General features: G+C 37.4%; 1 protein-coding gene and 1 pseudogene across 1 annotated transcript; both read right to left on the bottom strand.

Annotated features, from left to right (window-relative positions):
* Positions 1-16,512: 16,512 nt before the first annotated feature.
* Positions 16,513-42,445, bottom strand: LOC149202072 (inorganic pyrophosphatase TTM2 pseudogene; annotated as a pseudogene).
* A 5,026-nt stretch (positions 42,446-47,471) lies between these two features.
* On the bottom strand, positions 47,472-49,574 carry LOC149202071 (uncharacterized). Its single transcript, XM_089401477.1, has 2 exons — positions 48,890-49,574; positions 47,472-48,793 (listed from the first exon to the last, which is right to left on the bottom strand). Exons 1-2 carry the CDS (start codon positions 49,572-49,574, stop codon positions 47,472-47,474), a joined length of 2,007 nt encoding a protein of 668 aa, XP_089257603.1.
* Between the last annotated feature and the right edge of the window lie 22,515 nt (positions 49,575-72,089).

Genomic DNA, 72,089 nt, shown 5'->3' with positions numbered 1-72,089 from the left:
CATCAGATGGATGTGAAGACTATGTTCCTCAATGGGAATATTGAGGAAGAGGTGTACACTGAGTAGCCGGAAGGACTTGAGAGCTCTGATCATGGGTGACATGTGTGCTGACTCAATAGAGCTTTGTATGTGCTAAAGCAAGCACCTTGTGCTTGGTACACCAGGATCAATAGCGAATTCACCGGGTTGGGCTTCAAAAAGGGTGAAGCAGATTCGAACCTTTACCACATCATGGTAGAAGGTAAGCCATTGATCATTGTTCTTTATGTTGATGATTTGATATTGACAGGTGATGATCAGTTGATCAAGTCTTTCAAGGAGGACCTTGAAAGAGAGTTTGAGATGAAAGACATGGGTCTTATGCACTACTTTCTAGGCATGGAAGTGTGGCAGAAGGATGGGGAAGTGTTTGTGTCTCAAGGCAAGTATGCCAATGAGATACTCAGGTTGTTGGGTCCCTATAATACTAGTAATAACCCCATTACTATTGTAGTTATACCCCTTATTAATATTGTTGTGCCCCTATTGCCCCCATATCATTATTACTGTGCCCCATAAAATCCCTCTATTGTTATTTTTGTGGCTTTATATTATTATTGTTAGGTCGGCTGGATTATATTGTGACTCCTTAGACTCCTATATATAGAAAGGAGGTTTTGTCATTTGAATCATCAAAGAATTTTTCATTTATGTAATGTAAAGGAGGTTTCCCCCTCGAAGAGGCTGAATTCTAAGGCGTTGATCTATCTTTTCTATCTTTTCTTGAGCTGGTTTCATAACATTTGGTGTCAGAGCTTTGGATTCTAGGGTTTCGCTGCTCCAAACAGGTCATCGTGGAATTTTTGCTATAACTTTTTTTCTGCAATGTTTCAGAAGTTGCAAAAAAAAACCCATTTGAGAAGAAATCACACTGAACCTCGGGTCTGAATTTCAGAGCTTTTCGCGCTATATTTGCAGAGATATGATATGAGGAAGTTGGTCTTTTTTCAGACTCCTGAATTACATTCCAAACAGGTGACCTGGGGAAAATCGTCATAACCTTCTCTCTGCGGATCAAATTGAAATTTTGTAAGAAGGTAAAGAAAGAGGACAGACTTTAGTTTCTTGTATGCATTTTTCAGATCCAAAGGTCGAAACAGTGATTCGTGGCACGTCGTACAGGTTCGCTCTACTGAACTAGTCTATAATCAAGTCACTGTGGGAGATTTCGCATAACTCTTCATTGGATAATCCAATTTCGGTCAGACTTGTGGCATTGGAAACAGGACACAGAGGACTACTGCAGGTCACAAATTCAGAACTATATGATCGAAAAGTACAGAGATACATCAAAGGCAATATCGAGCTCCTACAAAGTGAAAAAAGGTGTGTAGATTTTCTTAAATTTTTGCTTAAGCTTGGTTTGAAAATTTATTTTGAAGGAATTCAAAGGGCATAATGGAGAATTATTATCGGTAACTGATGCCCCAAGGAAAGAAAATGCAAAGACCTAGTAAGGAACCTGAAAGCTCTAGCATGACTCATGAAGAAGAAGAAGAAATGCTATATGATATATCAAAATTACAAGAACAAGTGCAACGAGTGTCACTTGCACAAAAAGAAACAGAATCTAAGATGGATGGTTTAAGGAAAGATGTAGAAGCTAAGATGGATGGTTTAAAGAAAGGCGTAGAAGATAAGATGGATGTCATGGAAGCTAAGGTGAATGGCATGGACACTAAAATTGATGGCATGGATGATAAGATGAACGAATTGAAGATAAATGTGAATAAGTTGCTACAAGAAATTCACTAAGGGTGAAAGGGTACTAAAGGAAACTCATGATGGGAACAAAAGAAATGTTAATCATGATTCCATAGACTCTAATGTTGGATCGAAGACTCACCATGTTCCAAAAATTGATATGAGGAAGTTTGATGGCAAGGATCCCGCCACATGGATATTACAGATGGAGCAATTCCTAGATCTCAATAATGTGCAAAACACACAAAAGGTACATATGGAAACTTTATATTTGGAACCAAATCAATTTGTATGGTATCGATGGCTTTGCTCTTGTAAACAATTTATCACTTGGGCAATTTTTACGGAAGAATTGATAGCACATTATGAGGATACAAAAAGCAACACTTTTTTTAGCCAAGTGATAAGTCTCAAACAAAAGGGTTCAATAATGGAGCACATTGAGGAGTTCCAAAAATTGAACATAAGGGTAAAAGATATTCCAGAGGAGTATAGGATTGAAGAGAAATAAAGAGCAAAGGATTAAATACTTTTTAGAACAAAGATTATCCTCTGAAGAGCAACAAAAGTGGGTCAAAGATGTTGGGTTATGACTTTGAAATCATCTACAAAAAAGGGAAGCAAAATGTGGTGGCAGATGCACTCTCAAGAAAGGATGAGGATGTGGAAGAATTGTTGTGCGCCATTTCTATTATCCAACCAGATTGGATAAACGAAGCAAGGGAGGAATAGAAGAATGACGAAGAAGTGTGGGAACTTATTCGAAAGTTACAACAAGATTCCAGTACATCTGATACATTTAGCTGGAAAAATGATTCGTTATGGTACAAAGATCGCTTATACCTCTATAAGAATTCCCAGCTAAAACAAAAGATTCTTATGGAATTGCACACTTCTCCCTTAGGAGGGCACTCGGGATTTTTAAAAACTTACCACAGGGTTAAGAGGGAATTTTTTTAGGATGGCCTTAAATCAGATATTCAAAAGTTTGTGGCGAAAGGTTTGGTTTGCCAAAAAAATAAAGTTGAAACAATTAAGACATCGGGTCTATTACAACCTTTATCCATTCCAAGCCAACGTTGGGAGGAGGTTTCAATGGATTTTATCATAGGTTTACCCAAGTCTGAGGGAAAGAGTGTCATCATGGTGGTAGTTGACAGACTTACCAAGTATGCACACTTTTGTGCATTATCACATCCATTTAAAGCCAGCAAAGTTTCTACTGCATTTATGGAAACAATTCAAAAGCTACATGGAAACCCAAAGATTATTGTAAGTGACAGAGATCCCATTTTCACTGGAAATTTTTGGACAGAATTATTTTCTTGTCTTGGTACTCAGTTAGCTCATAGCTCATCTTATCATCCTCAATCTGATGGGCAAACTGAGATAGTAAAAAAATGTTTGGAAGGATATCTTCACTGCTTTGTATCTGATAAACAAACACAATGGGTCAAATGGTTACCTCTGGCTGAATGGTGGTATAACACTTCCTTCCATACAGCAACAAAAATGACCCCATTTATGGCACTTTATGGGTATCAACCACCATCCATCACATCATATTTAAGAGAAAATTCTAAGGTTCAGGCAGTGGAACATCACATCGAACATTAACAACAAGTCCTCCAACTCTTAAAGGATAACCTCGTGTTGACACAGAATAGAATGAAAAAACAGGCAAATCAACATCGCAATGAAAGAAGTTTTGATGTAGGTGATTGGGTATTCCTACGGCTACAACCATATAAGCAACTGTCCCTCAAGCAAGCTAAGAAGGATAATAAATTATCACCAAAGTATTATGGTCCGTACAAGGTGTTGCAAAAGATTGGTACTATGGCATACAAATTGGAGCTTCCTGCAGCTTCTCGATTGCACCCAGTTTTCCATGTTTCATGTTTAAAGAAGGTTATAGGCAACAAGCTCCCAATTCAAATAATATTGCCAGAACTTGATGAGGAAGGAAAAATTATATTGGAACCGGAAGCAATCACAGAAACAAGAACTCGACAGCTACGAAATCGATCAATTTCAGAGTATCTTATCAAGTGGAAGAACTTATCCGCTGAAGATTCCACATGGGAGGATGAGAATTTTATGCAGAAGTATCCAGAACTACTCAAGCATTGAGGAGAACACTTTTTTGAAGGAGAGGGGCATGTTGGGTCCCTATAATACTAGTGATTACCCCATTACTATTGTAGTTATACCCCTTATTAGTATTGTTGTGCCCCTATTGCCCCCATATCATTATTACTGTGCCCCATAGAATCCCTCTATTGTTATTTTTGTGGCTTTATATTATTATTGTTAGGTAGGCTAGATTATATTGTGACTCCTTAGACTCCTATATATAGAAAGGAGGTTTTTTCATTTGAATCATCAAAGAATTGTTCATTTATGTAATGTAAAGGAGGTTTCCCCTCGAAGAGGCTGAATTCTAAGGCGTTGATCTATCTTTTCTATCTTTTCTTGAGCTGGTTTCATAACACAGGTGATTCCACATGGAGAAGTGCAAGCCCATGCAGACTCCTCTAGCTGGTAACTGGAGGAAGGAGGATGCTACTTTAGGTGAGGTAGTAGCTGCTACTATTTATCGGCAACTTGTGGGTTCATTGATGTATCTAGTGAACACACGACCAGATTTGTGCTTTGCATTGAACCTGCTGAGTCAAGCTATGGTTCAGCCTACCAAGCTGTTTTGGAAGGCAGCGAAGCATGTGCTGAGATACCTCAAAGCAATATCTCAGTATGGATTGTGGTATAGACGGGTAGAGGGAATGAAGCTTCATGGCTTCACAAATGCAGATTAGGCAGGGAATCCATCAGAACAGAAGATCACTTCAAGAGGAATTTTCAACCTTGGTTCAGCTGCAGTTTCTTGGTAAAGTAGGAAACCGAGGTCAGTTACACTTAGCTCAGTAGAGATTGAATACATGGCTGCCAGTTAGGTAGCATGTGAGGCCATTTTGATGCAGAAAATTCTAGTTGGATTGTTTGGTGAGAGGATGGATCCAACTGTGATCTATTGTGATAATCAGAGTTGTTTCAAACTCTTTGAGAATCCAGTATTTCATGACAGGTCCAAGCACATCGATATCAGTATCATCATCTTCGAGATTGTGTGGTGAAGAGGATCATGTTGTTGCTGTATGTTTCGACTAAGGAACAGGATGCAGATACTTTGACTAAGGCATTGTCAAAATTCAAGTTCGAGTTCCACAGAGACAGGATTGGGGTGACTGATAATCCCTTTCTTGTTGAGAGGGAGTGTTGAAAATAGCAACAAGAAATGCTAAATATAGAAGTGCTAAAAATAACACTGTTACAAATAGCATTTCGGGATACATTCCAATTTTAGTTAGTCCCTGAACTAAAATTGAGAATTAAAATTCGAATTTTATCTTAGTAGTTGTTTGAAAAATAATTAATTAATTCATCTTGAGTTAATTAGTTGGATAAAATCAAACATGAAGTCTATGTGAAGACATGCAACAATTTTCCCTTTGATTGAGGATGTTATCCCTTAATTAAAGTGATAAGGATGAGTTGTACTTTGAGTTGTAATTAGTTAGCTCAGTTAACTGAGTTAAGTCCAATTAGATTAGTTCCAATAGTTTGTGGAACTGATTGTGAGTTCAGTTAGTTAATGCATGCATGCATGTAACTATTGCACTTCAAATAACTGAATATTCTCTCATAAATAACTCATGCATGTTAGTTCAGTTAGAGACCCAGTTGAGATCAGATGATGGGACAATGTACTATCAGTTGCAAGAATATTCCATTGAGGAAATCTCTTGCATGAAGAAGGAATTATTTCCTTGGAGATTGCGCAGTTACTTATGAGTTTGGTGAGTTGTGTGAGAGGTTAATTCAAACAGGTGGCAGCCAGAGGACCCAGGAGAAACTGCTCAAGGAAATAGGAGGCTTGGAGGACTGAAGGAACGCATATGTTGTGTCTATTCAATCTATGAGCAGCATTGAGAGATTGTACTGAGAGCTGGATAGCTTGTGAGCTAAAGCTTTCTGTAATCTGGACATATTTCCACTTGTATGATAATACAGAGATCGGGTTTTTTAGCTGAGGCTTTCCCCGGAGTATTCTTTTGTGTTCATGTGTGATTGATTTCTCATTCTCTGTTATATGTGTTCTATTTGATCTTGCTCAAAATCGATTAAGCTTCCGCAAGTTTGTTTGTAGAAGTAGATCATGTATTTTGCTTTAGTATATTGCATAATCTGGTGTTCTACAGTGGGAAATTCTATGTGTTGATCATGTGATTGATTGGTCTGTATTGAAGGTGGAGCCAGAAGGAGAACTCTAGTTGGAAACTCAGTGCATTTTAAAAATAAAGATGATCATGCTTTGGAACTGAGCAATCAAGCAAGTTAAAGTGTAGTGGAAGCACTTCAGGCCCGATGAAGCTACATGGGAGATGGTTGATCAGATGCAGGCTATGTATCCTTCCTTGCTTTTCAGTTGAGGCAAAGAAATTTTGGTATATGTATATATGTATATGGATGTAAATATATCCATGAGATGTGTTATAAAGCTCTAATAAGAAATATGGTGTTCATGTTGTTATGTTTGTCATGTTGGTATTTCTTTTTAGTAGATTGATCATTGTAAATATCTCATCGAGCTAAGTTATAAATATCCATGGGAAATATGTTTTGGTTTTCAACGTTCTTGCTATTTGTAGGTATTATTGACCATTGAAGATGGTTTGCCCCTAAGGGGGAGGGGTCTGTAACAACCCCAAGTTAAAAATCCATGTAATAGGAAAACTAAGACCAAGGTCATGGGACACATATTCCAAGCTAAATGTTGGAAAAAAAATCCTAATCTGGGTGTTCATTTGGTTATTATGGCTAAAGGAAATTGGAAAATTCAAAGGCATGGAAAAGGAAAAGAGGCATTAATTGACATTTTATTTATGGAAAAAATGGAAAATAGGAGAAAAGGAAAGTGAAAGGTCAGAAGTTTCATGTGAGGAGGAAAATAAAGGAAAATAATGGAAGTTGAAGAAAATAGAGGCCTCATTGACAATAAGGCTTATGAGGATCAATTCACAACATTTTTTCATTTCAATTTTGGATCTCTCTCTATTATCTCCCTCTCATACTCATACACACTTAGAGAATTCTTGGAGCACTCTAGCATTGGACAAAGGAAGGGAAAGGAAGGAAAATAAATCAAAAGGGAAGCAAAGATCGAGAAAGGAAGGGTCAAATCAAGCAACTACATTGAGATTACTTGAAGGTATTGAGTTGCATGTATGATTTCCTTGCTAGTTTTGGCATGCATGGTACATACATGTGTGTATTTGGTTCACTTGCTGTCATTGGCATAGATTTTTCCAGGAATGACAATGGTTTCATCCTTGCCTTCCCATTTCAAGATAATCATGGTGTGACGGGGTTCTTTCACTTGGTTGAGTTGGATTACCTGATGGTTTCGAAACTGAGTGGGGTGGTCTCAGGAAAATTCGCAAAGGCTTAGGAATCCCCTGACTGGTAAATGGTGAGATACATGGTAAAGCGTGAGGGTGGAGATGGGGAAATTCCTCACAATTTAGGTGGATAGATCTAGAGGTATCCATGCTTATTTAGGGCCTAGAGATCCCTTGACTGATATATGGTGGGATTGTGGTAAATCCTAGTAGTGTATGTTTATTGTTTGGGCCAGGAAATCCCTTGACCGGTAATGACATGATACAAAATAAAGATTGGATGTATAGATGAGGGTTTCTTACATAGAAATCCCTTGATCGATAATGTTGGGATACACGGTAAAGCCTAAGGAATCCCTCGTTTGTTTTTTTGTGAGTCCCACATTCGTGCTTGGAATATGGCACGTGGGTGATTGGCTGAAAGAAATATTTGGTTTAGCCCAATCTATGGTTGGGTGGTACGTGGAAGTCCCTGATTTGGTTGGATTTTACATATGTTGATAAGAGCTCTTCTCCTCTTGTATTTTAGGAGTATTTGTACTTATTATTATGTGGATTTAATGTTTTTTTTTTTATCATTGGTATTTCTCTCATTATATGATGGCTATAAACATGGGTTTATGACATACTTTAGTTATGGCTCTTATCATGTTTTGATTAGTAAATAAATGGTTAATGTGTGTATGACCTAATATATGATAATGAAAATACTATGAGAGAGTTTCAGTCCTTCTGGATGATTCTCAAATAAGTATGAAACCCTTATGTTCAGATGTGTATTTAAAACCTGTACATTACATGTTCATGATGTGTTTAACAAAATGTTTGTCATGGATAGGCCTTGTTAGGTCATTTCCTTGTCTAAGTTTTGCATGGAAGGCCTTGTCCCTATGTCATTTATCATTTCTGAGAGTTTCATTAAGTTCTTAGTAGAGGTATTGATTGTAGCCCTAAAAACGTGGCTTAGATCTCACGTTCGCTAAGACGTAACTGAGGAGAAAATAGTGTAGTCGCTCCCTTGTCGGTTTGTGCATGCGACTAGAGGGCTACAATCGAAACCAGGCAGTGTTATGCCATCTTTTAGGGGTCCAGATCAGTGAAAAAGAGGCTAAACTGAGGGCTTGGGCACCTAGAAGGGTGGGTTAGCCCTTTGGGGTCTTGTAGCACCTGTAGGAGGTTAGTAAGGTTTTGTTGAGTCGATTCCACTTCCTTAAGTTGATATAGGAGTTTCGTTCATATCATAGTAACTCTTCCTCACATATTTACCCTGGTGGATCAGTAAGCTTGGGTAAGTGTGGGAGGATGGGGTTGCACAAAGACATTATGCAATGTATCCTACTATGACATGACACCCATACCTATTATCTTATAGCCATTTTGAAAAGCATATTGTTACCATACTTATTTTCATCGTATACTTAGTTTCATTGTATAAAATAAGTATGGTGGGTAGAAAACCTTCTAAGATTCATGTAAACATCCTTTGCTTTATTTTAAGGTTGCTATATTTACTGGGAACCCAACACCCAATACTTAATTTATAACAGAACATTGATCTACTATTTAAATACAAAACTAGGTTCTTAATATAAATTAAGAAAGAATAAAATAAAAACCTCGTTCAAACCTTTGAAAACAATTAGTAGATGCCTTAAATCGGTGAAATATCCTATTGACCCTAAGCACCACAAAGGGGTCTACTTGGTCCCTTGCTCATGCGGAAAGTCATACATTGGTGAAACCGGCCGATCTATATTAACAAGGATTCAAGAACATGCGGCGGACATTAACCATAACCGCTCCAAAACCTCAGCCTTAGCTGAGCACTCAAGCAAAACCAATCACCACATTTGCATCGAAGACTCCTGTGTCATGGCCAAAATTGAGCATTACCACCATAGGAAATTCAGAGAAGCAATTGAAATAAGAAAACACCCTGATAACCTAAATCGCGATGACGGTTGGAAGATAAGCGATAACTGGATTCCCACAATAAGAGAGGATTCTGCCACTTCCTAGTCCCCCGTTTCCTTTTTTCCCTCTCATCCCTTCGTCTGATCAATTTCCCTCACCTTCATAATACAATATACCCTTCACCATATCCAATTAATTTAATTCCATAATAAAATTCTATATATATTAAATATACATATATATCATAAACATATTAAAATAATATATATATATCTTAATATATTAAATCAATCAATATACATATAGATAGGTGTAAAAAGGAATATACTAAGCATGTCTTAATTCACAATGCACTTGGAATTATATCAAAACATAATACTTATTAAATCAATATATATATATATATATATATATATATATATATATATATATATATATATATATATATATATATATATCACAATATATTAAAACAAAACTTAATATATATTAAATCAATATACATTAAATTAAAACTTAGCATATATTAAATCAATATATATATATATATATATATATATATATATATATATATATATATATATATATATATATATAGATATATATATATATATATATATCATAATATAATAAATCAATTTACATATATATAGGTATAAAAAAGAATAAACTAATCGGTCATACATATCACAATGTACTTGCAATTAGATTAAAACACAATAAATCACATCAAAACATAATAATTTTACATAAACATTTATACAAATGAACTAATAAGTCCATTCATAACTGAAAACACGATTAGGTCAATCAGATTTAAAACACAATCAAATAAATAAAAGGATAAATGAAAATTGTATTAAACTCTTTATTAGAATAAAAATAAATTCCATCCTAAATCTAATTAATAAACCACTCCTCATATCTGGAACTGGTCGGTCCTGCACGCTCCCTCATCTTCACCTATTTATTCACCATCACCCATCTCTGACTTCTTCAATAATTCTCATCCTGATGATGAACCACAGTGGCTGGTTCGAAACGTCGATGCATTAAAACAACAGATGCGATGAAACCGGAAGATACAACCACAGGGAAATATATATTTATATCAATCACAAGGACACAACATATTTATTCCCAATCATAGTTCATCATTAAAATAACCTCACAACTTACTTGGTCTCCCATCCAAGGAAAATGGCCAAGCTAGGAAAACACAAAAATACAAATGGCTTGGATCTAATCTAACAGATTTGTCCTAGATAGGTGCTTGATCTACTAGGAAGATATGGATCTCTAGGCTCCCTCTAGTGCTTTACGAAGAAAATACTCTAGAGTATCACACTCCTCCCGCCCTTGAGGCTAGTATTGTTGTATGGTGTGTCTTTCCCATCTCTCTAACCTTGCTTTTATAACTTTATATTGAGCTAAATCCATAACCACAACCCTAGTCTCAAAGTGATTAATAGTCGAGATTAGATCTCACCTCACTTGAGATCAATGGCTAAGATTGAAACTGAATCACTAAAGTAAATTACTTTATTTTTCCCAAGTTTCTTTTAGCTTAATTAACCAACATACTAATATATTATTTTTCCTAAGTTAGACTTAGGCTAAATTATATTAGAAAATTTATCACACTTGAGAAAGTGTTCTAAGGATAATGTGGGTGACTATTACATGCATAAACATAGGCTTGTTTATAAGTATCAACCCAAGTTATAGTTTTAAACACTCCCTATTAGTGAAAGAGGTACTTTTTCCCCACTGCATTTCTCAATCTTTGAAGCCTCCTTATTATCGTTCTCTATCACTATACATTTTCTTCTTGTCACTGATCTTGTGCTAAGTCCTTCTAGCAATATTGTGGGTCTATCGCAACCCTTTAAGTCACCCACAATACCTTCCTCCAATCCCATGACTAGCATAGTCTACTTCTCTCCCTATAAGGGTTGACCTATGCCAATCCTACTAGCAAGCTCTATTGGTACTTTTCTTCATAACATGCTTTTCCAGTTTATCCCTACTAAAACTTCTACTCACAGCCTATCATGGTAAATCCCCTTCCTAGTTACTCCTTGTTGGCTACTTGAGTCATAACTAACTAATCATGCCCAACACGACACACTTCCCATGGAATGATCCTTTGTAGCCATCTTGAAAACTGTATCAAGACCCTATGCATTATAGTTCCGTATACCTCTGCAACCTATGTGTTACACTCAAACCCATGGGCTTCTCCAAGCTATTGATTGGAATATTATTTATGAAAGTTTAACCTCTACTTCCTTCCAGTCAATCCTCATGCCACCATTCTAATCCTACACTCATGTTGACTAGACCTCTTATTTTTATTATTTTTTTGCAACACAAAGCTTTCTCTTACTGTGGTCATCCTCAACCTACTATCTACTCCGTGTCTCCACCTACCATGTTATTGTCACACTAAACTTATACATGTAACTACAATTAAATTTCTACCAACCACCTATGTTTGATCAACTGGTCAACACTACTATGATTGTTGGGCATGTCAACTCATTGACCTTTCACCCTATGGGCATAGATCACCAACTTTTTCTTTCCTCGTGCTATTTTGGCGGTGGTTTTGGCTCAATCTATGCCTTGTATTATGACTCACATCACTTTGCATTGGCCGTTATAATCGATTCCTTGATCCAGAGCGATCTTGTCCCACATCTAACTCCATGATCTATTTGCTCAACTCATTTTCCCCCTCTTAGTTGTGTTATCCACTACCACCATGTTCTCTTCTCTTAAACTACATCTCCCAGTTGTTTGCGGATGACTAATTTTTCTTTGGTGGCCACACACTTATAATTGGATTGTCCTCAATTTTCCTCTACTTCGCTTTCTCCTGGTATAACTAATTAGAATTGTGTGACGATTCTCTCAATTGGATTGTCCCTTATACATCCATGTTGTGGGCCCCAAACCTTTTCCATCAACTTGTGCCCATGTTTCTCTACACTCATTACTTGTGACCAATCCTTGGACCCCTACATGTAGTGTTGGGAGTCAAGTGACCCTGGAAGTTTCCTAGTTGCTTTGGTGGTTGGGTGGGTCATCAAGCTTGTCGTCCACCAATTCCCCCTATATGTTCTCCACATTTGTTTTTCATTGTTAAAAAAAATCAACCCCTATATTTTTTAAACTCAATGTTAATTTCTTCATCCTTAGAAAAAAAAAAAAAAAAAAAAAAACCTCACCTTTGTAAGATCAACCTAGCCTAGTTATCCTATTTAAACATTGGCTTCCTTTAATTCTGAGATCAACTTTCAAAGATCCAATTCTCATGCCATATTATATTTCCTATGAACCTAGCACCCAACTCATAATTCCTAGTACAACACTAATCTACTAACTAAATACACCACTAGGTTCCTAACATAAATTCAATATAATAAAATATATTGATCTCATCAAAAGAACACGATAGATTTCTATCCAATCACAATTCTTCATTAAAATAACCTTGGAACTTAATTGGGCTCTTTTCTCGGGAAAATGGCCCAACTAATAAGATACAAAAATACAAATTCCTTGGATTTGATCCAAAAAATATGCCCTAGATTTGTGCTCAATCTCCTTGGAATATCTATATCTCTAGGCTCACTCTTGTACTTCCTCATACCAGATGCTCTAGAGTATCACACTCCTCCTCTTGAGGCCAGTGTTTCTATATGGTGTGTCTTTTCGATCTACCTAGCCTTGCTTTTATAACTTTACATTAAGATAAATCCTTAAACCTAACCCTAATATCAAATTGACTTACAATTGATATTAGATCTTGCCTCACTTGAGATCAATGACTAATATTAAAACAAAATAACTAAATTAAATTACATTACTTTTCCTAAGTTTCTTTTAGCTCAATAAAGAAACATGCTAATATGTGCTTTTTCCTGAGTTAGACTAAGGCTAAGTTGCATTAACAACTTTATCACACTTAAGAAAGTGTTCCAAGGTGAATGTGGATGACTTGTACATGCCTAGATGGAATACCTACGAAAAATTTCCTTCTTGAGCTACAATTTTCAACAAAGTTAACAAAAGGAAAAAACCAACATCCATTCTATGGAAGATATTTAATTGGAAGAGCATTATGTTTATGTTATAAAATGTTCCTAATTTTTCATGTGGACACTTCCTCCATAAGTATGAATGATGCCTTCTTTATGGGTGGAGCATCCACTCAAAATGATGAAATGTTTCAAAACTGAAACATATATTACTTCTTAAAAATATTTCAAAATTATGAGTGACTATGAAATCCTACACCCTCTCATAAGGTGACATGTGGAAAAAAATTATGGTGATCTCAACATGGTAGGGGAAAATATAACAATGCGTGCCATCACATGGTATAAGACACCTCTAAAAGGTCTACATGCTACATGTGATACATGGCATATCTCACACAAAAATGATTTCCAATGAAATACCCTATATCACAATGCAATTTCTTTTTCTCATAACATGACTTATGTTGCATTTTTAGAGAGGGAATAAGTTACATGGGTGGTTGTTGTTGGGCCTCACAATGGTACCTATTTTCACTCCATTATTCACCAATATCTTCACATTTTACCTTCATTTCACCTCCATTCCACCTCCACATCATTCCATTTACTTCATTATTGGGTTATAACTATGCTTTTCCAAAGTTTATTAATTCTTAACATTTTTAAGTGAATTTATGGCTAAACTTTAGAAAATAAGATGCTTATACTTATACCTAACAATTAGAATGAGTTTGTTGACATGTGTAGGCACAAAGGAAGCTTCCAGGGCATCTTTATGTGGCCTTGAATGATCAAATTCGATTTTGATAAGATAAACCTCATGGAAAAGATCATGGACCTCATGGAGGAAATCGTGGAGGATAGGGTTATGTGTCTAGATGGTTGAGAAATGTATGGAACTAAAAGAGAGATTAATGGATCATCATTATGAGTTTGTTATCTCCTCTCATTGTATAAATAGGAGTACCTCCTCCATTCCAAAGGGAGGACTCTTAGAGCATTGTATCCAACTTATGATGGCATAGAATAAAGCTTCATTTTTCATACATTTCCATTATGTAGTTTTATTTCCATTATGTAGTTTTTTAGATATAAGTTTGCTTAATGTAGTATATGGAATAATTTGTCTTGTTCTTAGGAGAATTGAGCTCACTCTAAAAGGATGAGAGAAACATGTTATTTCATATTAGATCTTATTTCATTTACTTGTTTAGATGTTTGAGGATTTGTTTGTGATTGATGGATGAGTTTTAAATTAGAATCTAATCAACATATGAGAGGACAACTAAGGGTCTAAGTTAGGCTCTCTCTCTCCATTTGATTTGCATGATATTTAAAATTCATTCTTTTTCTTTTATGTTTCAAGTATCATATGAGGAGATACCAAGAGTCTAAGTTAGGCTCTCTCTCCATTGATTTATATGGTAATTGAAATTCATTATTTTGTGCTTTTATGTTTCAAGTCATTTCATTTCTCATGCTTATGAATGAATCTTAGTTTAGTTTGGATTAGTACATGAGAGGAAAATCAAGAGACTAAGTTAGTCTCTCTCTCTACTTGAATCTAAACAATAATTAAGTTCATTCTCTTGGCTTCATTTCAAGTTTTTTAGTTTTATGTAATCAATGATTTCTCTATGATACTGTAGGGAAGGACAACCAGGACCTACTTAGTTAGGAGCCTCTTCCCTTGCATATTATATTGAATCGTAAATAATTTAGTTAGACATAGAGTTAGTTTCCTACTCCTGCATATATTTTGCTGGCATCATCACAAGCTTACGAGTTTCCCTGGTTGATAATTTAATGCAGCAATTCAAGCCCAATAAATTGCCCAACATTTTGGCGTCGTTGCCGGGGATGGTGCTAAGGGATTAGGCATTAGAAATTTAATTCAGTTCTAGTAGTTTTCTTTAGACAAAATAACTTGTGAGACCTGGTGACAACAGGATCTTCACAAAGAAGTTTAAGTTTGAGTTTTTTGATGGTTTAGTGTTTAGCTAGTTTTAAATTTCGTCTTTTAAAAAACCCCCTGCATGAATAAAAACGAATCAATCGATTAGTATGCTCTCTTCCTGCGCTTCGTGCGATCAGGAAGATCAGAAAATCTATTGATTTCGTTTGAATAAAACTACTCTTGCTGGAGAACTAATGTGCAACATGACAATAAAGAATTTTGTGAATGAAAAAAAGCATCTTTAAATTTTAGATGAAATTTAGTTTTTTAATTTTAGATTTAACAAAAATAAAATTTTTTAATAATATATGTATCATATATACATATTATTATTAAAAATAAAAATAAAAAATAACCATTTCTTTTGTTTTTTTTTTTATATTTAAAAAAAAAAAAAGAAAAAAGAAAAACAAAACTAACTTTATTATAGCTATTGTTTAATAGTAGGTTTTAATAAAAAAGTTGTTGATTTTGTAACTTTAAAAAATTTTTTTTAACTTAAATAACAAATTAAAAAATTTTGTTTTTTAATTTGTTGTTTAACAAAAAAAATCTAAAGCAATAAAAAAATAAACATAAAAAACAAAAAAAAAATATGTTTTCATATTTTCTTTTTAAGATTTGTTGTTAAAAAAAAACAAATAAAAAAAATATATATATATAAAAAAAATTCCATGTAATAATAATATATATATCTCTTATATATATTATTATTATTATTAAAAAAAATTTGACTTTCATTCTTTTGTTACATCCATCCCCAAACCAAAAAAATCACATGATCTTTCTCATAGACAAGCAGATCCTCTTGTGCGTTGCAAACCTCCCATTTTGAGTGATCATACTGATGCCTGAAGGCTTGTATGGATACTCGGGTGGCATTTGAAGCTTCTGCAGCGCCCGGCGCACTTGTTTGAGAACAAATTTCATGAACGGGTTGATCGACTGCGAAAATGATGTGAGATTTCTGAGACAGCGCGGAATAATTTCCAATTACCTCCAAAGTGACGGACAGATTGCGAGCATGTGGAACAGCATGGGTTCAGTTTCGCAGTGAAGCCTTAACTTTGTATGCAGTAGCGAGAACTTAATTCGAAATATGTCAATTATAATAAGGAATCGACCCTCTCTCAAGCCGCGGTGCTATCGCGACAATGTCTCCACCACCATATGATCCCGATGTTGATGCGTATGGCTTCATGGCCTTCCAGCACCTGCACGCCCTGCGTGCAATGTTCCATAGTCTTGGAACATATTGTTGATCAAATGTTCCACTTTCACTAATATCATTGCTGGTATGTCTGCTCCAACTTCTGCTGTATTGATTCTTTATTGCAGCTTTGCCTGAGATATCCAGGAAAATGATGGCATGGGACTCGCAGCAAGAGGATCATTTATCAACTTTCACAATTTTAATATCTGCAGTCTCCAGGTCAGGTTCAATGAATGCCTTATACATAGGATAAAATGTTTCTGATATTTGATGAATAATGTCCTCAGGTGCCTGGCTAGAACGATTGATATCCCTCAGAAACCTCTTGACAAGATCAAAGTGAACGCCTCCAGTCACAGAGACCTGGAGATCCAATAGCGAGCGTAACCTTTCACTCAAAGCATAGATACCCTCAATGAAAACAATCCTAGATGATGGAACATCGACATCTCTGTATCCAGTACGACGACTGAGCTTAAAATCATAAATGGGAACCTTCACAGCTTTTCCAGCTTTTAAATCATGAATGTTTTGGAGAAGAGTATCATAGTCTGTCAACTTGGGATCATCATAGTTTACATCGATGACTCGGCTGGCATCGTTATAATTATCGAGAGAAGAATGGGCAACAGCAATACGCCCATTTCATGCCGCTCATGGACTCAGATTCCATTTCATTCGCTGAGATAAGGCAAATGCTCAATCCATCCAAATCTTCCACAGTGCTGCCATCCTTTAAAGTTTGTTATATTATTAATATGTTAATATATTAATTATATTAATATATTGATATAATAATTTTAATTATAATTTGTTGTAAATATTTGTTAGTTATATTATTAATTAATGATTGTTATAAAAAGTATATTAATATATTAATATCTTTTATAATTGCATTATAAAAGATATTAATGTTGTTATTATAATTAATATATTGATATATTAATTTATTATTATATTTGCATTTTGTTGTGTGATTTGTTTTTTATTTTGTATATATTTTGATTGATTAGATTTGATATATTTAGTTAATATTTTATTTGTATTTATATATATATATATATATATATATATATATATATATGATTGTATTAATTATATTAATATATTATGATCATATATTATCTTTTATTATCATTTTACATACAAATATATATATATATATATATATATATATATATATATATATATATATATATAATTATAATAATAATAAAAAAAAAAACAAAATAAAAAAAAAATATTGTTGTTTAGAAGGATTGGCATGTGCAGGGGTACTGGCATAAAACAAAATTTTGGGAGCATGAAAATTGAGAGAATCAGGGGAATTACAAGAACAGGATGAAAAACTTTGGAGGCATGAAAATTGAGAAAATCATGAGAACATGATGAAAGAAAAAATAAAAAATAAAAAAAAACAAACAAACAAACAAACAAACACACTTTTCACAAAATTCACGCAGACTTGAAAATAAAGAATGGAACATTTGGAAGCATAATTTAAAAGAACATTTGGTGGATTATTTAAATGCTGACTAACTTGTTTAGAGTTGGAAAATTGATATTGTTGTATGCTATTATAACAATACTAATCTGCCTCCACATCCTAAAAGGTTTACACTACAATAATTGGAAGAAAAAATAGAAAAAGGCCTTTGTTACAGTTGTGATAACAAATAAACTAAAGGTCATAAGTGTGTTGAGTATAAATTGATTTACATAGATTGTGAAGAGGAGGAAGAAAAGGAACAAGAAACATCAAAAGAAGAGGATATACACCAAGAAAAAACCCCAGAGAAAGAAGAAATGAATCCCACCATATCTTGTAATGCATTGGCAGGAATTACCACTCCTCAAACTCTCAAGGTAGAAGGACATATCAAGAAGAAAATGGTAATAATGTTGATTGATTCGGGTAGTATCCATAATTTTATACATTGTAAGATAGACAAGAAATTGAATTGCTTCATATATCCAACACCAGAGTGTCAAGTGATGGTTGTAAATGGAGGAACCATAAATACCAAGCTATCCATGGGAGAATGTGTATTGAATATTCCAATGCTTTTCATGTCAATGGGTGGTGCTGATGTTGTACTAGGAGTCTAATGGTTACAATCTTTGGGTACGGTATCTTTTAATTTTCAAGTACTTTTCTTGAATTTTTTTTGGGAAGGAAAGGAAGTTGAATTAAGGGGTATCATAGGGAAACCAGGAAAGATAATCAACTCTAATGAAATGAAAAATCTTCTAAATAAATAATAACAGTGCATCATTGCACAATTATGTTCACTAGAGGTTCAAACATCGAAATCCTATATTTCTCTAGATCTCCAAAAAGTCTTGGACAATCATTCTAAGGTTCAAGTAGTGGAATATCACATCGAGCATCAACAACAAGTTCTCCAACTCTTAAAGGATAACCTCACTTTGTTGCAAAATCGAATGAAACAATAGGTAGATCAACATCACAACATAAAACGTTTTGATGTAGGTGACTAGGCTTTTTACGGCTACAACCATACAAACAAATGTCCCTCAAGCAAGCTAAGAAGGATAATAAATTATCACCAAAGTATTATTGTCCTTACAAGATGTTGCAAAATATTGGTACTATGGCATAAAAATTGGAGCTTCTTGCATCTTCCTAAGTACACATAGTGTCGGTCGGATAAGTCGTTCTTGCGGACAAGACCGACCTCCCTAGTATCTAATGATATCTAGTGACAAGCAAACCAAACAAATTCTATCTTTCTCTAAATATGCAATTTATAGATAAAGGCAAACAAGTGTTTTAGGCCTACCTTGGGTCCAGTGCAAGTTTGTGGAAGCCATGCTCCGTTGATCCAAATGAGCTCCCTTGTAAAGAATCTGCAAACACAAACAAGCACGCACATTAAATAGCACCTGAAAAGCCAATATAATAAAGCATATTTATCATGATGATCAAGGAATTCATGAAACAAATCAATAAGACAATTTGTTGAGAAAAATGAATCTGATTGTATTAACTTTAATCAAAGAAGAACTTTACAACTTTAGTGCCTTGATGTTGTACAAGCTCCTCCTAGGGTCCAGCAAGAATCTCCTCTACTTTGACAAGTTTCACTCTTTTCCCAATGAAGCCAAAAGGTATGTAATCTCTCCTCTCAAGCTTAACTAGGAAGTCTCAATTCCAACAGCATTTACCCTAAAAAATGTTCAGCTTCTAACCTCTCTAGCAACCAACCCAATGCCTTAATTTATAGTGCAATGGATGGAAGTTACTAGGTCCACCTTCAAAGGTATAAATCCCTCCTTCAAAGGGATAAGCTCCTCTCATCAAGGGACTAGCTCCTTTAGTTTTGGGATGCATGAACCACCTAGGAGCGAACCATCCACATCAAGATTTCTTCTAGAATCATCTAGAATTAACCACAAGTGATTTTTAAAGAATAAACTTGCACCTTTTTTACTTTCACACAGGTCCGCACCCACTCCTTTAGAGACAGTGCAGGCAGGTCCATAGGTAACATGACCATGGGGTGCGGGACTACAGGTAAGAGTAAGAGAAAGTGCGGAACTAGAGCTTTATTGATTTTTAAGGACTTTCTCTCATTTTCAAAGCTTGACATAAAGAGCTTGAGGTTTGAGACTTGCTAAGGAGGACAGTATGAATGATGATAGACCCATATTGACTGCAAATAGTCATGGTGACTATATTTTTTGTAATAGATTGCCCCCTAAAGTGCGAAGTTTGTAGTAGATTAGGATTTCATTTATCATCTAAGAAGAGTGAAGTACTTTATCATTTCGAGGATCATCTTGTGGAGAGCCCAGTTGGAACCTGTAAAAACATTCAATGCAATATATATATATATGAGATCATATCATCGTTGAGGTAGAAATTCCCATACTCAGATCAAAACTAACTAGAAAACTAACTACTGCTCTGCTATAGGAATGATCTTATAATACATCACAAGTATAGACACATGTAGACACAGTATGGACGCAGCCATCTGTTTATGAATAGTCCACTATATAATGAATACAAAATTCCTCGCAGCCTGGATGGTGGAAACTAGATCCAGGGTCTTGATTTCTACTTCCCGAAATAGTACGATTCTATCCATGTGAATGAATGTGTTGAATTCGAACATGGTAGAAACCACTTGATTACTAGTCAATGATGTAAATTGTTAACAAGTGTGAGAGAAACCACCAGTAATGTCAATGGCTCTCAAAGTACTCAGTACACTCCATGAGATGTGAATAAATGTTTTGATGTCGAACATGTCACAGAATCCTTTGATCGAAGGTCAATGATACAACCTATCGTTGAAGGCGAGAAACCTGCCATTGAGGCATGCAGATCCCAACGTACTGACGATTTCTAGATCATCTTTCTAGATAATGAGTTGAAGTCGATAGAAAGCGATCCGTCGTAGGCAAGCCCACAACACGAAATCACATATCAAGTTTGAAGAAATTTAGTTGCAAGGACTGACTCAGGGATGGTCAAGATGGATGACAGATATTTTGTAGATGAATGGTTTATTTGCACTGACCTCTTGAACACATAATGACACAGCAGATGGTTTGGTGACAATTGACCTAAAGTTAATACCCAGAAACCGGCTGAAGACTTTCAATATGGTTTGATCAACTGTTAGGCAAAGGATTTCCCAACCCAGGTGAATAAAAAGTGTCGTGTTCAAGAGTGGTTACAAAGTGTGAAAACAGGCTCATTTTTCTCTCTTTTCCCCCACCATTTCTGGCAAGTACCTCTTTAGTTTAAATTCAAATCCTAAGAAGGAGTGGTCCGTTCCTGTTTGTAATTGAACAGGTCCTTTACTGTTAAATTTTAACGAGTCCAGTATAGGAGAAACTCGGCGTTTTTCAATTTTAGAGAGTCTGAAAAAACTTAAGAAAACTCCATGGTTGTCCTTTTTCGTAAATTTGTGTCTCCCAAGCCTGAAAAAGTATAAAATAATACTTGAGAGAACCGCTTAACCATTACGATCAAGGAGTACTTTTCATAATTAGTGGTCCTGATCCGAAAAAATAAAAAAGTGATCAAGGACACATCATTTTATTACCAGTATCGAACTTGAAACGACAAAAGTCCGGTAATCTTTTCATGTTTTTACGGTTAGAAAAGAGCTGTAAGTGGACTGTCTTTTTAGTTCCGTTTTAACGAGCTTAAAAAGAAATACTCGGAAATCTTTTCATATTTTAGGAGTCAAAAAAGAGCTTAAAGGTGACTCCAATGTTTTTTGTCGAAAATGACCAATTTTTCCAGAAAAATCCGTTATCCTTCACAAAAACTCAAACATTACTCATACCTATTTCAAATAGATAAAAATTCTTCAAAAGTTACCTCTTTAAAGTGAAAAATAAACAAATTAAAAACTCATTTATTCAAAAAATATTATAAAAAGGGTTTTTGTAAATTCATTTTTACTGTTTGACTTCAGAGTGAGAAAAGAGAGCTTTTGGTCAAAAACTTCCTGTGAATATTGCGGAAAATCCATCCGTTGGAATCGAACACTGTCTCCTCCAAGTAATCCACAGCATCTTACTATTTCATTTCATCTGTTTGAAAATTATTTTTAGGGCTTTATTTTGTTTTTTAGGAAATTTCTAGGTTAAAAACCCGCGCACGGGGGTCCGCAGGCATAGCATAGGAAACCTGCGGACCCCGACTTTTTTGTAAAAGGAAAAGAGTCAGGGGTATGCACCTGCTGTGAAGGCAGAGTGCGGACCTACGCATTGTCTCTAATAGAGAGGGTGCGGTCCCCACAACAAAGGTTTTTAAACCTAAATTTTTCAAATTCCAACCAAAAATTTTGATTTTAAATATTCTAATCCGCCTTTCTACTGAATGTAGGGTATACATCATGCTTGATTGGCGGGAACAGGAGCACGAGGATGTGGATCTATCCGCGATTAATCATCAACCTTCGATTGATGCATTGAAGGCATGCTGTTTATACAAATTCTGGGCCATACCTGGCATGAGGGCCCAGGTGGACTTTTTGCAATGGCTGGTAGACAGATGGAATATACAGGACCAATGCTTCTTTATTGGTGGCCACCAGCTCGAAATGGAGCCGAAAGACATTTACTTTTTGACTGGTTTGCCTAAGAGAGGTGAACATTTGACTCTATTCGAGACTAGGCCAGGTGGCCAGTTTGTCGATAGCCTCTGGCTAGAGTTTTGTAATGACCAAACTAGAGACAAAGGGATAGATATCAAAACCATATCCCATCCTGAGCTAAAAGTGATTGCGTTTACTATTACCAGGCTCTGCAGAAGTCCAGCGCTACATATAGCCACTGGATCCCAAATGCGCATGGCAGTAGACTGCTTTCGAGGCACCATCTTCAACTGGTGTGAGGCTGTGTTGGCTAATATAAAATGCCAACTGACTAGAGCAAAGAACGGACAACTGAAGACCTTTGGATATGGTGCTTTTGTTGTGAGCTTTGGTCTGGAGAGGGTCCCAATGTTGGTCCCATAGCATCTTACCGTTGGATCTGGAATTCCCCGAGAGCCCAAACTGATGCATTGGGTTGCAGTTATGGCCCATCATCCTAAGTAGGGAACAGAAGTCGTTCGATTTAATCTTGAGTATTTTCATTGGTTGGAGAACCAAGTATTTGCCATTAAGGATTTCCCTTATGCTGGGGTAGATTATCGTGGTGACCCAGACATGGCTCTTCCACCAGGAGAGCAATGGGATGACTCAGGTAAAATCATTTTCAACATTTCCTGATTTATTTATTTTTTTGTTTTTATCTCGTCCCAAAATTGATAGTAAAAGTTTCAAATGCAGATGTAGGTCCATGGCGACTAGCCACTCTCCGACCCTATGAAAGGAAACAGCCAGCTGCAGCAGCACCAGCCCCACAGGATGAATCTACAGAGACCTTGGCCGAATTGGAGAGTCATCTAGAGCGTTTGACAGCAGACATTCCAGAGACCAGCATAGATGGTATTCCTCTTAGGCTACAACGCTATGTGATTGGGGTCCCAGGACCTTTCAGGAGGTTCCTTTGTAGGGTGGCCCGTACAGTGGTTTCTTATCGTGATCATCACCAGTGATAGGATGATCGCCTGTTGTAGACTCATATGACATTTTTTTTCTTTTTGTACTATCATTTTTGCCGATCATAAGGTGTTTTTCAACCTATGATCGAAGATGATGTATATTTGACACACTTCTATGCTATACTATATCACTATTACCGGCTTAACTTGTAAAACATGTTATGGAATGTTTTTAAATTTACTTGTATGATTATTGCAAATGTCTACTTAACATTCGAGAAGCAATTGCATCTGCTAATGTATTTGAATATCTTGGAATATGTTGATATTCAATATAGTCAAATTCACGTTCCAAGAGACGAACTCTAAAAAACAATCTCAATAACACTGGATTTCTAATGGCATATACTCTATTAAGCTGTAATACAATGAGTTCAGAATCTAACCTCACTATCAAACTCCGAATCCCAAATGAGATAGATTTAGATAGTAATTCAATCACTGCACTATGCTCGGCAATGTTGTTCATTGTTTGACCAGGCTTACCCCATGCATAGATACCAACTCGTCAGAGGGCGAATAGATAACCCAAGCTGTGGAAGAAATGTTCTGTGTATTACGACAAGCACCATCAGCAAAACCAATGTATGTTTGGAGAGGTGTCGACATCTGCAATATCAAGAGTAAAATCAAGATAAGCAGGAATAATGACAAAAAACACTCTCTAAGCTAAGCACACTTTTTAATCTAAAACACACCAGCTAGAAAGAAAACTAACCTAACTAAAAATATCCACACCCAGATTTAAGCATAATACCTCTTCAGGTAAAGACCATTTCTGGGTTTACCTAAAGAGACCCCGTCAAAGTCTACCAATTCATAGGCCCCTTTTGCCAGCTTTCGCTTAACAACATAAGGACCATGCCACATGGGTACGAATTTTCCTGCACCTAATTTATCATTTGCTTGATCGTACAATAAGACTAGGTCTCCTTCCAAAAAATTATGAGGGCTAACATTTTGATCATACTGAGCTTTAATATGTTTGGCATGAGTTTCGATTGCTAATGTAGCATCACGTCGACTCTCATCTAGCTGAGCCAAGTACAACAAACGTTTTTCCTCTTCGGAAGTGGCTGGAAGTAATTCGATGGCCATTTGCAATGACGGGATTTTGCATTCAATGGGTAACACATCTTCCAGACCATAAACTAGTTGGAAAGGAGTGAAACCAGTTGACGTTTTTACTGAGGTTCGATACGCCCAAAGCACTGAAAATAGCATGTTATGCCAATTCGACCTATGAATCCCAATGATTCGTCGGATCATAATGACTAGAACTTTGTTGATGGCTTCAACCAGACCATTAGCCTGTGGATAATATGGAGTTGAACTATCGTGACACAAGCCAAGTTGGTCTGTAAGTTCAGTCATCATAATATTTCGAAAATGATGCCCATGATCAGTGATAATCACTTGTGGAACACCAAACCTAGCAATTATATGATTGAACATGAAAATCCCAGCAGTTTTACCGTCTGCCTCAAATGTAGGCATCACCTTGGCCCACTTGGTAAAATAATCTACCGCAAGGATGATATACGCATGCCCCAAAAGGACCAATGGCAATTATAGGGTGGAGAGGATCAGGTGGAGCGCGCATCTTTCGATCAAAAATTTAGCATTTGTGGCATTTTTGGACCACGTTAATACAATCTTTAAACAAATATGGCCAGAAATAGCCAGCCGCAATATCTTTTGGGTTGTGGCAAACCCAGACATATGACCGCCACACGCTCCAGAGTGACAGTCATTTAGAACCCTTTCAGCTTCCTCATGAGTTAAACAACGTCAGAAAATAGAGTCTGCCCCATGACGATAAAGTGTATCTCCAATGATATTGAATTGTTGGGACTAGAATCGTATTTTTCGATGTTCTGATCTTGAAATTTCTGGCCGAAAGGATTGGGTCTGGAGATAAACGATGATATCTCCATACCATGGATCTAAAGTGCTGATTAGAAACAAGGATTCGTCCACAATGGGCTCCTCCGCCACAATTTCCGTGTCAGCACGCGGGAAGTCACACATCAACTCCGCAAAAACTAAAGATTTCTTTGACTTAGACTTTTCAATTCCAACTCGAACTCCTGCAGGATCACAATCAATTTGGAGTACTTTCCCGCTAGCAATTGTTTGGTCAAAATATAGATCATAGCGTTGCAATCAGAAATTACTATAGTTTTGCGTAGTAAAATGTAATGACGAAAACGTTGGATAGCTTGAACAGCTACCAATGCCAATTTCTCCACATGTGAATATTTTAGCTCAGTTGGATTTAAAGTTCGACTAAGGTAGTATATCACATGTTCACTACCGAATTCATCTTCTTCAGTGGGGTCACCATTTTGTTGGCCAGATAAGTCGTTCTTGCAGACAAGACCGACCTCCCTAGTATCTAATGATATCTAGCGACAAGCAAACCAAACAAATTTTATCTTTCTCTAAACATGCAATTTATAGATAAAGTCAAACAAGTGTTTTAGGCCTACCTTGGGTCTAGTGCAAGTTTGTAGAAGCCACACTCCATTGATCCAAATGAGCTCCCTCGTAAAGAATATGTAAACACAAACAAGCACACACATTAAATATCACCTGAAAAGCCAATATAATAAATCATATATATCATGATGATCAAGGAATTCATGAAACAAATCACATAAGACAATTTGTTGAGAAAAATGAATCTGATTGTATTAACTTTAATTAAAGAAGAACTTTACAACCTTAGTGCCTTGATGTTGTACAAGCTCCTCCCACGGTCCAGCAAGAATCTCCTCTACTTTGACAAGTTTCACTCTCTTCCCAATGAAGCCAAAAGGTATGTAATCTCTCCTCTCAAGCTTAACTAGGAAGTCTCAATTCCAACAGCATTTACCCTAAAAAATGTTCAGCTTCTAACCTCTCTAGCAACTAGCCCAATGCCTTAATTTATAGTGCAATGGAGGGAAGTTACTAGGTCCACCTTCAAAGGGATAAAGCCCTCCTTCAAAGGGATAAGCTCCTCTCATCAAGGGATTAGCTCCTTTAGTTTTGGGATGCATGAACCACCTAGGAGCGAACCATCCACGTCAATATTTCTTCTAGAATCATCTAGAATTAACCACAAGTGAGTTTTTAAGAATAAACTTGCGCCTTTTTGACTTTCATAGGGGTCCGCACCCACTCCTTTAGAGATAGAGTGGGTAGTGGAACCAGAGCTTTATTGATTTTTAAGGAATTTCTCTCATTTTCAAAGCTTGACATGAAGAGCTTGAGGTTTGAGACTTGCTAAGGAGGACAATATGAATGATGATAGACCCATACTGACTGCAAATAGTCATGGTGACAATATTTTGTGTAACACACAGTTTTCCATGTTTCATGCCTAAAGAAGGTTATAAGTGACAAGCTCCCAGTTCAAATAATATTGCCAGAACTTGTTGAGGAAGGAAAAAACATATTGGAACCTAAATCAGTCACGAAAACAAGAACTCAGTAGCTACAAAATTGATCAATTTCAAAGTATCTCATCAAGTGGAGAAACTTACCTGCTAAAGATTCCACATGGGAGGATGAGAATTTTATACAGAAGCATCCATAACTACTCAAGCGTTTAGGAAAACAACTTTTTTAAGGGGAGGGGAATGATTGGTCGCTATAATACTAGTGTATTCCCTCATTGTTATTTTCGGTGTAGCCCCCTTATTATTATTGTTGTGCCCATTTAGTCCCCATATTGTTATTATTGTGCCCCATAAAAGCCCATTATTGTTATTGTTGACCCCTTACATTATTATTGTTATGTCTGCTTTGATTATATTGTGACCCCTTAGACTCCTATATATAGAAAGGACATTTTGTCATTTGAATCATCCAATAATTGTTCATTTTTGTAATGTAAAGGAGGTTTCCCCCTCGAAGAGGCTAATTTTGAAGTTGTTGATCTATCTCTTCTTCTATTTTGTGAGTTGACTGCATAACACTATCATCCAAATTGCCTACAAAATCACTATATGTATATCCAATCAAATCCTTCTTCTCTATGATTGCATACATTATACCACAATCTGTAGCTCCTTGATCCAAACTTCACTAGGAACACAAGAAATTACATATATAACCATAAATATAGAAATGCAGCATAAATAAAACTTCATTTCATTAATATTAGAATACTCAAATATGCTTACAAATAGAATGGAAATAAACTAGCTCGGGCGATGGTAGTTTATCTTTGAGAAGAGATGTGGTAGCTACATGCTTCTGAACTATGTTAAAATGAGGCTCAAAGGCATATTTATTATTGATAAATAATGGAAAACCCTAAACATACAAAAACATAACCCTAGGAGATGAAGCACCAAAAATCGTGGGCCCTGTTTGGGTAAATTGGTACATCAATTTCCTTGGGTTGTAACTTTGGCATACAATCTTTGTTTGGCTATCATAATACCTCGTTTCGAAGATCTCAAAAAGGAATCTAAAAATAATTTGGTTATTCTAATTGGGAAATTTTTGGTCTCTCTTTTTCTCTAAAAATGCCGTTTAGGGCCTCAAGATGGCTCTGGAAGATTAGGACCCGAAAAATGCCAAAAGTAGTAAACTATGCTACAATTAAGGAAACTGAAAATATGAAAGAGGAAATTCTATGCGTCCAAGTGGAAGAGGAGGATGTCCAACAATATCCACCTAGATTAGTCCTCTTGCCCTTTGGAAGCAATGGTCCCCATTTCTTTGAGTACCTCCGTGAGATGGGGAAACTTCTATTGAACTTGGTCCCTAGTGAGCCTCTTGCCTTGGTACAGGAGTTGGCTAGCTTTGACAACCTGATATAGTTGGATCTTTTGTTTTCTAGTGTTCTTGATATATGTGTCCATGATCTGATCAGTTGTCGCCTGTTCCATGCAGTGTGGGTTTAGCTCTTTTGGTGTGAGTTGTTCTGCAACATCGGATGTGTCCAACAATGGTGGAAAGTATGACCGAAGGCAGTCTAAATTGAAACACTGGGTGTAGACCAAGGAACAATGGAATGCTAAGCTTGAAGGCATTGTCCCCTACAGCCTTGGTGATGGTGTATGCCCCATATTGGAGCCGATGAAACTTGCGATGGGGTCCAACGACATGCTTCTTCTGCAAATGTATCCAAACTTTGTTTCCCACCCAGAACTTGTGCAACACCTGATGTTGATCATGGTGTTGCTTGTACTTAGCATTGGCTTTGTCCAATATATGATGGACCTACTTATAGATGAGTTGAATGTGCTCAATGAAGATATTCACCTTGCTGACTTCGAATTGGACATGAGACGAATCAACCTGGGTAACTGAAAATGGTATGGCCACATCAATGGGACATAATGGCTAAATTCCCGGCCCTACTTCAAAGGGGTTGTTGGCCTTTGAGGTGTGGAGAGCTCTGTTGTAGCTATTCTAGATATAGGGGATGCTTTCATCCCATGTGTGTGGGTGCTTTGAGTTGTACATGCGCAAATTGTGTATAATCATCATGTTGACGACTTCTATTTGGCCATCAGTTTGGGGATGGAAAGCCATGGAATTAGTGAGTTTGGTATTTAGCATTGACCAAATATGTCAAAAATTAACTTAGTAATTTGTTGTCCTGATCATAGACAATGGACTTTTGGATCCCAAATTGTACCCACACTTGCTCAAAGAAGAGCTTAGGAGTGGCCTATGTTGTGACACTCTTCTTACGGAGCACCATACTAGTTATCTTACAGAATATGTCGATGATCACGAAAATTTAGTCATTGGTGTGCTTAGTAGAAGGAAGGCCCGACATGTAATCCATGGAGATGTATTCCCAAGGTCGATTAGGAGTAGGAAGAGGAGTATATAGGCCTTGCTTCTTGATGGTTGGTTTGGAAATGGCACAGGCAGTGTAGGATTTAATGTTCCTCCAAACATCGCGATGAAGGTTTGACCAATAAAAATATATAGGTAGTACTACCACTATTTTCTCTACTCTGAAATGTCCAACGACCTAACTGTAGTGCACCTCCAAAATCATCTTTGCACGCTCACTTGAAGAAACACACACGTGTCCCAGGTGGCATAAAAGTGCATCTTGGAGGTGAAAATTTGGAACTTTCTTACCTTCTAGGAGTGTTTGGTATGTGCTACTGAATTCTGGACTGCTCTCATAAAGATGTGGCCACCCCGATGTCTCATGCCCATAGGAGTCAAGAACAATGATCAGTGCATTGACTAGTGGTTGGCTGAGGCAGTCTGCAACATTATTGGTGCTACCCTTCTTGTACTTATTTTCAAATGGAATTGTTGAAGGATTTTGGACTATTTCTAATGGTGATCATTTTGCAACTTCCCTTGTGTCTGTATGAGCTATAGGGGTCAGTTTTTTGTTTTGATGACCATTTCCTTCCACAGAATGTACTGCTTCAATTGATGACAGACCTGCATAATGGAATACATTTCTTTGTTCTAAGTGGGATACTTTCGGACTGTGTCTTAAAGTGTCTCAATGTGGTAAGAAACTAGATGCCCCTATTGAGTAAGAACTGCACCAATAACATAGTCAGAGGTATCTATCTCAATCTCAAATGGTTGTTGCAGGTTTGGTAATGTGAGCACTGGTGCAGAGCAGAGGTGATGCTTGAACTCAACAAACACCTTTTGTTTGGTTTTAGAACAAAAAAACTTTGCTTTCGCTCTGCCCTTGGTGACTTGACTTAAAGGCCAAGTGATATGAGGGAACCCCAACACGAAGCTGTGGTAGAAATTGGCAAGTCCTAGAAAGTTGCGAAGCTTTATTAGAGTGGTTGGGGTTGGAAAATTCTGAATGAATTGTATCTTGGCTAGGTCCACATGCACACCGTACTCATCAATGATGTACCCAAAATATTGAAGCTAGGTCATGCCAAAAGTGCATTTCTCCCAATTGGCACACATCTTGTGTTGTCGCAGGGTTTAAAGGAGCTATCGAATATGGTGGAGGTGCTCTTCCCAACTCTGGCTGAATATCAAGATGTCATCTAAATCCACCACCACAACTACATAGGTGAAGGGTCACAAGATGTCTTCCATTAATCTCATGAATGTTGCGGGGGCATCCGTCAACGTGAAAGGAATGACCAACCATTCAAGAAGGCCCCTCCTTGGATTTGATGGTAGTCTCCATACATCGAATGGTTTGATAGGCGATAAACAGACTTCAAGTCAATATTGCTATAATATTTGACCCACTTGAGCTGGTCCAGAAGGTCATCAATCCGTGGGATTGGGTATCTATTTCGGACAATGATCTTGTTTAGCGCTTGATAGTCAATACAGAGTCATAGGTCTCGTCCTTCTTCTGTACCAATACAATCAAGTTCCCATAGGGTGATGAGCTTGTCTTGATGTGCCCTTTCTGCACCAACACATGAATTTTCCTCTTAATCTCATCGTTCTCCAAAATAGAGCATTGATAGATCAGTCCATTAGGTAGTGACGCGCCCGGGGTCAGATCGATGGAGTGCTTGACCTGAAAATTCAGAGGTACCCTTGTAGGTAGGGCAAAAATGTTCATATCCTCCTCCACGACCATTTCCATCTGTTGCTGTTGTGTGGAGGAGCCTTGTCTGCAAGTCATGGACACAACCTTGTTCTTTCCCTAAGGGAGAATCATAAGGAAAATAAATTTCCTAGTCTGGGAAATAATCTTACTACATTTCTTTACAGTGATCAAAGAGATTGTTATGAAACCAGCTCAAGAAAAGATAGAAAAGATAGATCAACGCCTTAGAATTCAGCCTCTTCGAGGGGGCAACCTCCTTTACATTACATAAATGAACAATTCTTGGATGATTCAAATGATAAAACCTCCTTTCTATATATAGGAGTCTAAGGAGTCACAGTATAACCCAACCGACCTAACAATAATAATATAAAGCCACAAAAATAACAATAGAGGGATTCTATGGGGCACAATAATAACAATATGGGGGCAATAGGGGCACAACAATATTAATAAGGGGTATAACTACAATAGTAATGGGGTAATCACTAGTATTATAGGGACCCAACGTGCCCCTCTCCTTCAAAAAAGTGTTGTCCTCAATGCTTGAGTAGTTCTAAATACTTTTGTATAAAATTCTCATCCTCCCATGTGGAATCCTCAGCAGATAAGTTCTTCCACTTGATAAGATACTCCGAAATTGATCGATTTTGTAGCTGTCAAGTTCTTGTTTCTGTGACTGCTTCCAGTTCCAATATAATTTTTCCTTCCTCGTCAAGTTCTGGCAATATTGTTTGAACTGGGAGCTTGTCGCCTATAACCTTCTTTAAACATGAAACATGGAAAACTGGGTGCAATCGAGAAGCTGCAGGAAGCTCCAATTTGTATGCCATAGTACCAATGTTTTGCAACACCTTGTACGGACCATAATACTTTGGTGATAATTTATTATCCTTCTTAGCTTGCTTGAGGGACATTTGCTTATATGGTTGTAGCTGTAGGAATACCCAATCACCTACATCAAAACTTCTTTCGCTGCGATGTTGATTTGCCTGTTATTTCATTCTATTCTGTGCCAACATGAGGTTATCCTTTAAGAGTTGGAGGACTTGTTGTTTATGTTCGATGTGATTTTCCACTGCCTGAACCTTAGAATTTTCTCTTAAATATGATGTGATGGATGGTGGTTGATACCCATAAAGTGCCATAAATGGGGTCATTTTTGTTGCTGTATGGAAGGAAGTGTTATACCACCATTCAGCCAGAGGCAACCATTTGACCCATTGTGTCTGTTTATCAGATACAAAGCAACAAAGATATCCTTCCAAGCATTTGTTTACTATCTCAGTTTGGCCATCAGATTGAGGATGATAAGATGAGCTATGAGCTAACTGAGTACCAAGACATGAAAATAATTCTATCCAAATATTTCCAGTGAAAATGGGATCTCTGTCACTTACAATAATATTTGGGTTTCCATGTAGCTTTTGAATTGTTTCCATAAATGCAGTAGAAACTGTACTGGCTTTAAATGGATCTGATAATGCACAAAAGTGTGCATACTTGGTAAGTCTGTCAACTACCACCATGATGACACTCTTTCCCCCAGACTTGGGTAAACCTGTGATAAAATCCATTGAAACCTCCTCCCAACGTTGGCTTGGAATGGATAAAGGTTGTAATAGACTCGGTGTCTTAATTGTTTCAACTTTTTTTTTTTGGCAAACCAAACATTCTGCCACAAACTTTTGAATATTTGATTTAAGGCCATCCCAAAAAAATTCCTTCTTAAACCTGTGGTAAGTTTTTAAAAATCCTAAGTGCCCTCCTAAGGGAGAAGTGTGCAATTCCATAAGAATATTTTGTTTTAGCTGGGAATTCTTACAGAGGTATAGGCAATCTTTGTACCATAATGAATCATTTTTCCAGCTAAATGTATCAGACGTACTGGAATCCTGTTGTAACTTTCGAATAAGTTCCCACACTTCTTCGTCATTCTTCTATTCCTCCCTTGCTTCATTTATCCAATCTGGTTGGATAATAGAAATGGTGCACAACAATGCTTCCACATCCTCATCCTTTCTTGAGAGTGCATCTGCTACCACATTTTGCTTCCCTTTTTTGTAGATGATTTCAAAGTCATAACCCAACATCTTTGTGACCCACTTTTGTTGCTCTTCAGAGGATAATCTTTGTTCTAAAAAGTATTTAAGGCTATCATGATTCGTTTTTACCTTGAAGTGTCTTCCCATTAGGTAGGGTCGCCATTTCTTAAGTGCATGGAGTATTGCCAACATTTCCTTCTCATAAATAGCTTTGTGTAAAAACTTTCCCTTGATTGGACAACTTTCAAAAGCAATGGGTCTTTCATCTTGCATTAGAACAACACCACTTCCATTTCCTAAAGCATCACATTTCACAATAAAGTTTTTTGTGAAGTCCGGTGTAGCTAAGACCGGTGCTTGGCACATTTCCTCTTTAAGATGTTCAAAGGCCTTTGTTGCTTCCAGAGTCCATGAAAATGCATCTTTCTTCAATAATGTTGTTAGAGGTGCTGATATTCTCCCATAATTCTTGAAAAACTTGTGATAATACCCTGTCAACCCGAGAAATCCTTGCAGATGCTTTATGGATGTGGGGATTTTCCATTCCTTAATGGCTTTAATTTTGCTAGGGTCTACCTTAACTCCTTCGTGAGATACAATATGACCCAGATATTCCACCTCCTGGACTCCATAGAAACATTTGGATATTTTTGCATATAATTGTTTCTCCTCTAACAGTTGTAACACCCTGTCAACATGTTCAACATGATCCTTCCAGGACTTGCTATAGATTAGTATATCATCAAAAAATACTAACACAAATTTTCTAAGGAATGGTTTGAAAATTGAGTTCATCAAACCTTGAAATGTTGAAGGTGCATTGGTAAGGCAAAAAGCCATGACCAAAAATTCATAATGACCCTCATGAGTTCTAAATGTTGTTTTCGGAATGTCTTCATTCTTCATTCTGATTTGATGATATCCTGATCGAAGATCCAACTTGGTGAAGTAAATTGATCCATTCAATTCATCCAGTAATTCATCAATGACAGGAATGGGAAACTTATCTTTAACAGTGAGCTTATTGAGCTCCCTATAATCTGGACACATGTGCCATGATCCATCCTTCTTGTGCACCAATACTACTGGAGCAGAGAAAGAACTTTGACTCGGTTGAATTATACCAGCCTCTCGCATTTCTGCAGCCATACGTTCAATTTCTCTCTTTTGGACATAGGGATATCTGTACGGCCTTATGTTTGGAGGAACACTTCCTGGAATTAGATGAATAGAAAAATGATTCAACCCAATGATTGTAGCCATTGGACTCCTAGTACAACATCAGCACCTCCCATTGGAATGGAAAGAATTGGGCTAATCAATACATATTCTCCCATGGATAGCTTGATATTATGGCACTTTCCAGAGAAATTTATTGTTCCTCCATTTGCAATCACCACTTGACACTCTGGTGTTGGATATAGGAAGCAATTCAATTCTTTTGCTACCTTACAATGAATAAAATTGTGGGTGCTTCCTGAATCAATCAACACTATTACCTTTTTCTTCTTGATTTGTCCTTATATCTTGATGGTTTGAGGAGTGGTAATTCCCGCCAATGCATTACAAGATATGGTCGGATTCATTTGTTCTTCATCTAGGCTTTGTTCCTGGGGTATATCCTCTTCTTTTGATCTTTCTTGCTCCTTTTCTTCTTCCTCTTCACAATCTATGTAGAATAATTTCTTCTCAGCACACTTATGACCTTTAGTGTATTTGCTATCACAACTGTAACAAAGCCCTTTCCTCTTTTTTCTTCCAGTTGTTGTGGTGTCAACCTTATAGGTTGTGGAAGACTAGGGGCAACAACACTTCCGTCTTTATAGTTGTGAGTGGTATGCTTCTTGGTTGCCATAATTTTGCTTTCCATTTTTCTTGCTAACCTGAATGCCTTCTCAATGTGCTCCATTATTGAACCGTTTTGTTTGAGACATATCAATTGGCTAAAAAAAGTGTTGCTTTTTGTATCCTCATAATGTGCTATCAATTCTTCCGTAAAAATTGCCCAAGTGATAAATTGTTTACGAGAGCAAAGCCATTGATACCATACAAACTGATTTGGTTCCAAATATAAAGTTGCCATACGTACCTTTTGTGTGTTTTGCACATTATTGAGATCGAAAAATTGCTCCATCTGTAATATCCATGTTGTGGGATCCTTGCCATCAAACTTCCTCATATCAATTTTTTGAATATGGTGGGTCTTTGATCCAACATTAGAGTCTATGGAATCATGATTAACATTTCTTTTGTTCTCATCATGAGTTTCCTTTAGTACCCTTTCACCATTAGTGACCATTTCTTGTAGAAACTTATTCATATTTATCTTCAATTCTTCCATCTTATCATCCATGCCATCAATTTTAGATCATGATTAACATTTCTTTTGTTCTCATCATGAGTTTCCTTTAGTACCCTTTCACCATTAGTGACCATTTCTTGTAGAAACTTATTCATATTTATCTTCAATTCTTCCATCTTATCATCCATGCCATCAATTTTAGCGTCCATTCCATTCATCTTAGCTTCCATCCATCTTAGCTTCTACACCTTTCTTTAAACAATCCATATTAGCTTCTACACCTTTCTTTAAACCATCCATCTTAGCTTCTACATCTTTCCTTAAACCATCCATCTTAGATTCTGTTGCTTTTTGTGCAAGTGACACTTGTTGCACTTGTTCTTGTAATTTTGATATATCATATAGCATTTCTTCCTCTTCTTCATGAGTCATGCTAGAGCTTTCAGGTTCCTTACTAGGTGTTTTCATTTTCTTTACTTGGGGCATCAGTTACTGATAATAATGCTCTACTATGCCCTTTGAATTCCTTCAAAATAAATTTTCAAAACAAGCTTAAGCAAAAATTTAAGAAAATCTACACACCTTTTTTCACTTTGTAGGAGCTCGATATTGCCTCTGATGTATCTCTGTACTTTCCAATCATCTAGTTCTGAATTTGTGACCTGCAGTATCACTCTGTGTCATCTTTCCAATGCCACAAGTCTGACCCAAATTGGATTCTCCAAGGAAGAGTTATGTGAAATCTCCCACAGTGACTTGATTATAGAGTAGTTCAGTAGAGCGAACTTGTACGACGTGCCACGAGTCACTGTTTTGACCTTTGGATCTAAGAAAAGCATACAAGAAACTACAGTCCATCCTCTTTCTGTACCTTCTTATGAAATTTCAATCCGATCCCCAGAGAGAAAATTATGACGATTTTCCCCAGGTCACCTGTTTGGAATGTAATTCAGGAGTCTGCAAAAATACCAACTTCCTCAGATCATATCTCTGCAAATATAGCACAAAAACCTCTGAAATTTGGACCCGAGGCTCCGTGCAATTTCTTCTCAAATGGGTTTTTTTTGCAACTTCTGAAACGTCGCAGAAACAAAGTTATAGTGAAAATGCCACGATGACATGTTTGGAGCAGCGAAACCCTAGAATCCAAAGCTCTGATACCAAATGTTATGAAACCAGCTCAGGAAAAGATAGAAAAGATAGATCAACGCCTTGTAATTCAGCCTCTTCGAGGGGGAAACCTCCTTTACATTACATAAATGAACAATTCTTGGATGATTCAAATGACAAAACCTTCTTTCTATATATAGGATTCTAAGGAGTCACAATATAACCCAACCGACCTAACAATCATAATATAAAGCCACAAAAATATCAATAAAGGGATTCTATGGGGCACAGTAATAACAATATTGGGGCAATAGGGGCACAACAATATTAATAATGGGTACAACTACAATAGTAATGGGGTAATCACTAGTATTATAGGGACCCAATAGAGATGGCAGTAGGCGGAGCTACCTTTGGTATCCTCTACAACTTATTTCCCAAAGTAATAATCATGGAGAAAGGTATGGACTCATACACAGCATGTCACTTCCACAAGTATGGTTGTACTAATAAAACATCACAAACTTCAAGAGGAACAACATCATATAGTACCTCATCCGTGAAGTGCTTGATAATGTAGGGAAGGCGTCACTGCTAGCTGATGTGGAGATCTTGTCCTTGGTGAAGCCACCCGATGGTGTACAACTGTGGATGTGTTGTTGTCGGTAAGTCTAGCCGCTTCACTACCTCTTCTGAAATGAGGTTCTTTTCGCTCCCGCTATCAACAATGAACTACAACGAAGAACCTTTCACCCACATTTGTGAGTGGAAGAGGTGTCCTCCCTCCTCTGGATCTTCAAACTCATTCTTATGGATTTTGGTGGTGGCCATGGTGGCACTGGGCTCCGCATCAATAAACTTCTTCCCTTTGTCATTCCCCTTGTTGGGTTCTGACATAGAGTTGGAACATGCATCTGATTCAGAAGCCTTCAGCTCGACCACCAGTGACCGCTTGGCTCGAAACTCACTTGTGTTGTGAGTGGAGCTTTTATGGTGTTAGCAAATTATATATTGCAGAGAAATGGAACACATAAAATATTGTAAAAATATAAAAATATAAAACACATAAAACAAGAGAGACACAGATATATGTGGTTCACCCAATTTGGGCTACATCCATGGAGAAACAACCAGTCCTTCCTTTTATATTATGCAGCGAAATGAAGAGATACAACTTACAACAGATCCACTGTAGTTCCCCCTCGCTCTCACACAATATCCTATATTTTTCTAGTTCAGAATACACATATACATAGTCGCAATACAATTCCCTCATATATAGTGAGGGGTTTCCTTCTAGGGAAAAACCCCTAAATTAAACATAACTTCTACTGTCAAATTTCTACCTAATGAACTACTCAAATTGACAATGAAATTACAACATTTTACAAGGAAATTTTACATCTATTTTTAGCTTCACAAGATCTCCCGCGAGGGGGCGCTCATAAAGAACACTGCCGCACCCCTTGGACCCCCCTTGTAGTGCAAATAACGTGCGGTGTTGCCACTACATTATGAAATGGGGTCCAATGTGGCGATACCTCTGAATAAGGAAGATAATCAGGCTCCACACCCAAAATATGGAACTCACACCATTTTCTCGTGTCCTTCTTTGTCTTCATGTTGTTGTTCTTTGCTTGCGGCTTCAACGGGTTATCCTGGGCCACCCTGCCTTAGATCTAGCCTTTTCTCAGTGGTTTCGGGGTGCCTTTTCCTTGATTTGAATTCATAGATCCAAACTCTTGTTTATTTTGTTTAAACTTCTGCTCAATCTTGACAGCGTATCGATATGTCTTATCGAGTGAGGATATGTCTAGGAATTCCATCTCTTTTTGGATGTGCTTTTGTAGATAGCTGTGGTACTTGAGTACCAAATTCAACTCATAATTCTTGATACCCAACTTAGTGCTAAGGGTATGGAAAATATTTGTGAACTCCGACACATCTTGGTCCCTTCCCTATCATAGCATGGTCCACTTTATGTATTTATCTTCATACCTCATGAAAATGTAATGTTGTTCCTTGATGGTGTCTTAGAAAGAATCCCACGTGGGTGCAGCTAAAAACAGTGAGGACTCCTCTCTTCCTCTTGTTCACAGTAGGTTTCCCACTAGTCCTTGACATGTGGGGCGGCTTTGAGTAGTGAAAAATTAATCTTTTCCTAATTGGAAAAGTCATGAACTGAAAAATATCCTTCCAATAGATTCAACCATTTATCTATGCCGTCTGCATCTATTTGGCCCTCAAATATGGGAATATCGAAGTTAACTTGTACATTAAAAGGATTGACACCTCCAGATGGCTACAGTATGAAGATGTGTCACCTATGGGTATCCATCGAAGGATCTGGTCAAAGTTATCCATCATCACGTTCCTCTATTGCTCGAGGGCTTCCTCGAGCAATATTTTGAAAGGATCTCTTGTCCCCTTGTCTTTATTTTCTTCCACGATGGGAGGTCATCAGAGTTTGCGATGCTGGTCTTGCAAAGGTTCAACCAGATCAAACCCTAACTCCTTATACCCTGACCTCCTTGGGGACATGAAAAGAAAAACAGAGAAAGAGCAGAGTGCTTTGATACCATTGATCTGAACTTAAACACAAATGCAAAAAATTACATATATAACCATAAATAAATAAATGCAATAGAAATAACACTTCATTTTATTAATATCAGAATATTGAAATATGCTTACAAACATAACGGAAATAAACTACCTCGGCCAATGGTAGCTTATCTCTGAGAAGAGACATGGTGGCCATATTTCTATGAACTATGTTACAATGAGGCTCCAAGGCCTATTTATTATTAAGAAACAATTGAAAACCCTAAACATCCAAAAACCTAATCCTAGGAGATGAAGCACCAAAAAATGTGGGCCCCATTTGAGTAAATTGGTACATCAATTTCTCGATGTCATAACTTTGGCATACGATCTCTGTTTGGCTATCATAATACCTCCCTTCAAATATCTCGACAAGAAGGCCAAAAGAAAATCAGCCAACTTGTTTGGGACTTTTTTAGTCTCTCCATTTTCCCTAAAAATGTCATTTAGGGCTTAAAAGTGACTCTGAAAGTTTAGGGCCCGAAAAACTGCTAAAACTAGTAAATTATGCTACAATTAAGGAAACTGAAAAACTGAAAGAGAAAATGTTGGGGGTCCAAGTGGAATATGAGGGTGGCCACCAATATCCACCTAGATCACTCCTGCTATGTATCTCAAAATTATTTTTCCTACTCTCTAATGTGAGTCTTTTGGAGTGTCCATAAATCTACAAATCAAACTAACTCCTTGCATAATATTTGATCTTGTAGTTGTGAGGCATATGAGGCTGCCAACCAATATTTTTATTAGAGTTGGATTGACATTTGATCCTTCATCATCCTTACTTAACTTGGTAACTGTTGCAACTAGTGTAGGGGCAGGTTTACAATTTTCCATCGTGAATATTTTTAGCAAATCTTTTGCATATTTATTTTGACAGATAAAAATTCCTCTATCAGATTGTACAACTTCTATGCCATGAAAATATTTGATAAGACCAAGATCTGTCATCTCAAAATATTTCTTCATGGCTACTTTAAATTCATCGAATTCAAGATTACCAGTAAAAATCATGTCATCCACATATAAGCAAGCAATCAAAATTTGTCCATACTAATTTACATTTGTGTACAAGCTAGGCTTAATGTTGCTTCTTAAAAATACATTCTTGATCATGTAACTGCCAATTATGTTACATCGGGCTCTCGTTCTTGCTTGAGTCCATAGAGTTCTTTCTTCGACTTATAAACTTTATCTTCTTGACCTTCAACTTCATAACCTGGAGGCTGCTGAACATAGATTTCTTCTTCTAGAATTCCATTCAAGAAGGCTGATTTCACATCCATATGATATAATTTCCACTTTTTTGAGTTGTTGTGGCTAAGAATTTTCTTACAATATATAATCTAGCTATCGGAGAAGATGATTCTCCAAATTTTATTCTCGGTTATCGTGAGAACCCTTTTGGTCCAAGTCTTGCTTTAAATCTGTCAATTTCTCCTTTCTCATTCAACTTTGTCTTGTACACCCATCTTACACCAATGAGATTTTTATGCTTTGGAAAATCAACCAAATCCCATATATCATTCATTTCAATATCTTCAATTTCTTCATCCATGGATTGCACCCAATTTTCATCTCTAATTGCTTCTTCAAATGATGAAGGTTGAAAAAAAAACAATGCAAAATTTGAACTAACATCCAAATCATCATAAATAACTTTTATACTTCTCATTTTTATCTTACCATTGCTCGATCATCAATTGATTGATTGTTCGGATAATTTTGATCTGTTGATCTTCTTGAAGATCCATGTTATTCAGAAAATCTTGGAGTATATGCTGGCGTGAATCTCTTTGGTGTCTATTCTTGTGATTCTTGTTGCTTTTTGTATGCTACATCATCTTCTTCCATCAATGGCACTCTTGCATTAATTGTCTTGTCTATACTCCAATTCCATGACTTTCTTTTTTGAGCACAACATCTTCGCTAATTATGGTCTTTTTGGTGATAGGTTATACAATTTGTAATATTTTAACTACTCACTATAACCAATAAATATTCATTTTTCACTTTTATCATCCAACTTACCTCTTAGATCCTCAGGCACATGTGCTTAAGCTACACATCCAAACACTCTAAGATGAGATACACTGCAAGACATACTTGACCATGCTTCTTCTAGTATTTTGTTCATCGTTCTCTTTGTATGAGATATTTTTATCACATGAAAAACACATGGAAATTCTTCTTCCCAATACACATTAGTCAAGTTTCTTCCAATCAACATGCTCCTTGCCATGTTCATAATTGTCATGTTCCTCCTCTCTACTACACCTCTCTGCTACACCATTATGTTGCAGTATGCATTTGGTTGTAAACTTCTCTCTGATTCCATGTTGTTTGTAGTAAAAATAGAATGCCTTCGAGTCATATTCTCCACCACAATCTAATTTCAATACCTTGATCTGAAGCTCACTTTAGTTCTCTGCTAAGGCTTTTAATTCTTTGTGCTTTACAAAAATTTCAGAATTCTGATTCAGGAAATAAACCCATGTATCTATGCTGAAATCCTTAATGAAAGTGAGGAGGTAACAACTTCCACCAATTGACTGTGTTCTCATAGGTCCACACAAGCCTGTATGAACAAGCTCTAGTGGTTTTTTTCTCTGTATACAACTACCTTTGGAAAACTCTCACAATGTTTCTTTCCAAAGATGAAACACTCACAGGTACTTGAAGGTTCCTTAATGGGAGGTAATCCTCTAAACACATGTTTTTGCTGCAACAATATTAAACCAGAGAAGTGCAAGTGTCCAAACCGAAAGTTCCATAACTAGGAATCATTAGAACATGAAATTGTAAAAGAACTGACCTTATCACTGTAATTCATGATTAGAGGAAAAAGCATGTTCCTTGTCATCTGCACCATTGCTATCAGATTATTACTTGGGGTATTTTCATATATATAGCACACTATTGTCCTTGAAAAATAACTATATATCTCTTCTGCATCAATTGACCAACACTTACCAAATTATTTTTGAGACCAGGGACATAATATACCTCTAATATTTTCTTGGACTCCCCTTGCTTGGTCATAATGTTGACCACTCCTTTTAGATCTACATCCAAAAAATATTCAAAGCTCAACTTTACCACTATCTTCACAGATTGATCCATGTTTGCAACCAAATTCTTTTTGCCTGTCATGTAGTTACTGCAACCACTATCTAATATCCACACATTGTCAGAAGGCTCATGCATGGTATGGTAAGATAGGAACATGGATTCAGTGTTCTCTGTAGTTACATTTGCTCTCTAATTTCCTTGATTAGCTAGCCTCTTCTTGCAATCATGGGTATAGTGACCAAAATTATTGCAATAATAACATCTCACCTTGGGTTTTTCAACTCTTGGATTTTTGTTGGAGCTTCTACTATTGCTTCCATTTTCATGTTCCTTCTCTTCTCTGCCATCTCTCTAAGCACCATGTCTTCTGCCTCGTCCTCTTCCTCGACCTTTGTCTCTTGAAATATAAACCCAACTTTCAAAAGCAGCTTCCAAGGTGGAATCCTTAATTTTGTCTATCCTTGCCTCATGGGATAGAAATGATCCCATCAACTCATCAACTGTTAGCATTTCCAAATCCTTGGCTTCTTCTATGGATGCTACGACAATGTCAAATTTGGTAGACAAATATTTGAGGACCTTCTCAACCAACTTTTGATCTTTTATGTCATCACCATAAATTTTTAACTATTTTACGATAGTCAAGACCTGATTCATCAATGAATCGATTTCATTTGTTTCCTTCATCTGCAAACTTTCAAAATCTCTTCTAGTATTCTTGAACAAATCCCACCTTTAATTATTATTTTTATTTAAAGTCCTAAAATAAATTTAATTTACCGTTTCAAAATATCTCACACGCTTAGAAATTATCACAAAGTACTTTTTTAAAGAGAGTGTCACTTATTTCAAACAAGGACCCCATGTGACATTTGAAACAATGACTTAAAAAAAATGCCCATGACTTTCGTTAATGGGCCTTTTAATTTTTTAATCCCTCATGGGGCTTGCGTACCCTCTGATACATGGTACCTACATAGGCGACATGAATATTGAAGAAAGTGTGAATTTCATGCCCAACTTGCACACTTTTAATTCCTTAACAATGCAACAATTTTGCAACGCATTTTTTTTGTAAATCATTAACCTTCTCCACTTGGACCTATCCTTATTGGCTTGATAGGATCCATGGATCTTGTGATCCTTACTCAACTTTGATACCGATTTGTTGGTAAGGCAGAGGAGGTAAGGCATAAAATAACATGAAATTTACACACACAATAACACGAGTTGCAACTCTTCAATTGATCACACAAACTTGAAGATTACAATGAAACTAGTGAGGGATATTTAACCTTTCTCAATTAGAGACTCACTTAAATTTACTTTGACATGTAACCACAAACTAAATTCAACTTTACCCAAAATAATAGTTTACTCAACTTGACTCAGTTAATTGACTCTCTAAATTTATCCAAATCTTCATACTAATTAGCTATCTTTAACAAGATTGTACGCACCCTTAGGGCAGAGTCTTGTCACCCAAAGATCAGTCGTGATCTTGCGTAGCGTCCTCTTACCTCTACACAGTTTCTTTCCACAATGTAGTTACTATGCTCTAGTGTTCTCATGGTTGGTGTGATCATGGTTGGATGCAGGGTGGAGGTGGTTTAACCTCTAGATTCTCTTAGTTGTTCATGGATTGGTTGTTCTATGAGATCCCACATTCATGCTTGGAATATGGCATGTTGGTGGGGTGACTAGCCTAGCCTATGGATGCCATGGTATGTTGGGATGTTTATTTCAACTTTGGAATTGTCATGGATTTCCAGATCAAGGTTCATTATAGGAATCCACATAGTGAAGTAAAGCCCGAACTCTGGATTTCATGGATTTGATCCTGAGATTAATAGAAAAGTTCTAAGTTCATCTGGCACTTACATGCACTGATTTATATGTGGATTTAATGGTTATCATATCTTTGATATTTATATGGTTTTATGTTGGTCATACACACGGTTCAATGATTGGTTCATGTCATGGCTATTTCATATATTTACTTGTAATTTTTAAATGGATTGATGCAAGACCTAGTCGATGATGTAGTAATTTAATGGAGAAGGAGATGTTACTTATAGTTATGATTCATAAGTTGTTTCAGTCATTTATTCTTTGTCTTGTATCCTAGACCTATAGGTTGCATTGATGCCAAGTGTTTGAAATAATGTCATTCCCAATTTGGGATTCTTAGGCCTAGTCCTGAGGGTTATTTTTTATTGATCAACATTGCTATTATGTTTTTAATGAATTTTGGAAGTTATAACAAGTTCTGGGTAGAGGCCAAGATTTTGGGCTAGAAAATTGGCTTAAATCCCGGGGTCGTTGGCACAAAACTGGCAATTTTGGTCCACATTCCGTGGTAAGAAGGCCTTTGAGAGCATTCCGTGGTAAGAAGGCCTTTGAGAGCGACTTTAGGATGTTGGGCACTACCTTACCCCTAACATGAGAGTGAGTATGGCCTAAGAGCTGCACAAAACTAGTGGCACCCAGGGACAGGTTGTTTAAGTGGCTGACTTATCTCCTAAGGGTTTTGTTGATGATGTTAGATGACTGTATGTGATGTTCTGTCGATTCCACTTCCTGAAGGTGACATAGGAGGTCGAATTTGATTGTAGTAGCATCTCTCCTCATGTTTACCCTGGTTGGCATGGTTACTTTGGGTTGACCTGGGAGGAGGTGTTACACAAGCTTTCAAACATGAACAAAAATCATGTAGCTGTTATCTCTAACACCACAACAATGATGCTTCTCTTCATATGGTATTTCACCCTCAAATCATCAAACCATTCTAGCAGTCTATTGCATGTGACATCAGGCTCATACCCATTCTTCGTCATTGCACAATCTTATAGAGGAGCTATCCACACATCTACGAAATGGTTCCATAAATGGGATTTTTAAAAACAAACTTCCCTTCACAACGTTGACCATGTCTCTTTCTAGGCATTCATTCTTGTGCCAAGGTTGTACCAATGAATGGGGCTCATTACACTACGCAAATCACACTAAAGAGTTATGAATCTAGGAACACTTGGAGACAATGGTTCTGAAATCAACACCCTCCTCTTTAGGAACCGCCTTAACTTGCAACACAACCTTCCCTTGAAGAAGTGTGAACCCATTTCTAATCATGATTGTTCCACCCTCGCCTCAATGCTGATAAAAGGTGGCTAAATAGGGCAACCACATTCATAAAATATTTTACGTGCTCTTGGTGGGCTGAGCCTTAGCCTCGATATTTTATAATACACATGACCTACCATTAATACTTTTTAATCCACCACCGGGTCTTTTAGCAAATTTTCCACTCTTTAATCAATTCTTTTACCTTTGCAGCTCATCAACATTGCCTCCAAGTCTTCTATTAGAAGCATTATTGCCACCATATGAGTCTTAGCGCCCTCTATCCCATACAGAAATCACCACAAGACTCCCACATATAAAGATAGCCTTAAGAAACACAAAGCATACACCCAACTAAAAGAACCCAACAAATTTCTCACGAGAAAACAATCAATTGTCTTTTTCTTGAAGTTGGAGGTTGGCTAGTCGCACAACCCCCTTTTAACCACAAGTTTGTCCACGTGGGCTTCTCTTAATCACCATTGACACCAACCATTTCCCAGTTGGTGCATTTGTTGGCACACTATGACCGGGAGGGCCAACAAGAGAAAATAAATGAAATTGAAAAATACTTGCAGTAATAAACATACACAATACATGGCCATACAACTACAAAAGTACACCATTATGAAACAAACTAAAACACATTACACAACTAGAAATAAACACAAGTTGCTCCAAGTAAAACCATTGGACAACAATTAAACACATAATATTGCTGCAAATTAAGAGCTGCTAAGAACAAATGGAAAATATACTAAACATGTTGTTGAAAATAAACATAATTATTGAAAACAAGCACATAACTATGGAATTTGAACTCCTTCATTAAGATAAACAACATTCATAAAATATGGAGGCCTCCCTACCATGGCGGCAGGGAGGCTGTGCAACCCCTCCAAAAAATCCTCACATGCAACTCACAAAAAGCCTATGTCCAAATCAAATGAGAGACAAGCTCAAAATCTAACCCAACATCAAGAATCCCTATTCTAAACTTCAGAGGGAATATTTTAATGTTTTTAATAAAATATCTCTAACTACTTTTCATTTTAATTTAATCCTATTTGATTTTTTGCACTAGATGCATTAATTTCTGTGTAGATGTTGATTTCTAATTATATTTGATTACTTGCACTAGATGCATTAATTTCAGTGTATATGTTTATTTCTATTTCTATTTGATTGTTTGCATTAGATGAATTGATTTGAGTAAATATGTCAATTTCTAATCATATTTGATTGCTTTCATTAGATGCATTGATTTCAGTGAAGATGTTGATTTATAATTTGATGTAATTAAATGTATGGTATACGTTAATTTCAAGGTAATTAGATTAACATTGGGCATTGATTTCAATGTATATACATTTTTTTTTATTGATGGCGTGTATTGCTTTCTATGCTACAATAATTCAACCATAAATAAAATACTTGAATTTTCAACTCAAATAAAATGTTCACTTAATTGAAGTATTTGCTTCTTGAAACTGTAAACTATTTGTAATTGACAATATTCTTATTTTTCTCATTTTTCATCTCAATCAACATTGTCATATTGTCACTTTGTATTCAAATTTTTTATTTCATCACTTTTCATTTGATTAAAATGACCAAATTAGTTCTAGACATATTTAACATATTTAAAATTATTATAAAAATTAGATGTTCCACATATTTTTCATGGTGGCACATGACTGAAACCATCTTAGATCCATCTTAACCATGGATATATAAGACCCAAGAAGGATCAAATCTCTCAAGATAAAAACCTTTTCTCAATTTTTACACTCAAAAAAATATCTAACGTACTTTTCATTTGTATTTCATTTCATTTTTTTTACCCAGAAAAAAAATGATAAAATGTCACTTTAAATATATCTACCATAATTGTGATCATGAATATTCCCTAAGAATAAATAGGAATAAATGTTTATAAGCTTTCATGCCTTAAAGATTGGTAAAGACCACAATTTCATTCATTTTCACGTCCATGACATACCCGCCTTAGAAGATGATTTCCCATAATATAATTTTATCGTTATCACGCACGGAGCATGATCATAATATCCCATTAATTTTAGGTATCCAACCCAATATATACCCATATCAACATTACTTTGGAACGAAAAATGAGATAGAAAATGCCATTTACAAATTCAGGTTAATAACAAACTATCATAACATAAAATGATTCATTTAAAATAATTGAAAATGTTGTGAAAAGAAAAGGAAAATTAAGAGCGACACTGATGGTATGCTAGGTTAATCCACAACACGTAAGGGTTGGAAAAGCTCCCCTTCAATGGCCTTGTTCATGACCATCAATGGATTGATTTGTCCATTGTTTTCCAAGAAGAGCGTGAGGAGGTTCTTAGAGAAACCACTGAGCAGGGCAACACCCTCTTCTCCCTGTAACACGGGCGTGCTGTTAGAGTCTCTCAAGTTCCAGAAGATGATCCTGGGAGGCACTCCATATCCCGCCTCTCTGAACTTATCCTTGATTACCATGTAGTCTGTTTTCCATGGATTTGAGGAAGCTTGGTCGAATTCCATGTCACTGAACACCACCAGTTGCTCTATCATCTTCTCCGGTTCTAGTTGGCATTTCACTGCCATCTCCAATATCACATCGAACACCTTTTGGAAATCGGTATTCATTCCCCAATCCATGTTCTCTGTGAATTCATACTTTTCAACTAGGGAATTCCCTGTGACCAAATGCAGTTCTGGATTTTCGCTGAAAGTCATAACATGGCCTTTCCACGGCTCCTCGCTTATTTCCGAAACCAACAATCCAAGCGCTATGCAGACCTCCATGGGAGTTCCGGACATGCTCCCTGAAACATCACAGACCGCCAAGGTGTTAGAAAGCTTTCCTTCTTTCTTCATGTCTTCCACCATTCGCTTCCACTGCAATTCTGCAACAGCAGATTCTTCATTCTTGGCCTGTTCAAGAATTTCATGCGGAAGCAGAGCTCCAGCAGCAACTTTCTTGTTCCCGGCTTTCACCTCCTCCAAAAAGTGAGTGAATCTTTCGGAATCGTGCTTCATAAAGATGTCCTTGTAATTTTTCATGGCGACAGAGGCCACTCTTTCATAAGGCAGTTCGTTCCACAAATTGGAACCCATGTACACCTCAGGCAATTGGAGAGCCTTCCGGAGCGGAACCAACACCTCTTTCCTCAGCTTCTCACGGGCTCTGTAAACATAATGACTCTCTTCGTCAGTGTTGAACTCCTCACGGGGAAAAAGCGTGCGTGCAATGTTCTCACAGATTAGGGTGGAACGATCGTAGGACGAATCCAAGGAAGGACACCACTTGGCGGCTAGGCTTATCTCTTTGACTTTGCCCAACTTGAGCGCCTGCAAGTCTTTAGACAGCAAGCCCGCGAAGAACTGGGCAATTTGATCATGCAATGCTCTGTAATAGGGATCTTCCAAGTAACGTCTCAAAGATTTACTGGCTGCTTCCAAACGCTTTTCTTTCCTAATAACTCTGGCCTTCTCTCTCAGCATCTTTCCATTCAATACATCCGCTGAAATTCGATCTTCTCTTGGCCTGAGCGTGCCCAGCTTTTTAGCTTCTCTTGCAGCAGCACCCTTCCGAGCGTAATAACCGGGCCGACATCCGCTGGGGTTACAACACATTGCACGTCTTCGTCCATATTTGGATTTTGCACCCTCATTTTCCTTTGCACGCTGGATTTTTTCCTTGTGACTGATTTTTTCAGCCTTGCGTTTTTCCGTGGCTTCGGTTCCCTGTAGCAGGCGAACAAGTATCTCAGGTAGGTCTTTGAAATAACCAAATTGAGCGATGCTGCCGACATTGGCAGCGAGAGTTTTGGGGTGACGTGAATGAATCCAAGAAGCTGCGGCATAAAAGCCCTCTCGATCTGATTTGCCCGTTCCCCGTACGCCTCTCAGTTGACAAACTAGCTTTAAAGCTGCTAGTGGATCTTCATTCCATGCGGCTTCCAAAAGTTCAGTGACTCTATGGGAGGGAGTATCGGGCACAACATGGAAAAAGAAATCCAGCAATAGATTACTAGATGTTGAGAATGTGGGAGAGCAATTCTCAGTCAATGTCATATTCTCCTTTCCTGTCTGTAATTCGAAGTAGCGTTTCAAAGTTGGACTGGCCGCTTCCAAGAATCGTTTCAAAACATGCAAGCACCGTTTCAAGAAACGTTTGAAAGCTTCAGATATTGAGGATGTAGGAGGGCGGCCGTGCTGTGATTGCATTTCCAACGCCATTTCATTCGCAGCTGTCCTAGATTTTGGGGCATCTAATTCGGACCCACGATCAGCCACCACAAAATTTGGATAGTTGCAGAGCTCCGGGGGCCCAAGGAGAAGCGCAGGCATGGAAGTTATAGAAGAAGTTGATGAAGCTGAAGCTGTGAGTGTGATCGGAGCGGATTGGCTTAAATAAATAACCCTGTGCGGATTTTATATGGCGATCAAGAAATATTTGGAATCAAACTCCACGATATATGTTCTTGATATTTGTTTTGGGTAAATTTCTGTTTCTTTTCGCTCCACGATATGTTCGTGACCGTTGTTTTGGGTGAATTTCTGTTTCGATTTGTGGTTTGTCCTCGTCATTTAGGTATACTTGTCTTCTCCTAAAGACAACGGAGGGACGCCACCTCCAACGAACCAAGTGGCCGACTCCACCATCCCAACATTTTGGATGTCATGCCTTAGTCCTCCCTATTTCTCCCCACCATGCACATGGCTAGCAATTCCATTTTCCAAATTAGTATCATCTTTTTTTTATTACAAGTTAGAATAGAGTTTCACATTTTTTAAATTTTTAAAAATTAATAAATATAATTGGATATTGGTAAGTTTTAATTATTAATAAATAGAATTCAATATTTGTGAATTTTAATAATTAATAAATATAATTCAATATTTGTGAACTTTAATCATTAATAAATACAATTTAATATTTCTGAAATATTTTTAGTAATAGTTAAAATCGAGAGTTGATATTTATATGTTTTTTTTAGGTTTAACTTTAATTAAATGAAATTAATATAATATTTTTGACTATCAAATGAGTTAAAGTTTTTTGAGCATATGGTGATGTTATGTCATGGTATTGATTCGTAGTGTGATAACAAATCTAATTTTATGATTACTAATTAACAAATCTAATTTCACAATTTGATGATTACGAATGTTTATGGTAAGGTGGTTGTACATCTCTATGGTTGAGAATATTGTTACATGTTTTTTTAAATGTGTATATGTTTTAACTTATATAGTAATTAGATTTTTAATTAATAATAATTTAAAAGAAAGTTATAATTTAGCTAATTTAAATTATTTTTTTAAATCCCTAATGTGAGATGTATCATGAGGCAAACTTTTTGATGTTTATCATGGATTGATGGTTTTTCATCCATTTAATTTATTTGAGAACACTAGCTTTATTTGAAATGTTTGCTTATGAACTCATTGATTCTAGTTAACCACAGTTCATGCTTATTCATTGAAGTCCATTTCTTAAAATAATAATAAAAAATTAGAAAAAAATAAAAACTACTTGTGCTTGATTTTTATTATTAGTAGTAAGTAGGATGATAGTAATTTGCATGTTAACCACTATTAGTTCATCATTGACTAATGCAAGTTATAATGTTTAATTTTGCATATATATATATATATATATATATATATAATGTCTCAATATTATTAAAGGAATTTCTTTTCGAACATCTAAGTAGCCCATAACTTTAAGGTCTGATAGCATTCTTTGCACAATATAATGCCATGTGAATGATTTCTTCACAAATTTTATGCAATGATTTCTACATACAATTGCAATCACTAGAACACAAAGGGGGGTTTTAAGACAATTTTTGAGTAAATTGTCTTAACTTGAGACCAAAATAAAATTTTGTATTGTCTTTAAGGGGGTGTCTCAAATTATTGTCTTAAAAAATTGTCTCTATAAAGATAATATATAACACAAGCATTATTGTCTCTTATGAGAAAATTTCATTTTTGTCTCTCCAAAGGCAATAGTTGAAATTAAAGACATATTGTCTTTATGGAATCATATATTTTGTCTCTCTAGAGAAAATATAAAACAATGAATCCAGAAAAATATCTCACCATTAAAATAAATCAATATAAAAATATTCAATTCAAAAAACCTACAATATCATTGAATAATTCATGTTAGGGTACAGTGGAATCGAACCACCAACCTCTTACATGATAGGTGCCCTTCCTTTGAGATAGCACACTTTGAAGAATTATGTGAGGAGTTATGGTAGTCCTTGCAATTGTATATATAGGCATTGATTTTAAAAAAATGCTCAACACATAATGGCATAATCCTTGTAAAACCATAATCATGCAGAGCCCTATTTTTAACTTAATAAAAAAATAACTCAATGGAGTTAGCTCACAATGACACCCTTGTAGCTTTACTTGCACAAAAGGTTAATAATAAACAATAATCTACAAACAAATTAATCTAGCCATACAAAAATAATTAACTAGAAATAGTACAAGCAATACAACCACCACCCAAAGAGCTACAACAGCTTGCTACTAGGTACCGATGAAAAATATGATGTATACATAAGGAGCCATCACTGCATCATCAACTCATTCAAGACAAATTGAGCACTCTTTTCTTTCAACGTTACAATTTTCTTTGACCAATTCTTCAATGTAAGCTTTTGAAGGTACAAAACAAGAATCTCCATTAACACACATTTGGATTTTTAGAAGAAAATGCCTCACTAGCTTATACATATTAGATGAAAGTTCTGCATCACCCCGGTTGTTGATAAAGTAGTAATTAGAACAAATTCCATGCCATCTTATTCGAATTAGAACACAGTTGTGTATCACCCCAACTGTTATCATTGTGTGTCACCCCAATTGTTGATAACTTAGCAATTAGAACAAATTGCAACATATAACTACTCATAAGACAATTAAAAAAACTCTTGATCTTTGGGGCTCAACATAAGGTTGTTCAATAAAAATCATTTTACAAAGGAAATTGTAAAGTAGAACAACTCATGACAAGAAAAAGACATTCACAATTGGCACAACCTCAAAAGAAATTCCATAATAGATGGATAATTGTGAAGAGGACTGGATATCAACCTCAAAAGAAATTTTGAATATTCATGAACAAATATTAGAAATCAGTTAAAGGGACTAGACATCAAAATCCAGATGAAAGCCCAATTTTACATTCATACCTTCCATATTTGTAGTATTGTCTTTTGTCCTTCGCAACGTTAAGGGCCTCAAGTTAGCTTGAACTAATTTCAAGCCACGTTCATCGCCTTCCTCAAAGGGTTTTTGAATTATTTTATACCACTTGGACACGACAAGGTCTAGTATTCAAATTATGACATCCTATTATAATCTATAAAATTAAAGTTGTGAGATGAAATCCAAATTTTGCAACAGTGAAAGAAAAAACATGTACGTTTCAGTTTTTCTGAACAACACAACCCATTAATGCATTTTAGTGATGGCCCATTTGAATTCCTTACTACAAATTTGCAAAACTCTGGCTATAGAAGTAGCATACTAAACAATATGGTGATAGTGAATTAACATTTTGTAGCAAGCTTTTGTAATAGTTCGGTTCTAGGTGGAAATATTTATTTTGATTGTGGGTATAAAAAGCTTCAATAAATGTATGTATTAAAGCACAAGGTATGACAAAACATGGTGCTAAAGTATATCAAAAAGAAAAAATGATTGCAATGCCATTAGCAGCCTAAGTGTGCAGGAAGTCATTAATTTCCTATGAGTTAACAATAAATATTTATTATAAGACAAAATTACTATTCATTTGAAAATGTAGCTTTCCATACAACTTGGCATTTCCCAAGTGTTTGTATGGAACAAAAATAGTTTGAAAAAACATCACTCTCACCAAGCCCATTTCCATGTTTCAATTCATCATCTATGCATTGTTCATCACATTTAACAAATGAATTTCTTATATTCCCCATGCAAGTCAATAAAAAATATTTCATACTTATAGTTTCAAAAACATTCTACTTGTTTTCTTGATCAATGCACTCAACGTAAAGTGGTAATTGACAGCAACCTCACAAGTCACAATCATTTTATGAATTCTCTATGCTGTTCACCCAAGTCAATCTAAGAGTTACAAATTCCTTGCATGAACCAACTCTTGGGATCGTCAAATTGTAAACCTCTATAACCTGAAAATTATTTATAGTGTTGCAAATTGATCACCGTTCCACTCACAACCCATGAGAATGGAATATCTCTTGTAATATCTCATTGGCTATGTCAATTGGGTTGAAATTTTAGAAGTCAGATGAGTATGCACCTAAACTGCCATTTGAAACAATAAGTGGCATCTCATAATGACTTCTATTACAAGGACTCCATTTTATGAACTACAAAGTAAACATAAATTGACTTCTAATTGATGTTATTATGTACAAAAACAAAGCCCAGAAATTATAAAAGTGTGAAGGCAACCTACCTTTTTAGTGCCTCCATTTCTTCTAAAAAGGGTTTTGTCATCTTACATGTAAATCAAAGCCATTTAAATGGCATTTGAAATTTGGATGAACACTGTTGATTCCTCCATTAAGACCCAAAACATATGCTCTACCTACATTCACATAGGTCCAAAAATTCCAACCCCAAATATGGAAACCTAAACTTTCACCTCAAACAGTAGACCATGGAGTTATTAGTAGCTTTCAATCTTGAAGAAAATTTAGCATTTTAGCTGAATATGATCCCATGTGACATTGTATCCTCCCTCCATTTCAATCTCACTTGCATTCATTTCCATGGCTTCAAGGAGTCTAAAATCTTGAACAATTGAAATTATTTCTACTCTATTTCTACCATATATTGGATCACAAATGTAGTCCAACATGTAGAATATGTCAACATTTTATGAGTCTCATACCGATATTGATGTCATCTAATCTTGAAATAGATCTTCCAAAACCTAATTTCTCTAGAAAAAAGAAAATGAATTATTTAACTCAACAACCTATGCAATTTGTAGTAAGGCAACTAGACAAGAGGATTCACAAGTTTCCATTTGAAAACCTGGTAAAATTATATCTAATTTGTGCTCAATTCATAGGCTAGGGACAAATCAAGTCTTTGAGATGTCACATATAAGAAAATTACATGAATAAAATGCAGAGTTTCGATAAATGGAAGAAAATAGACAAGTTTTTGCATCTGGCGAGTCCATAGGTGATATCCTTTCCCCAAAAAGAATATCAAAACTGACAATCACTCCATGACGAATATAAACCAGGTAGTAGGAATCCACTCCATAGACAAATCCAACCCAAATAGCCAAAAATAAATTTTGTGAGGACTAAAAATGGCACTAAAGACACCACAAAAGGTGTCCAAGCAAGTAAGAGTCATCTTCAAAATCGTTATTAATCTCTTTGAACCATCTAAAAGCATAATAATATTGATATACCTTACAATGAAAGTTGCCTCCAACAAGTAACACAAGGCATCATTAGTCCATAAATATAGAAAGGCACCAAAGGATGACCCTATTGAATCAACTAATGTAACACTATCCACAAGGATAAGGATTTGTGACAAAAACTAAGGCCAAGGCATTGGTAAAATGATCACTCATTATACCCACACACTATGAATTAGAACCTAAGCACGTCAACCTATCTTAAAGATGAAATGACAATCAACTTAATCATAGCATTTTTAAAGTCAGCCTACAACTTAAGGTATTGTTGCCTAATCTCTCTGTCCCACTCCATTTCCTCCCAAGCTAAAACCAAAATATCAAGGATGAATCCCTCCTCGACACACCTAGTAGGCTTCAGTTGCACTACATACTTGGCAATTGACCAGATCCTCAAAGCCACAGCCTTTGTCACAATTCTATAAGAAATGATAAGCAAAGTAATAGGTTTCCAACCACCTATAAATTATCTCATTTAATTCTGATTAATAGGCTTCATCAAGCCATAATTGAGACTTGAGAAACTCAAACAGGAAGCTAGAAGAAAAAACTTTCTACATCTAGACAACAAATATGATCCCCAATAAAGTCCCACATGATCTTATAGACTTTATAAGGAAAACCATCCAATCTCGAGGAATTTCCATTTTGAATTGAAGTAAAGGAAGCACATAAATCATATCTTATAATATCCTAAACCAACATATCATTTTTCCCACTAGTGACCCTACAAAGGGTAATCATGTAACAAGTATCTTGTGCAACACTCACTATTTGTCAAAGAAAAAAATAGAAATATAGAAAAAGGGATACCACTGCTATAGACGTACAATATATGATGTCGATAGACCAAACCCCACCTCCAAACCTATCTCCTTTGCACTCCAACATGATCAGGTTCCCCCTAAATATGCATTAAGTTGTCCAGAAAGACTATCCAATTCCACAACTACCCTTGCTCAAAGCTAAGGACAAGGTAATACACAATAAAAATGTATCACATGGTCCTAAATCAAGAGCATGACCCAAACATACATGCCTACCAAATCCAAACCAGAAGAAACCACCTGATTCAACAAAGATAAATAAATACAAATAATTATGCCTCCACTCCCTTGACAATGCTCAAAATTCCTAAAATGGGCCATTCCAAAAGTAGGTCATTTGGCTTCGAATCTCAAAACCATGTCCTCCTAGGTTAAACACACAATTCTATGTCAACAAGTTCACAAGGCATATCATCAACAAACGTGGGAAAGAATCCCTTGGATTTCCCCATGAGATTTTCCTTAGAAAAAAATAATACACTCATGGTGTGACATGATAGTTTGAGGCTCGATACTGTAGAAAAACTGCACAGTAAGTTTTTGTTTTAGTAAATGCCTGTAAAATCTCCATCAACATCAATGTATTTTTCACAAAGGGAATATAATTAGTCAAATGTCATGAAAAAATATCAAATGATCACAACATACTAGAAATGGCAGGATTTAGGACCCTATTGGACATGCATATGCCAACTAGAGAAACAATAAGAAACAGAGTGCCAAAGTTTCTACATTTTTCAAGCACACATTTCACTCTTGAACCAGTTTTTGTCTTATGGAAATCATCAAATGTAACATCCTCCTCCCACATCTACCCAAGTAATCGGCCAACCCAGGTAAACATGTGACGATAGGATACTATGATTAGATTCAACCTCCCATGTGACCTTAAGGAAGTGGAATCGACAGAAACACAACATACAAACCTTCCACATTAGGTACATAAACTCCTAGGAACCATTCCAACCACTCAGGTAACTAGCCCTTGCGTCTCACTGAATTTTTTGACCACTTAACCTCTGGAATCTCTCATGCTATAGGCCTGCTAGCGTTCAGAAGGCTATGGACACTCTCATGAAAAGGCATGCTAGCATGTAGAGACTATTTTTCTCGGTGTTGTGCTAGTGTCCTCAAGATTTGAGCCACTTTTCAGGCGCAGAGCCCAGCCACTACCCAAAATTGAATGATACCTTCAAAACAGTAAGATAACAGGGAAACAATGATGCAAAAGTAAATACTCAAACAAAACCTTGATCGCACCTCTACTAGCCATGATAGGCATTTCGCCAAACATATCAGAAATATGTAATATAGAGGTGTAAACAACAAATTTAGGCATAGGGATCTTATACATATCTGAGAATCGCTAAGGACCATTGTTCCCTCATATCATTTGCTACATTATCATCTATTAGGTCATAGCTACATTTTCCATTCGTTTACAAGTAAAAACGTGATGAGAGCCATACATAGCCACTATCATAAAACTCATACATAGCCAACATAATAGCAACAAAATTACCAATGAAATCATAGCCATATGATCCACACATAAACCAATATACTACTCATAGAAATACAAGGAGAAATAACCTCATATTGATGATATAAAATCAAAACCCGGGATGTGACTACCACATTCCATCCGACCATAGAATGGTTGAGCCAAATATCTCTTCAACCATTCACGCCCGTGCCATATTCCAAACATGAATGTGGGATTCAAACCAAAAGAACCAACCAGGGCATCTCGAGGCTAAACCACCTCACCCTCATCAATAGAAACTAGGCTTTACTATAAGCCATCCTGGATCACTAGAAAAAACACAATAAACATGCAATAACAAACTTTACCATGATCTACACCTGATCACTAGGCCAAAAAATCATGGATGCTACCTAATTTCTCCACCTAACCGTGAGGAATTTTCCTATCTCCTAGTCTCTCAGGATTTACTACAACCCACGTTGGGTCACTGGGCCCTAAACTGAGACCCACTCTCAAGGATTTATCGCATATCCCAACTCAGATTACTAGGCCCAACAGAGAGAAACCACATGCAGTACCATGCATGCCAAATCTAGCAAGGAAATCACACATGCAAATCGATACTTGTAAGGAATCCTGCTATAGCTACTTGATCCTGCTCTTCCTTCTTGATCTCTAGTTCCTCCTGCCTTCTTTGTCTTTCTTGATCCAATGCCAAAGTGCTCCAAGAAAAATCTAAGTGTCCAAGAGTGAGAAAGAGAGAGAGAATAATGAGAGAGCTCCAAAATTGAACTGACAAAAGGTTACAAACTGATCCTCATAAGCATTTTTATCAATTAGACCTATATTTTTTTCATTTTCCATTATTTTCCTTCATTTTCCTCCTCACATGCAACTTGTGACCTTTCACCTTCCTTTTCTTCTAATTATATTATTTTCTTAAATAAATGTTCCAAAAATTCCACTTTGCCTTTCCAAAGCCTTAGCCATTTCCTTTGCCAATTTCCTTAGCCATAATAAACTGATGAACACCTATACTAGGATGTTTTGCCCAACATTCAGCTTGGAATAAGTGTCCCATTAACCGTGGTTATTATTTTTCCTTTATTAACTTTTATTACATCGAATTTTCAACATGGTTGTTACAGAACCCCCCCTTTGGGGGACACCATCATCGATGTTCAAACACACCTATAACTAAGAAAAACCACTAAAAAGAAAACATACTACGCATGGAGTTTTATAACATAGCTCGATGCAGTATTTACAATGATCACCCTACTGAAAAGGAAACCAACATGACAACATAACAAGCATAAAATCATAATGACATGATACCCATACCGCTTATTAGAGCTTTATAACATAGATCATGGTGGTATTTACATCCATATACATATGTACATATACCAAAACATCATCAACCATGTAACATGACATATACCAAAGACTTATACCAAAACGCCATACCAAAATTGCTCTACCTCAACTGGAAAACAAGGATACATAGCCCACATATGATCTGCCATTTCCCATGTAGGTTCATCGGGCCCAAAGTGCTTCCACTGCACTTTAACCTACTCGATTTCTCGGTTCCAAAGCATGAGCACCTTTTGTTGTAATATGCACTAAGGTTTCAACTGGAATTTTCTATCTGGTTCCACCTACAATACAGACCATTCAATCACATGATTAACATCTTTAACATACTTCTTAAGCAATGACACATAGAAAACATCATGGACTTTCATTGTTGGAGGTATGGCAAGTCGATAGGCTACTGGCCCTCTTAGGGTCTTATAAGTTATAGTGATCAATTGATGATTATCTGGATATTTATTTTGGAAATCTGTTGATAAAATTTAGCCTACAAATACCCCAGGTCTTATATTCTAAGTTGTCTTTATATAGAGGTCCCTAGGAGGTCATCATTGAGATGTCATGAGTCAGCTGTCAGAATCCACCCTTTCCATTGCTAAAAGATGAAATGTGCCGGAAGTTATTTTTAATAGTTTTGATTTTAAATGAGTTTTAATTTTACAAAATATATATGTATTTTCTAAAATTATTTATTTGAAATTTTAAACTTAAATCTAAAATAACTTAGAAAACCCAAAACCTAAACTATGGAACCATATTTTCCTTCATGCATCAAGTCATAAGTCAAATCCATAAAGTCAAAGTAAATTGTGTCCCCACCCCGCACTTAACTATTAAATCACCCTAATCTTTCATGTCTCCAGATCTGTGCAAAATAAATCAATGGTTATTGATATATTTCAAGGCGAGGGTTGTCTTTTCAACATTTAACCAGGGGGGTCTGAAAAAGTAGTTTCACATTTACTGATTTTTATAGCTGCCTGTTGGGATGGCCCCCCTAGGTAAAATTTTGTTAAGTACTGTAAAGTCTCCGCATTTTTAGGAGAAAATCGTGAGTAGTTCAGGTTGATAGGAGTCAAAGGGGATTTAGGAAGGTCAAAGCCCCTTAGTTTGTTAGATTCAATATGTTTTGAGACCCGCCCATGGTTTGCAGACCATGGTATTGTAATGAACAAGAATATAAAAGGAATGCATAGTAGAGTCATAAGATATCGAAGTAAAAAAGTGCATGATTTGGGTATGATTTTATCTATTCTGTACTTGGGTGAAGGGGAAGGCTCCTACAATTGTGTGCGTGCAGACCTTGGTAAGTCCACAGTTGAGTGCATTGGCCCCTACAGTTGTGTGCAAAGGGTTGGGAAGAGATATAATTGAAGATTTGAAGCATAATAAAGGCTTGTTCTGAAGAACTATATGCATATATGTGTATCACTATTTTATCTCCGAATTTACTATATTTTTGATCCGTTGAATGCATCTAATCAGTAAAAGTACTTAGCAGATTCATGGAGACATAGATCTATTTATTTATATGATGTTATGCATGTGTAGTGAAATCGATGAAGGACATAAGTCTATTTAATGTCATTTACTATAAGTTGTGGATTTCAAGGTTTAAGGTTCACAAAGGTCAAGAAAAGCCCTAAGTTTGGCAGAAACACATCACATAGTCCCATGGACTCAGAAACCTGGTTCTAGCATCCCCCAATAATGCCTCGGGTGAGACTGCAGCCTGCACTACGCAGGTTGTTGCCGAAAGGGCTAGTAATGTAGGGGTTTTTTAGTTAGCGCAGCTAACTCCGAACCTGGGTCCAAGCCCCCTCAAGCAAACAAACGGTTCCATTGCTGGGACCGAGATCTATCTGAGGAATGTGTGATGTGGCATAAGTGGATAATGACTAAGAAGGATATTGAGAAGTGGATAAATCAGAAGCTACATGAGTTTTCATCTCAAGGAAACAAGAATTTGTGCTTGTTGAAAGAAGAGTGGTTGTAGATATATCTGTATATAGAGTAGCACAAAGTTTTCTTCTGTTATTTTCCATGTAAATTATACGAATGGTTGGCTAAATTGGTGGATGGTAAACCTACCTAGAAGTTCGATAACCCTATTGTGTGGACTCCAGAGTTAGTGAAGCACTTGGAAGGATTAAAAAACAAGGTTGCGAAGGCTGTTGATTATTGGATCAATAGTATTTTAGGCAGATTTTTTATTGAGTTTGCGATGGATACGTCTGCCAGTTATAGCAAAGCAGAACGCTAGTTATTCAAAGGATGAAGAGGTAAGTGTATGAAGTGTCTGAAAACTTGGTTTAAAAGGAGCTATGCGAAGTGGGAAATAGTTCCGAAAACATCTAGATACAAGTGTTGAGTACAGTCCTTTGTTGGGAGCACCTGATAGTGAAGAAGAAAGTGATAATCTGAAGATACCCAAAGGTGCACCACAATCGGTAGATCAGGATACTATGGGAATACTGCATCCATCTACTACACCTCTTCCATCACCTTCACCTCACACACCTATGCCTCTGCCTCCACCTCCACCTCCACCTCCGCTATTCAGTGTGGCGAACACTATGAATATGCCCATATTTAAGGGTCTCGGGACAGAATACCCTAATCAATTATGGTTTGTAGCAGATGCTGTGTGGAAGTCATAGCAGATAACATATGACAATATGAAGAAAGCGCAGTTGGTCACAACATTGCAAGATAGGGAACTGAGTTGGTATTTTAAGTAAAATACGACTCATCCAACTGCGTCATTGAAAGATACAAAAGATGCACTGAATAATGAATTCAGAAAGCCTAAGTCTCAAGCCCAATATGTGATTGAGGTAAAAGAAATTAAGTAAAAGTTGAATGAATCTGCATGGGATAATGAACACAAGCTAAAAAGTCTGCTACAATAGGATAATATACAAATCTTGGACGAGCAACATAAGAACTGATATATTTCTTCGTTGTTACCTCATTTGAGGTTACCATTGTCACAACGGAAGCTTAGATCTTAGGATGAAGCGCTGGAAATTACTATGAAGTTGGAGGCTTCACCTATTTAGGATACGAATCTAGGAGTGTAGTAGATTCAGTCGCAGTTGGCTAGCCTGCATATGGAGTTGCAGGATCTCAAAAAGGGGAAAGATGTCCAAAATGAGACCCTTTCTGAAGTATGGTGCTTAAAGTGCAAAGGAAATGGTCATGAAAAGGATCATTGCACAGTATATGAGAACTATCTAATTGGGGGAGGTCCTATCCCCATGAAGCCAGAAAATTCCACTGGATCAAGTAACGGTGTAGTGCCATGGTGTGCTATCTACCAGATAATAGGAAAATACTCAACTGACAATTGCCATTTATTGTAGAAGTTCGTGCAAACTCCCAAACAACTATTCTTTAATTTCTGTAAGTCTATAGGCCATGGTGAGCGCAATTTCCAAAGCTATGAATTAATGATGGATAGAACTCCGACATATAGAGTACATGCTAAGACATGCTTGTTAGGTAAATTTTGCTCGAGGTTTGAGTCAAGGTTGACCTAGTTAAATAGTAGTGATTTTGGGCACATGGTATGGTGTACCCATGGTATTATGGTCCATGGTATTGCATGAATTGGAGCCTATAAAAGGTTGGAAATAGTTCGTTGTAATGGAGGCTGGGAGGTGAATGGTGAAGGCTCACTGGGCCAGATTGGCCAGGGTTTTGGCCAATGCTAATGAGATCTCATTGGGTTAGGTTTTTCCCCGAATTTAGGGTTTTTCTTGGATAAATATTATGTGTATAATATTTATGTGTATTATTGCTGGTTATTTTATTATTCCTCTCTATAAATCTCAGTAAATCTTAGTAATATTTTATCTCTCTGCTGTAAATTTCTTAAAAACTGGTATCAGAGCTAAGTTAGCTTTAGAAGGACGTTTTTTGTTGCCAAGGGTTTGTATTGGCATGATAGATAGAGAAATAATTAAGTTTTTCTTTCATATCTGGATCAATAGCCATAGATTGTGAAGCAAAGCTGCACACTATTAGGTCATGAGAGATTCAGTGGATGGGGAGGATATGTGCACATGGATTAATTAATTGATGAACCATGTACGTGAAAAGAACACCTAGATAACTGGCGGTTACAGTGGCTGGTGACCCATGTAATTTAGTAGATGGGTCCTTTTTATGTGGACATTGATGTCATATGTAAAAAGACAACAACAAGGGTAAACAATTTTTTTTATTATAATGGAGTGAAATTTTTAATTTGTATATAAATGGGCATACTAATGTAAGGCTTGGTAAGGCATGCGTAGCCTTGGGTAATTACCAGTAAATTTTGGGTTAGACCTAGTGTTATAGACATTTTTGTGCCTTACAGCATGAAGCATGAAATGTCCATAATCTAAGGGATCCAAAGTCCCTAAACATGTTGTTCCTACCCCTAGAGGAACAAGGTCAGCAAACCACAGCACTGAATAAAAGTTCTCCACCTGAAAACACTCAAAAACAAGGCAATTCTGGATCATGTCAACTGCTCCACTGAGCATCTGCGCTGAATGTCAACTGCTCCACTGTCTACCTGCGCTGAATGTCAACTGCAAAGAAGGCTACCTGCGCTGGGCGAGTTGGGACATGTGGCACAATCATTCCTCAAGGTGTCAATGCCCAGGAAGCTTCCAAAATGACACTTGGATCATGGAATTCGACTGGTGATGAGTAAGAGGGTCTAGATCTCCAAGTGGAAGCAAGAACCTCCAAGTGGACTCAAGAACTGAAGAATAACTGAAGTGAGAGAGGACACTAGTCAGCTCTCAAGCTGACTCATCCTTTCTCCAAAACTCCTATATATAGATCTCTCTCATGAGGTCTAGGGAGGCTGGAATCTTGTGAATGTAAAGAATTGCTGTTGGTTTGAGTTTAGAACTATTGGGTGATTTGCTTTTAAGGAGGTGAAGAGGAGATTTCTTTCTGCTGGGAAGGTGATGCTGGATTGGGCCTCTTATGGTTGTATCACTTCCTGAACTTTACTTCTTCCATTAATAAAGCATTTGAGGTTCTTCTATATGCATGTGTCTCAATGATGTATTGTTATACTTGTGTATTTGATTTATTCTAATCCTTAAATCAATTATGAATGTATGCTTCTTGTAGTTTCCCCTTCTTGCCATTTTGCAGGATCTTGGTGTAGCTGGGCCAGTGAAAGAGCAAGGAGCTTGGAGCAAGCAGCAAGGAGAGAAGATTGGATCAACCATTAGCGAAAGACATCGGTTAGTGGATCTCTTTCTCCCCTATTTTACTTTCATAAAGAAGAAATCTTAGATAGCTTTTCTTTGATTGTTGCTGAGGTACTATCACCCTTAGAGTGGGATAGGGTCATTCCGTATTGGATACTTTTCCCAACAACAAATTGGCGACTCCACTGGGGATCGTATCTTGTTGGTTGTTTGTGTTTTTTGCTATTCATTTCCTAAACACAGGGAGTACCGAATCGAACTGCATTTGGATCTTTCAAATGCAAAGTAGAGGGCAGCTACTCTAGCTCAGTTTCTGGGCATGTTTATGATTTGAAGAGCTGATCCACAAGGACTCTGAATAGCTCTTAGTGATAGCTTTTCATCCTCCTTTTCATCCTTTAGTGTGTACTTGATTGATAGCTTTTGATTTGGCCAAAAACTGTTGATTTTTGAGCAATCTGTAACCCGGAAACTGAGAAAAACGAGAGTTTCTCTCTTCATTGCAGGCACTGTGAAGGCAGTCTGCATTTCATCGCAGGTCCCGAAGGGGCTACCTACGCTGAATGTCAAACTGACAGTGTACTACCTGCGCTGAACCAGTTAGGCCTTGTGCAACTGGGGTTCCCTGCTTTCTGTTGCCCTGTTTTCATCCCTGTTTTTGCAGCCTGTTATCAGTCAATGTACCTATCTGAAACCACCTTTCTTTGCCACTATTCTGCCTCGGTTGTATAAAGAAACTGTATTTTTTCTTTGTGTATTTCTTACATCATTTGCAGTTTCCCATAACGAAAGTGAACTAGTCTTGTTGTGGCCTCTTAGATCTAGACCTGTGATAAAGTGTCGTTTTGATCTTAAGAGTTAGTTTGTTTGCTGTTCATAGCTGATTGAGCTTTTGCTTTCGTCATATGGTTTGAATTTATGTATTTCTAGTGTTGAAACAAGTAAATCTTAAGGTGTCTTTTGATTTTGGACAAAAGCTTGTTTGCTTTCACTTGAAATTGAATTCAAAGTTATACAACAGCTTTCTTTTTGTAATACATCAACATTAAGAAAGAGAAAAGAAATACCTGCATTGTGCATGTGCATTTTGACAGCTTGCATGTTGATTTAGGAAAAAGTGCATTAGTGTGTGCTCTATGATCTGTGTGAAAAGATGATGTCTTTCTTTTCCCTCAGTAGTTAAGATTTTCATAAGTTGAAAAGATTGAAAAAGCTTGCTTCTCATCTTTAGACTGCATTTAGGAATTTGTATCATACATCTCGTGGTGAACCTTGAAAGGCAAACTTCAAAAAGATCAACTTAAAATATATTGAATGAACCTAACAATGCTTTGAAACATAACGCAAACACATAGAGGTCTAAGCTAGAGACATGTTCTGGCGTCGTTAAACGTAGTGACTGTCGATCTCGAAGAAGGTGGGTGATTCCTCCTGAGAGTCGGTGGCACTAATACGGACTTGTGCTCCCACGTACCGTCGCGTATATATTGGGAGACCCCTATAAGCATATATCTTTTATCCTTAGGAAGCCGTGTCGGCCACCCTACTGATCGCAATGCAGTGAACACAACATTCACGAAGATCGACCACCCGTACCGTAAAACGTATTCTGTGGTTTTGCGAAAAGTTTGGCACACGCTCTGCCTAGATCTCCAGAGCAGTTTCTTTTGGCCTTTTTCAAACTCTATAACTGAAAAAGTCCATCCGAGCATTTGTCACTTCGGGCTCATTAAAACATCGAAGGAGACTAGAGTCATCTTTAGCTTTTTCTCGACTCTTAAAAAGTGAAAAAGCAAGTTGTGTCTAAAAGCGTATAATAAAATTCATTCAATTCGGAAACACAAATTTCCCCTTTTAATATTTTGGTTGATCGAGTAATCCGCAATCGTGGAATAAAGTCAATTGAAACCCCGTCGTTCGCGGAGGCTTACGAGTCAACCGTCTTTGTCTCCGGAATCGAAAACAGTACGGACAAAGCGAACTCGTTTAACCGGTTCAAAATCTCCTATAAAAGTTAGAACAAGTGTTCCAACTGCATCTAAGGTTCCGGTTACTCCAAACATTTCTGGAAACCCTGCCTCTATAGAAGAAGTTCAACAGCCACAGAAGGACAGTAATACTGATCCTAGTCTGGGGGCAAATACTTGTATAACTGAACCAGTTCCATCTCTAATCGGTCCAGAGAGTTTTGTTCCTCAAATAACTGTCGCTGTCGAAACAACCACTTCTTTGGCACCAAAAATATTTTACGGACCTGACGGTCTTCCTCTTCCACCGGGTTTGACTGCGATAGAGGAAATTGTAGAGGATCCGCAAGCAAGTACTCCAACCCATTTTGGAGTCGGGGTCACTCTATTTCCTTCATCAGAAGTTAATCCACCACAAGTGGAGGTTCCTGTAGAATCGCTAGGCAATCTATTGGATAGACTTAAGATGTCTGAACAACCGTCATCATCTAGGACTGTGTCAAACGACACAGTGACAGCAGAAGCCCCTGCCGTCACTCCAACGATGTTTGTCGGCGTACCATCTGTCCCGACTAGCTCGCAACTGCTAGAACGAGTCCACCAAGGGACTATGACAACAGTGTGGTCTGTTCCAGTTTGTTCATCAGGAATAATACCCAGCAACTCTTACGTTGAGACTCGACAGATTGATCCTCACGGAGGTCAATTTGGGCCATCCAGTCCTCAAGGACAAACAATCCCTTTGAGTTCCGGATTGCTACCATATGGGGGGCAGTATGCCCTTTCATTACCCCCTCCGGGAGGATATCCATATGGCAGTTCTCAACAGTATTCAGGTTATGCTGGAATTGCATCAAGTAGTTGGGTACCTATGCTACCTCAACAACCAAGGGTTGTATAATCTATGCAACAGTGTGTACCTATGACGAAAATCCCGACCACACCGGCTATTGTAACTGTGTCACAAGTTCAAGCGATACCTGTTGCATGTCAACCTCAGATTTCTCAGGTTGTAATGCAACAGCCTCTTGAACATGGGTCACAACCACAATCGCCAACTGGTGGGGCGACACAGGTCCAAATGGGTACAATTACCCCACACCTCGGTCCAACGGTTAGCATAGCACAACAGAACATGGCTTCACAACCGTGGCTAGTACAATACCAACAACCACAATTCCAGCAAGTATACCAAGGTTCTGAGCAGCAGATCTTTGCGAACGGTGGACAACCGTATATCCAAAACGGTCAAAACCAACCACTTTACAGTGGTCAAGTCCACCAACCGTATCAGTCATACCAACATCAATTACATTATGCTGGTATGCAAAGGCCCACTGCTCAAGCGATTCCATCGTACCCTGGTTATGCTTCGCCTAACCTGAATCAACAGTTACCATTCGTGGCAACTTTAGAGTTACCCGATTTACACCGGTTAACCAACAATCTGATTGCTTATGCCCCTTGGTGGCCAGCGATTCCTCATAAACTTCCATCTGACATTCCTAAATTCAATGGAAATCCAGGTGAAGACCCATCGAATCATGTGATGACTTTTCATCTGTGGTGTTCGTCGAACACCCTAAACGACGATTCGATAAGGCTTCGCCTTTTTCAGAGGACATTGACAGGTCCAGCGGCTAAATGGTATATTGAATTGCCAAGAGCCTCTTTCGACAATTTTAGTTCCCTAGCCACAACTTTCTTAACCCATTTTCAATTACCGATAAGGTATGAAACGGGAACAGAAATATTAACCAACTTCAAGCAGACAACTGCCACCCATATATCTGATCATATACATGAGTGGCATCGTCGTCGTAGGATGGTGAAAACATACGTTCCCGATCAGCTATTAGCTGAATGGTTTATAAAGTCATTACTTCCTGTTATAACGGAAGATGTGGCCAAGGGGGGAGTCGTAACAGAGGAGCAAGTTATTGCTCGTGCACAGTATTTGGACTTAGTTTATACTCAGTCCGGCACGCTCTACGACAAAATACCCAACGCCCCTAGACCAGAATTTTCAATTCGTCCTCCTCCTAAATCAAATAGTGACTCTCATGCCGACGATGGTGTGATTGGCACGGCAAACGCGAAATCGATAAAGGCTTCCTCAAAGAAAGCCCGTAAGAATTCGGATCAAAATGCAAAAGAAGAAATTCTTGCTTCGGAAGTAAATGCCGTATCAGCAGATAAGGGCAAAGAAACCAATCAACCAGGAAGCAAGAAGAAACAAAACAAAGGGAAGAAGAAAAAACAGGGTGAGTCATCTCCTGGAAAGAATTCTTCGAACTCTCCTGGGAAAGGGAAACAAAATTATCCATGTCAAATATGTGATGATGAGGATCATAACACAAAGAATTGCCCATTCAAAGCTGAGTTAAAGAGGTTCTTTAAAAGTTCCCAAACCTCAGCTGTGTTAACTGATCCATTTCCCAACCCAGGTCAAAATCTGGTTGAGAGTGGAAATGCTTCCCCGTCCCAAGTACTTATGTTGTCGGTCTTAAAACAACAGAATGATGCTTTGATTTCGACAAGGAACAAAGATTATGGGAATCCTCAGCTGTCGAACGACAAAGGTAAAGATCAACCAAGTAGTTCGACAACAACTTCGACAGAAGTTGTACCGCCCATCATTCCTCAATTAACAATAAAACCGCCAAAGGGTGTAGTACACAAGTCGACATTTAATCCTCGCGCCAGGGCGACGCAACATTATAACATAGTGGAAGATTTGGCCCAATCGCCATCCGCTATGTCGACTCTTGAGGTATTACAAAATTGTCCATCCCAAAGGCAGGTGTTGTTATCAGCAATTGGTGGGGTTGATCCTAAGGATTCCAATCTTGTATCTTTTGATCACAAAGGATACAATCCTCAGTTGCGAGCTCAACTAGCTTTCCTTATTCAAGTGAAAGCCCTCAACAAAACTGTTCACAGAACAATCATTGATGAGGGAGCATCAACATGTATTATGTCGATGAGTTTCTGGAAAATTTTAGGATCTCCAACCTTGTCGAGATCTTCGACGACATTAAAAGCTTTCGACGGAAGGACTTATACCCCCTATGGTATCCTTAATAACTTGAAAGTTGAACTAGGAGGAAAAATAGTAGAAATTGATGTTGAGGTCATCGATGGAAATCTTGACTACGACATCCTACTGGGAAGACCATGGATTTATGCCATGGCAGCTGTCGTGTCGACTTATTTTAGGAAGATCGCATTCCTGTTTGAAGGAGGGATTACGGTCGTCGACCAACAGAACTTCCTCCCTAATGGTTCACAGGTTACAGGAAGCATTCCCATGATCCATGAGAGCAACCATTCGCTTCAAGATATCGGAGTAGGATTATTGAAAGACCCCACATTGATGGGAACTTTCGCGCTACCACCTCCTATTTATATAGGAAATGTACCGTTTGTAGCAACCTGCAACATGATATCTTCCACGAAGGTCGCAAGAGACAATGTCAACATGGATCATGCAATTGTTTTGCCCCCAAGCCCTTTAGAAATATTGTAGCAAGCAATGTTTCAAGCATGGGAGGTGAACCCAAATCAACGCTCGTCAAGCGTTTGGGTAGATAGGTCTAGAGAATATGGTACCTCATTAGATCCTTGGTCGAAAGTACATGGGACTGACGAAGGAATCTTACAATCAATGTTAATTGAGGGGGCACCATGGAATGATCACCACCATTGTTCCCTTCTTCCCGAATGTGAAGAAGATACTCAAAGTGACCTTTATCACCCTTCAGTTTTTGAATTCCTAACAAATACTGTAAATACGGTGGATTCCGAGCGAAACTTATCCAACATTGAAGAGACTATAGCCATAAATATCTCGACTAAAACAAATGTTGTAGAGAATATTTATGTCGGCAAAGGTTGTTCCCCTTCAGAACTGGAAATATATAACGCTCTTTTTCGCGAATTCAGAGATGTCTTTGCTTGGTCATATGATGAAATGCCAGGCATTGACTCAAGTATTGTTGAACATGAAATTAAAATGTATCCTAATGTCAAACCAGTAAGACAACGGCTTCGGCAGGTGCACCCCAAGAAGGCCGTTGCCATTAAGGCAGAAGTTGAAAAACTTCTCCATGCTGGATTCATCTACCCGGTTCCTCTAACCGATTGGGTATCGAATATTGTCCCTGTTATGAAGAAACAAGGGACGATTAGAGTGTGTGTCGATTATAGGGATGTAAACCAAGCTTGTCTGAAGGACAACTACCCTACACCCTTCATCGACCAGATAATTGATGAATGCGCCGGATGTGAAATCTTTTCATTCATGGACGGATTTTCCGGGTATAATCAAATAAATATCCACCCACAGGACCAGTCAAAGACTGCATTTATTTGTCCGTGGGGCACATTCGCTTATCGAAAATTACCCTTTGGTTTAAAGAACGCAAGGGTGATGTTTCAGAGGGCAATGAATTATGCCTTCCATGACATCAAGAACATTGTTCAACCTTATCTCGACGACCTCCCGGCTCATTCGCGAAAGCGGACTGATCATCCGCAGCATTTGAGAGCGATATTTCTACGTTGCCGACACTACAAGATAAGACTCAATCCACACAAATGTGTGTTTTGCATCGGTTCTGGTCATTTACTTGGCTTTGTAGTCTCTAAGGATGGGATTCGTCTCGACCCCTGCAAGGTTCAGGCAATCATTAATTTGCCTCCGCCTTCAAATTTGCTTCAGATTCAGAAACTCCAAGGGAAAGCAAACTTTCTGAGGAGGTTCATTCCAAATTACGCAGAACTTGCTAAAGGTTATACTCGTCTTTTGAAAAAGGATGTACCTTTTGTCTGGGACCAGGTGGCGCAAGCTTCCTTTGATGCTCTGAAAGATTGTCTAGTAAAAGCATCATTAATGTACGCCCCAGACTATCAAAGAGATTTTAACCTGTATCTGGCTGCAGCGGATACGACCATTGCAATGGTTTTAGTTCAAGAAGTCAATGGAATTGAACATCCTATATATTATTTAAGTAAAAGCTTAAATGATACAGAAAGTAAATATTCTTATGTTGAAAAACTAGCGCTTGCAGTTGTTCAAGCGATTCAAAGGTTTCGACATTATGTCCTCTTTCGGAAAACTACCATCTTGTCAGATTGCAACCCCATGACTTATATACTGTCGCGACAGTTGCTGGGGGGCAAATATTCAAAATGGATAGCGATCCTTCAAGAGTTTGATCTGGAATTTGTAAAATCCAAATCAAAGAAAGCTCTAGTTTTCGCAGAATTATTGTGTGATCTCCCATCGTCGTCCAACGATAAAACATCGGAAGAGTCAATCGTGGATGAAAGTTTGTTTATGATATCTACAAGCGATGAGTGGTATGGAGATATCATAGTTTATCTCCAAACCCAAAAATTCAGGCCAAACACCTCTCACTCCGAACAAAAACGTATACGATACCAAGCAAAAGACTACATGATCGTCGGTGAAACACTTTACCGTCGTGGTATCGATACAGTTCTGAGGAGGTGCCTTACCCATGAGGAGGCCAAAAAAGCCCTGAATGAATGTCATTCAGGCGCGTGTGGGGGGCATCAATCTGGATATGCAACAGCACAAAAAATCTTACGAGCAAGATACTTCTGGCCAACCATGTTCAAAGATTGCATAACCGCAGTCAGAAGTTGCCATGCTTGTCAAATTTTTGATAGCAAAACCAGACGACCACCCGCACCTTTACAGCCGATAGTTGTTGTTGGGCGCTTCGCCAAATGGGGCATCGATTTCATGCAATGTAACCCCACCTCGACCGGGGGGCATGGGTATATTATAGTCGCTGTTGACTATTTTACCAAATGGGCCGAGGCGATGCCTACATTGGATAACACTGGTGAAACAGCTGCCCTTTTCTTTTTCAATCATGTAGTCGCCAGGTTCGGCGTACCACAGGCTATAGTGACAGATCATGGGTCGCATTTTCGCAATCACATGATGGTCGAATTAGCTGCCAAGCTAGGGCTATCTCACGACAGCTCTACCCCATATTATCCGCAAGCCAACGGACAAGTTGAAGCAATCAACAAGGTCCTGAAGCGTATGTTGCAAAGGATGATCGCGGTTCATAAAAGAAGGTGGCACCTAATCCTGTACTCTGCCTTGTGGGCTTACCGAACGTCGGTAAAGAGCACGACCGGGTTCACACCTTTTCAACTGGTGTATGGCCTGGAAGCAGTCTTGCCAATCCAGTGCGAAATTTCGTCGCTTAATCTCGAAATTGATCTCCTCCCCGGAACTTCAGAAGAAGAAGCTCGTTTCTTGGAATTAATCCAATTGGATGAAACCCGTCGTGATGCCGCTTTGGCTAACGAAGCCCATATGAAACGAGTCAAGGCTCAGTTCGACAAAAGTTTCAAACCCCGTGTCTTCTCAGAAGGTGATTTGGTCTTGCTTTATGACCAAGAATCCGATAAATTGGGAGCAGGTAAATTCAAATCCTTATGGATGGGCCCCTAT

Source organism: Pinus tabuliformis, chromosome 2_1, assembly GCF_031772625.1.
Source record: "Pinus tabuliformis cultivar Carrire ecotype Pingquan chromosome 2_1, CPIR1, whole genome shotgun sequence".
Lineage (NCBI taxonomy): Eukaryota > Viridiplantae > Streptophyta > Pinopsida > Pinales > Pinaceae > Pinus > Pinus tabuliformis.
This window is presented reverse-complemented; position numbering and strand designations above follow the sequence as displayed.

Excerpts from the sequence above, each read along its gene's own strand:
- LOC149202071 (XM_089401477.1), bottom strand. The coding sequence starts at position 49,574 with ATGCCTGCGCTTCTCCTTGGGCCCCCGGAGCTCTGCAACTATCCAAAT. Across the intron at positions 48,794-48,889 it reads GCGTGCAAAGGAAAATGAGG|AAGCTAAAAAGCTGGGCACG; the intron begins GTGCAAAATCCA and ends CTGCTGCAAGAG.